This window comes from Mytilus galloprovincialis, chromosome 5 (genome assembly GCF_965363235.1).
Source record: "Mytilus galloprovincialis chromosome 5, xbMytGall1.hap1.1, whole genome shotgun sequence".
NCBI lineage: Eukaryota > Metazoa > Mollusca > Bivalvia > Mytilida > Mytilidae > Mytilus > Mytilus galloprovincialis.
The window spans coordinates 15,577,190-15,649,278 of NC_134842.1; the positions used below are offsets into that span (position 1 = coordinate 15,577,190).

General features: G+C 32.1%; 2 protein-coding genes across 2 annotated transcripts; both read right to left on the reverse strand.

Moving 5' to 3' along the window:
* Nucleotides 1-14,955: 14,955 nt before the first annotated feature.
* On the reverse strand, nt 14,956-22,618 carry LOC143074346 (uncharacterized). The gene is made up of 7 exons (XM_076249841.1): nt 22,518-22,618; nt 19,779-19,864; nt 18,722-19,042; nt 17,703-17,818; nt 16,954-17,134; nt 16,516-16,608; nt 14,956-15,868 (listed from the first exon to the last, which is right to left on the reverse strand). The coding sequence occupies exons 2-7, from the start codon at nt 19,843-19,845 to the stop codon at nt 15,807-15,809; spliced, it is 840 nt and encodes a 279-aa protein (XP_076105956.1). The 5' UTR covers nt 19,846-19,864; nt 22,518-22,618; the 3' UTR covers nt 14,956-15,806.
* Nucleotides 22,619-28,987: 6,369 nt separating this feature from the next.
* On the reverse strand, nt 28,988-60,207 carry LOC143075247 (uncharacterized). The gene is made up of 23 exons (XM_076250609.1): nt 60,041-60,207; nt 58,221-58,297; nt 56,928-57,061; nt 56,473-56,553; nt 54,803-54,943; nt 53,938-54,047; nt 52,964-53,064; nt 51,196-51,290; nt 49,459-49,571; nt 46,962-47,086; nt 46,605-46,691; nt 46,056-46,228; nt 45,509-45,604; nt 44,625-44,753; nt 43,636-43,785; nt 42,599-42,689; nt 33,990-34,090; nt 33,022-33,160; nt 32,571-32,723; nt 31,890-32,078; nt 30,690-30,905; nt 30,285-30,398; nt 28,988-29,166 (listed from the first exon to the last, which is right to left on the reverse strand). Exons 1-23 carry the CDS (start codon nt 60,160-60,162, stop codon nt 29,042-29,044), a joined length of 2,862 nt encoding a protein of 953 aa, XP_076106724.1. The 5' UTR covers nt 60,163-60,207; the 3' UTR covers nt 28,988-29,041.
* Nucleotides 60,208-72,089: the final 11,882 nt, after the last annotated feature.

Genomic DNA, 72,089 nt, shown 5'->3' on the forward strand with positions numbered 1-72,089 from the left:
TATTACCTAATTTGGATGACAAAAGTCAATTCTGTATGAAAATTAGTTTAGTTTGTATTCTGTGAATCTCAGTTTTGTATGCAAATTAGTTCACAGAATACAAACTAAACTAATTTGCATACAAAACTGAGATTTTGTTACAAAAATCAGTTTTGTGTTTATTTCTATGTAGAAAAAATTAAGTTTTGATACACAGAAGTGAAAATTTAACACAAAAGTCAACTTTGAGCCACATCAGTCAATTTTGTGTCACTAAAGTCATTTTTGTCACAAAAGTCAATTTTGTGTCACAAAAGTCAATTTTGTCTACGCAAAAATAAACACAAAACTCATTTGTGTCATGACAAAATTCAATTTTGTGTTTATTTTTGTGTAAACGTGTCTCATCGTTATGGAAGATCTGTTTCACAGATGAAAGATGATATGTTCCCAATGTCGTAACGTCCCTGTCCTTTTTTTCACGAATGTGACCTACCGAAGTAGTCTTCATACAGAAGACTGTTTTCAAATGAGGAACACGACGGATGTCTAATTTAAACCATTCCGAAGCACATGATATCTGCCAAGGTTTGTATTGCTCAGTATTTAGTTTTTAAGTTGTTATGTGTGTACTATTGTGTGATTGTTTGTCTTTTCTCCTTTTAGTTGCGGAGTTGTCAGTCTCTGTTTTTTTCGTCTCTCTTATGTATTTAGACGAAACGCGCGTAATGTAAAATTTTGATACTGGTATCTATGATGAGTTTATTTGCAACCACTGAGTCGACGCCACTAGTGGTGGAGATGTATTTCCCCGAGGGTATCACCAGCCCAGTAGTCAGCACTTCTGTGTTGACATGAGTTATCATTGATATTTTCATAATTATAAATTAACTGTTATAAAAACTTTGAATTTTTGAAAAAAAACTAAGGCTTTTCTACCTCAGGAATGGATTACCTTAGCTGTATTTGGCAACACTTTTAGGAACTTTTGGTTCTTAATGCTCTTCAACTTTGTACTCTATTTTGGCCTTTTAAACTTTGTTTTTATTCAAGTGTCAATGAAGAGTCTTTTTTAGACGAAACTCGCGTCTGACGTAATGTAGAATTTTTATCCTCGAGTTTATTTCAAATATGCTTATACATCATCTAATGATCAATGCACGTCATATAGTGTCGATCCAACATCAAATTACGGTTTTGTTGAACTATATTATTGTAGAATCACATGATGTATTTGTAAGATGGACATGTCATTGTTTTTCATTAATCAGGCTATTTGGTTATACGTTAAATTTGTTTTATGTTTGATATTTGTCCAGTTCGAGGGCTTTTGTCGAGTTTAGGATATGATATTTAGTAATTACAATAACTTGCTGATTACGTTTTTTGGTATATTTGATAATGATTATACTGGGTCTGACCTACTCGATGAGTCATAAAGATATGGTTTTGTTATGAATTCAAAAAAAATATGGTCTTTCTTGAAAACGACTTTTTTCAAGTACAAATAAATTATCAATCATCAAAATACAAGTGGTATACATAATAACCGTGAAATAGAATCTAGTAAATAAAGAAAGATATGATAGTAATAGATATAATATTACAAATACTATCCTGTGTGAAAGCTTCTGATATACTTTTCTTAATCATTCAATTGAATCATCGTGTACGATATATATGGGAAATCCCAAAATTCGTTTGCATAGATTTATTTGTAGAATGTTAGTACTTCTAATAAGGCGACACATTAAGTACAAGTTGTACTAAGTGTAATCAAGATATAACTCATATGTACACGTAGACATTATTAGCACGGCATTGTTACAGAACCTTGTATTAAAAGATTTGAATATACATGATGTAGGCCAGGGTGCATTGCTTGATTTCTTAAGTCTCGTTTTAACTTCGTAGTTTATTTCGACTGTTTTAACTATTTAGATTCGAGTATCTTCTGATTTGTTTTTGTAGACGACTCTAGCCTACAACATTTCTTTTTGGTAAACATGATGAATTAAGGTGTAAGGTGTCAATATATTCTAGCAGTTGTCCCAATGACAACTAATTTTTAAAAACAGTAGCACGCACATTCTTGTTATCTTTCAACAAGTGTTTCAGGTCTATTACACATTGGAATAAAGGGCAGGTTATACCAAAGGGGTGCGGGTAATGTCGAACACCGATAGGAATATATATGTTTGTTTTTATGTTATCAATTGGTGTTGATTTGCTTATAAATTTTCTTAAGATGCAGCGTCATTTGAGTAAAAAATGCTCTAGGTTATTCAACTAACTTTTTATGCAATTGTCTCAGTTGTAATCTGTGGTTGACATTATCTATTTGATTTTGTATTTTAATGTCCCTGAAATATGTTACCTTATACACTAAGTTAATAGGAATAAGTATTATAGTGTACTAAATTGTCTCTAAATGGTTTTATATCTAAATATCAATATCCAGTGGAAAATTTGTATTTTTATGAACTAAGTCATAATATATGAGTCATTACTGGCTTCTTTTTTTTTTGTTAATGTTAGCTTATCATATCGACTTTATGAATGCATTCAATCAATCAAAAATCTATTGAAAATTAAAAAAAAATTATACAAAGGAATAACCTTGACCAATAAATAAAACATATGATATGTATATATTTATAAATCCAAATGATATCCCTTTGAAGTTCCAAACTTTTCGGGGACATCAAACTGCTTTATTATCATATATAAAGAACAATGTACATGATGTATCTTTTAAAGTTTGAAAATTTCAAAATATATTTGCATTTGTGATAAACATTACCTAAATCATGTAAATGTATTGCCAAATATAATGATATAAATACTACATACATCTAAGGTGTGTCATTATTAAGCATGTCACAAGTATATAATTTGATAACATCTTCTTTGATAAAATAAACTGGCAAAACAGCATTATCACTGGATTATCCTGCAATTCAAAATATTCATATATTACTTGTTTCATATGCAAATGCTATGTATTTAGACATTTTCTCTTTAGATTGTAGAAAATTCTTAATGTTATTTCTTTGCCAAAATAATTATTTCTCTAATAGTGAAAACAATCATTTGATTTCAAACGTTGCTCTATTTTTAAAGACCATAGAATGACCCTTAGATGTCAAAGTTTTATTGCATAATGGTTTTTTATTCCTTCTAATTGATGATTATTAGTTAAGACGGTGATAGTGTTTAAGGTTTACCGCTGTACGATATAACTCAATTCATATTGAACAACCTTTCACACAGAAACTTACTCTTAAAGTATTCGGATGATGTAAATATTGTGATCTTCATTATATGTAATTCTAAAGCCATACAGATCAGCATATGAATCTAACAAACAAAACAAAATATATAAAAGGTATACAGGTTATCGATTATTCCGTATTTGTAGATAAAACTTAAAATTGGGGGTGATTTCCCGGTACCTTTGTTCATTTATTAAATGCATAAATACTTATGTTTGGTTTTGGATATGTAGTAAATCAAACATTCTTGATACCCGTCGTTTTTTAAAAGGACCAATTTTTAACCTATTCACCGTCAGCACTTTTAAGTCAGCATAATATATAAATGTGTCATGTAGATTACGTGCTACTAATGTTCTGGTATTAATTGTGTTAACGCACTGGGTAATCAATAAATCCCTTACAAATAATTGCGTATTTTTTTTAATTGTCTGCATACAAAAAATATTACATCTGCACTACGAAACAATTTAAAACACTCGTAGACCTTTTATTTTCAATTATATTTGACCTAGATCAAGATAACAGTCCTCTCTATTACAGTTGGTATGTAGGTCACTAATTCAAACTGGCAAATCAGCATTGTCACAGGGACATATTTCAGTTGAAAATACGTTGCATATAACTTGTTGCACAAACAAATGTAATATATGTATGTAAAATTTTTCTTCTTAAGATTGATGTTATTCTGTCATGGTATTTCTTTGCCAAAATATTGATTTTCTCTCATTGTGAAACGATCATTTTTGAAGACCCTATGTAGACTCTTAGATTTCAACGTTGTATTATTGGTTTTTTATTCCGACTTCGAGTTCAAACGGTAACAGTTTTCAAGAATTACCATTGTACGATATAACTTTAAAATAATATGTACTTATATTAACTATATTCGGTATGCAATAAGCAGATTAAAACTTTCACATCGAAGCTTACTCTTAAAGTATTCGGTTAATGTAAATAAGGTGCTCGTCAAAATATAGAATTATGAAGACAATCAAATCAGAATATGAATATATTAAATAAAAATGCTATATAAAAAGATATATAAAAGGTATTCAGGCCATCGATTCTTTAGTCAATAAAGATAAAACTGAAATTTGAGGGGATTTCCCAGTCCTATGGTTTTTTTTATTGAATGCGTTTAAGTACTTATATTTTTTCGGATTTGTGGTAAATCAATTCTCAACAACCGTCGTTTTTTTCAAAAGACCGACTTCCACATATTCATCGTCAGCACTTGTTTTTAAGTCAACAATATATGAAATTAGGTCACGTAGAGTACGTGCTTACAATGTTCTAGTATTAATTGTGTTTACGTACTGTGTGCTATATAAATCCCTTACAAAAGTGTGTATCACTAATCAAAAATAAAAAAAGTCATCACAAATCAAAAATTAAAAATAAAATTATCACAAATCAAAACGTATATAAAAATCACCATATCCTTTTTTTAGTAAGTGATGTTCATGTCAACACCAAAGTTGTGACTAACCACAGAATAAAAACGAACACCTAAAACAAAATAGGACAGCACAAAAACCAGCACAAACGAATCATAAACGTTGTTCTTGATTTACTTTTAATCAGTAAACGCTGAACGTTTAATAGTCAACGATGTATTAGAACCCAAACATTTTAAGAGCTGTTAGACCATGAACGACCTCTGAAATGGAGAAATCAATCTTAGGTCAACTTGACGGTATGAAAAACGTTTAACGTACATGGATCTACTGATGCATTCGGTAGATACCTAAAAGTGGAAAAAATCCCCAATTAATAATTGGAGGACCGCAATAATTGGGTTATGATGAAATGTTCAATTGTATATACAGAGGGTTATTAAAGTATATCGGTCTTTAATTTGGGACACATGTTTGTCTGGAGGTCATTATATAAATGATATAGCAATTTTGGAAATATTTTTGGTGAAGCAGGTTATCATATATGTTAAATTCATATCTTTCAAAATTCAAAATTGATTGACAATCTGATTATATAAAAGTATGTGAACAAATTACAGGTTTTTAGAATATAACGTAAGGTCCACTGACCCCTACTATTTGAAGTCTGAAATATTCAGACCAAATACTTACCATAAATAAATGCATTTGTGTTTTAATTTTGCTTAAATATGTATCTGACATGATTATAATCAAACTTTTATGCATGTGAATTAATTAGTCTAATTTGATTATCTGGTCATAAAATTGTAATACTTAAGTTCTCTTTTTATTTTAGAAACAGGTGAATGTAATATTAATTTAAAATTTAAAGATTCAAATAGAATAAACTTTGAAACATTTTAGACTTATTACATGGATTTTATGTAAGTGTTTATTGCATTTCAACAGTAACTATGAGTGTTCTCAGATCTGTACTTTTTGTATAAAGTAATGACGGATGGAAGAATAGATATATGGCCAGCTACGTCTTGTCAATGTTTTTTTTACTGCTCTTTGAAATGGTCCACTGTTCAGTCTTTTGCAACTGACTTTTTTCATAATTAAATCATTTCTGTTCCAGGTTAGTGGAGGATTAAGCGGTCAAAAACATATTAAGCGCCGCCACATTATTTATGTGACGGTCATGAGTCAGAACCCTGTAGTACAGTTTCCGCAAATTATCGTTTGTTGTTTTGTTTATATTTTTCCATAAATAAGGCCGTTATTTTTTTAGATTGAGTTGTTTCGTTTTTTGTCATGTCTAAGCCCTTTTTTTATTCTAATTTACGGTAGTCATTGTTGAAGGACACACGGTCGACTACAATTGTTTACAATCACGTTATGTACTCTTTGGTAGATAGTTGGCCTTGATACCACATCTCCTTAAATTTTATATACTAGTTTTTCGTAATAATAGCCGACCGTGCAAGGGCTGTATAGCCAGTCAAGGTCGTTACAAACTCCCGTTGTCGTAACAATTTAAATACAAATTATTGCAAGTGTTTATGTTTTGCATTAAACAGAAAATGTATTGAATTAGATGGTACAGTAAAGAGAAAAGAAAAAAAAACATCTTAAGTTGCATGGTACTTGTATGCTGCTGCTAATTTTTGGTGTCAATGGTCTGTTTTGTTGTTCCTTTAATATTGCATTTTACTTGAAATCAATCATCAAATAACCCAACATTTTATGTTTCTCTGCAATGTGTTCGTTCTTGCTCAATCTTGTATCCGGATAGGTTGACATGTCTTTCTAATGACTGTTGACTTTTGAAATAAACAATAAATATGCGTATCTAGTAAAGATTCACTCTCTAACTTCTTTTTAGACATACCTTTTAATGAATCATTGTTTGAGATATTGGAAATGCCAAAATTAAAGTTTAAAAAAAAAATTGTATTGCTTACGTAAACCGTAATGCAAACACATTGCATATATAGTTAACGGTGTACACAATATGATTTTAACATATCAAGAAGTTGCAAATACGCATAGTAATATTGAATAAATCCGAATTTAACATTGGAAATGCTTATATACTTATTCGAAGATCCATTGCTATATCCCTTATATCTATTTCTTATAGAATTGACACTCATATCTCATCTTCTTATTCATATAACAAATCATCATCCAATTTGTATTAACCATATTTCTTTTAAAAAATAAATAACGGAAAGCGAATGGTTACCAGTTATGATTGGATTACTAATCAGCCTATTCATTATCATATAAACTGACCGTAACAAAAATTCAACTACATACATAAAATATTAAGAATCATATTCTGTAAGCATCAAAAGCATGTGGAAACGACTTGTCACATTATTAATTCAAAACAAGTAAAAAAAAATCTAACAGCTGAGATATATCAATAAAAATTTTCTGGAATGCATATAAAGAAGTAAAACTGACCATTTCATATAACATCATTATAAATAATACCGAAACACACTACATTCATTGATGTTGGCATATAAGGTATAGGAAAGCACACTTCATTCAAGGCATTATGCCTAAAGTACAAAGCACAAATTGCGTGATACAACACATAAAATGCAGAATGGAATTGGGGGATGTGTCAAAAAGACAACAACCGAACCAAAGAGTAGAAAACATAATATGTTCATTAGACAAAAACATTTGTACAAAATATAGTATTAGATTGCACCAACAAATATCATATGCACATCCTTTTCACATCAACTTATGTAGATACTTGGTCATATAAAGACAACATCACATAATTAACATCTGGGAGAAATCACATGATACAATGGATATAACACATTATAGAATGAGAGATTTTCATCACGTAAAGGAAACGTTCATACTTTGAACATGATAATAGGATATTTGAATATCATATGAGCTGCGTTGGATAGAAGTCGACCTTATAAAATTCCAAGTACACATTGTCATGTTAAGACTCTGGTGAATTTTCCAACATTCAAACACGAAATAAAAGATGAATGTGTGCCTATTTTGTAGTAATTAATACCAACTAAATTTCAATAGTTTCAGACTTGCATACAGAGTTTGTCAATTGTCAACCCGAAATAAGTTAGCAGATACATGTATAGTCCGAAATTATAATCAATGGGTCACTGTGCAAACTGTTAGCATATAGAGAAATAAAAGTTGGAAGGTAGGCGAAACTTACATAAATGAAGAGATAAATGAAAAATGAACAGATTGATGCCCGATTCATATAATTCCAAGGCCGTCAGTCGGCACCAGAAGCGAGAAGCAGCGCATCTATTTTGGGTGGGCAAATATCCACTTTTTGATATGGGACGAGCTCTGACGTCCCACGGCCTCAGCTTGTCTGGCAAAACAGCCGTTGGACGTCAGAGTAATCTCGGACTACAATGTACTGTTATGCATTTGCAAAAGGTCGTTTTCTATCCGACGCAGCTGACATAATAACAATTGTGCATCATTTCAATGTGTTTTAACATCATGTAATTACAAATGCACATCATAGAACATGTCATTCCAACATCAGATAACGGTTCCATATTGTATAATCACATGATGTACTTGTAAAAGCACATAACAAATAAAAGTGGACATGTTATTGTTTTTCATCAACATGTTATTTAGTTTAACGCTAGATTTGTTTTATGTTTTATATTTTTTTCAGTTCGAGGCTTTGTGTCGATGGTTTTAGTATATGAGCTTTGGTAATCACAATGACTTGCTGACAAAGTTGTTTTGCTTTGTTTTACAATAGTACTTGGGAAAATGTATGAATCATAACGATATGGTTTTATTAAAAAGTCGTCAAAATATGGTCTTTGTTGAAAACGACTTTTACAAATGAATTATTAGTCATCAAAACAAGAAGTGGTATACATAATAACCTTGAAATCAAATATAATAAATAAAAGAAAGAAAGATATGATAGCAAGGAAGATAATATTACAAAAACTATCCCGTGTGAAAGCTTCATACATTCTTTTTATCACATTCAATTGAATCATCGTGTGCGATATATATGGGAAATCCCAAAGTTCATTTGCAAAGATGTTTTTGTAAAATGATAGTACTTTAAATACGGCAACACATGAAGTGCAAGTTGTACCTTGGTGTAATAAAGATATTACTTAAATATGTTCATGAAGACTTTACAATTACAATTAAGCACGGCATTGTTACAGAACTTTGTAAAATATACTATTGAAATAAACTGTGAATTCATTTATTTTGGTGGGTAGCAATTTTCGTGGATTGAGGAAAACTTACATTTTCAGGGATATTTTATTTTGTTGCTGGGGCAAATTCTGTATACATTCCTTTCTGTAAACTTTCAATTAGTAGAACATTTAACTTCTCGTATCCCCTGTACCTACAAATCAACGAAAATTGGTATCCAACGAATATTTATGAATTCACAGTACAATATGTAGGCTACGGTGCATTGCTTCATTTCCTATATCTCGTTTCAACTTCGTACTTTATTTAGCATGTTAACTTTTTTGCTTCGAGTATCCTTTGATTTTTTTTTGTAGACGACTCTGACGTACAACAAACTTTTCTTGGTATACATAAAGAATTAATGTGTTATGTGTCTATTGCGACATTGCAGTATAACCTAAAATTATAACCTAATTGTGTCACAAGAATAAAAATTTTGAGAAACTGAACAGTAACATTCACATCCTTACTATCTTCAAAGATTTGTTCTTCATCATGAACGTCGTCAATGGTTTTAATGAAAATATACATTTGAATCAATGCCAATGTTTGTCCGCTTGCTGAACATATTAGTGATAAAGGGCGGGGTATTCTTTCAAATTAAGCGCGGCTTCGGTAATGTTGATTTCCGATTGCAATATACAACGTACATCGTGTTTGTGTTCATGTCATTCGTATGGTTTTGACTTGATTCAAATTCTGCTAAACGATCGGAACATAATTAGCTAATAGACATATACGATACAAATTGCTTTAGGTTTTTTCCATAACCAATCAATGCAAATATCCCAGCACATATTTACAATTATCAATTTGGTTTTGTATTTAACATATAACTGTCCTTGATATACACGAAAGTATGCACAAGTGGATAAGAATAATTATTTTACTGTACTAAATCGTCCCCAAATGATTTTCAATCCTACAAAAAGAGGCCAGTGGAAAACTTATATTAATATAAACTATGTCATATTATATGACTCACTACTGGCTACCTATTTTTATTGTAAGTGTTATCGACAATATGTAGACATTCAAACAAATCCAAAACTAGGAAGGAAATTACATAGAACAATCCGCTAACCTTGACCAATAAATACCAAAATATGATGTGTACATATTTATAATTATGAATGTTATCACTTTAAAAATTCAAATAAATCTTTGGGACATTAAACCTATGTATTATCTAATGTATTATGTATTAAGTTAAGGAATTCCCAAGATAATTTGTAATCTGTGATATATATATATATATACCTGTAGATTATGTTAATATATTCAATTTGTCAAATATTATTAGTTACATAGTGTGCTAGTGACCTACTACGGTATATATGAGGTCAGAAAATTCCATATGGAGTGAGAGCGAAGCTTGTATGGAATTTGAAGGGAAGTAACACAACTACTATCCGTATATGAAATTAGCCCCGCCTCCCTTCTAACACAATATGAAATATACACGGTCTCAACGCGAACGCTTTTAACCAATCATATTCCTAGAAATGTATAGGAGGTAATATAAATTTATATACATATTACATACCAACACGATGTGTCATTATTTAGCATTATGCTAGTAGATAATTTGAATATTTTTTTTTCTTTTTGGCCACGTTTCAGGTCACTGATACAAACTGGCAAATTATCATTGTCACAGGGACATATTTCAGTTGAAAACACGTTGCATATAACTTGTAATGTAATATGTGTATGTATTTCTGTTATTCTCGTCATGGTCTTTCTTGGCAAAAATCTTTATTTTTTTCTCATTGTGAAACGATCATTTTTGAAGACCCTATGTAGACTTTTAGACATTAGCGTTGTTTTATTGGTTTTCTAATTTCCGACTTTGAGTTCAAATGGTAAAAGATTTTAAGGTTTAACGTTGTACGATATAACTGAAAATAAAATTATTCAAAAGTCTAATATGTACAAGAATTATGGTATTCAGGATGCAATTTGCAGATTAAAACATTCACATCGACGCTCACTCATAAGGTATTCTTTTAATTCAAATAAGATGCTCTTCATAATTCATAATTCTAAAGACATACAAATTAGAACATGAATATAACGAATAACAAATGCGATATAAAGATATATAAAAGGTATAAAGGCCATCGATTCTTTAGTCAATAAAGATACAACTTGAAATTTGAGGTGATTTCACTGTCCTTTGTTATTCTTTTTTTAAATGCTTTTAAGTACTTATATTTATTCAGATTTATAGTAAATCAATTAATCTTAACGAGCGTCTTTTTTTTTAAAGAGCGATATTATATTCACCGTCAGCACTTGTTTTAAGTCAACATAATATATAAGTACGTATGTCGTGTAGAAGACGTCCTTTTTAATTTTCTGGTATAAGTTGTGTTAACGTACTGGGTGATCCATAAATCCCTTACAAATAATTGCGTATAACAAAAGTAATTTTATAAAATTCAAATAGATAATTGTCTGGGTACAAAATAATATTTCACCTGCACTAAGAAACATGTTATAACACTCATTAACCTTTAGTTAGGTCTTTCCACTTTTCTGTGGAAAGACCTATTGTATTTCTTCTGATTATTATTTTTTTTCCTCGCCAAGTTTTGAAATTTTTGTTTCGCAATATGTCGCTTAGATATTTCTTACATGGTATCGGACAGTTTATGCGCTTTTAAATTTCACCCTGCTTTGACGAACATTTTTCTTTGTAAGCGTTATCCCCCTATTCACTGTTTATCAAATGTGTGCATCTTTTTCGTAACAAAAAATGATATCGTCAAAATCCTTTTTCTTACTTGTTCGATACATCCTCAGAAATTTTTGGCTAATTTGGAACGAAGCGATTCGATGAAATTTTATAGGAGTTATCTACCTTTACACAATAAATTTGTCGGTATGTTTTTTTAACTCATAAACCTTTGACCATATAACCCTAGAACCTGTTTATTTGAGACCCCTAGGTCCTAACTAAGAAAATGAGTTCAAGGTTAAAGGTCAAGGTAAAATTATGAATGTGTACTTTTGCTTATTTTTACATTTTCTCAAACACTTTTAAAGATATATATAAAAGAACAAGTGCAAAATATTTGCGTTATTGTTATGAAGATATGTTACATTTGGTCTGAAACAATCCAATGGCATTTTATAGGAGTTAATTCCCGTGAAATGTCTAATTATAAGGTTAATTGGTTTTTTCTTCAACTAGGTTTATTATAAAGCCATATGATCTTTTACAAAAGGTTTGATGACATAAAACCTTGAAAAATGACAACCTGAAGTAGCTATTTTTGCTTTTTTTTTCATGAAAAGTACTTGGAATCCATATCTTTTGTAAATCAAATACTTTCAAGTATCACTTAATACTAGAAATGACTTTTGATAAACCGGAAGTGGCCAATTATCTCTGTTTTACAGGCAAAAGTATATAGAAACTATTTTTTTTTTGGAATCAGTGTGAAGGAAGCTACCATATGTCACCGAAAGTGACATTCACTACCGGAAGTAGCCAATTATCTCCCTTATTTCACTCAAAATAAAATATGAGCCATTGCTTCATCCCCATCAGTATAAAGAAACTATCTTCTTCTAAATTTCTTTGATGTGGAAAGACCATATATATTGACCTATATTAAGATCACAGCTCTCTCTCTCTGTTACAGTTGGTATTGGATAGGTTTGCTTTCAAGTATGATTAGTCATTTTGATTTCATGCTTTTATATAAAAAAAAGAAGATGTGGTATGATTGCCAATGAGACAACTGTCAACAAGAGACCGAAATGACACAGACATTAACAACTATAGGTCACCGTACGGCCTTCAACAATGAGCAAAGACCATACCACATAGTCAGCTGTATAACGCCCCGATAAGACAATGTATAACAATTCAAACGAGAAAACTAACGGCCTTATTTATATAAAAAAAATGAACGAAAAACAAATATGTCACACATAAACAAACGACAACCACTGAATTACAGGCTTCTGACTAGGGACAGGCACAAACATAAATAATGAGGCGGGGTTTAACATGTTAGCGGGATCCCAACCCTCGCCTAACCTAGGACAGTGGTATAACAGTACAACATAAGAACGAACTATAAAAATCAGTTGAAAAAGGCTTTACTGATCAGATGGAATATTTTGAATGTTTTCTTATTTTGGCTTGATAAACTTTTGGTCAATTTTTTGGTCAATATCTAGATATGATTGCACTTATGAGTATTATGTAGACGAAACGCGCTTCTGGCGTACTAAATCATAATCCTGGTACCTTTGATAACTATCTTGTATAGTGAAAATTGTCACAGAAGCAGGTTATGCGAACATAGCATTTACATATAGTCAAGACTTGCATATTAATGTTTTTTGATGTGGTTCATATGTGTTTCTTGTTTCTCGTTTTTTATTGAGGTTTGACCTTTGGTGTTCCTGTTTGAAAGGTTTTACATTAGTCATTAACGGGCCCTTTAAAGCTTTCTGTTCTCAAATCTCCGTGTTGAATGCTGTACTTTGACCTATAATGGTTTACTTTTACAAATTGCGACTTGGATGGAGAGTTGTCTCATTGGCACACATACCACATCTTCTTCAATTGGTATAATGTTCACCACTTCAGCCGTAGAAAATATGAATTGGGGCTTAACATGCGTAGATGTGACTTCAGCAGGACAAGTAAAGGGTGATCTGACAAAACAAGGTGTCACTGTACAAAGATGATTATTAAAATGATGAAAAGCAACAAACAACCAACAAATGACAGGCTTAGAACATGTGCAAATAGAATGTAGTTTGCATAATTTTGAAATAATCGATATGATTGCTATTAATCTACATCAATGAACAAATGCCATAGACGAAGCAACTTAATGTAAATTTACGGCCTTCAACAGTGAGCAAATCATATAACACATATCAAACTATTTAAGGTGGTAAACAACAATTTCACTAAAATTAATTTGGCTCGTTTAATTTTCACAAAATTTTGACCGAATATTAACTTTAACCCTTTGAAAAAAATATAAAAATTTCCAACCATTTTATCAGAAAAATAACACTGGTTACATAGAAGTTTGACTGACATTAATTTTGATCAGTGAGAAGCTTAATATTCCATTGACAACACAACGTAATTACAACGTTTAGCTGATTCTTCCTTTAGTGTTAGGTACCACCTTAAGGTCTCAAAATGACAAAATGTAAAACAATTAAAACCAGAAAACTAACAGCGTCAATTGAGTTCAAATAATAAAAACAATAAGAAAAAAAGATCCACAGTAACACAGACAACCACTGAATTACACTGATTATATAATCCTGGTACCTTTGATAACTATTTTTAGAATAGGGAGGAATGTTTGCGGGCACGCACCTCTCCCTTCATCCGGGACAGCGGTTTAAATTCAAGCAGAAAATAAGAATTAACTATAAAAAGTCTGCAATATTTTATATTTTACATTCAATGGAAAATAAATCACAAAACCAGTTATTGTCAAGTATTCGTTTAATATTCAAAGTTGGCATATATCAGTACAAGCCTACACATTTCTATTTCGTACAAACAATTTTTTTTTATTATTATCACTATTTCATTTATGCAACAAATAGCGGGATTTCTACATTATAACATAGTAGATTATCAGCCGCAAACTACTTAAATTTTACCATATGTATACGCAAAATACCAGATGATCTATTTAAAGTGCCAATTTACAAAAAAAAAATGAACGAAAAACAAATATGTCACACATAAACAAACGACAAGCACTGAATTACAGGCTTCTGACTAGGGACAGGCACATACATAAATAATGAGGCGGGGTTTAACATGTTAGCGGGATCCCAAACCTCGCCTAACCTAGGACAGTGGTATAACAGTACAACATAAGAACGAACTTTAAAAATCAGTTGAAAAAGGCATTACTGATCAGATGGAATATTTTGAATGTTTTCTTATTTTGGCTTGATAAACTTTTTGGTCAATTTTTTGGTCAAGATATAGATATGATTGCACTTATGAGTATTATGTAGACGAAACGCGCAACAAACAAACAAAAAAAATGTACTCTCGCATGGCAGAAATTTCAAAACAAGTCAGCTTAATAAAATCTACTCAAACAATTTAACAGAGCTATTAACTTACCCTGAGTGACTGTGACGTCGTTTATAAAATCAAAAACTCAAAAACCGTTATATAAGAAAAAAGTTGAAACTGGTCATCTTGATATAGGCGAAGGGAAGAACGATAAGTAACATTAATTTCAATTTGAATTAATAGTTGAATTAAAATAAATGACATTATGTCAAGCAACAAGAAATGACAACAACAGTGACAGTTAAAACAAACGGGAAAAGTGACAGTATTTGTGATTATGGTTTTATCAGAGGTGTCCTGAATTTTACACCGATGTTGGAAATTCATTCACCTTGACAATGCTTGAGGCGCAGGAGATATCAAATTATTTACGCATTTTCATAACAGGGTGAAGGGGTGAAAAATGCTAAGGATAAACTTCCATCTTGATATCTTTTGTTATTCAAAACCAATGTTGATGCCATTGTCAAATATCACATTTTTTTGACTAAAAGCTTATACATTTTAGGAGTTTGGAATTTTTAGCGATTTATTTTTCAATTTTTCCAATTTTTCTTTTTTCTTTGTAATTTTTGCATTTTCAATTTTTTAATATTAAATATTGAATATCGTTATTTCATGGTAATTTTGGCAAAATGGTATCCTCGGGTGAACAATGGTGGTTGTTAACTACAGCGGATAATCAAGCAATCAGATTGCAGGAATTTCGCTGCACAATAAATGATTATGTTTATAATACACAAATGAAATAAAACAAATGATCATGTATTATATACATTCAGGTCATGTTTTTCAAATGAACAATCACTCGTCATTTGCACGTCATCCTTTTTCGTGTTGTTGTTGTAAAATATCAAAATGTTGATTTCTACAAGGATGTCTCCCTGAAAAAAAATATTAAAAGAATTGCAATTAAGTATCAGACTTTTTTGTTATGGTTAAAAGATTATAAAATATCCTGTTGTTGAGGTCTTGTGGGGGGGGGGGGGATTACTCCCGAAAGAAAGAGTATTTTGAATTCTATATATCTTCATGTCGGCTTAAACAATAAATCATGAGGTTATGTTATTTAAAATTTTTAGTTACAATTTTGAGGTTGTAAGTCTTTGTTATAAGAAACGCTGCATAAATTGTCGATAGATTTTTTTTAATGCAGTCACCACTTCAATAATGTTTTATGGCGAGAAAAAAACGAGCTGGCTGATCGTTGTGGAATATCAGTATTTTATAGAATTGAATATAGATGACAACTGATAATTTCAAATATAAAACGATTTAATACTCATCAATAATACAAACTTTACCATGAGACACTAGATCTATGGTTTTTATAAAGGTTACTGTTCCTACGTACAAGTTTTGTGAATATCAAATTTTTAAATGTAATTTTTTCAGTTGTATTTTGTTTGTATTTTGTTTTGTGACATTTTCGTTTGGCTACCCCTTGGTATCTTCGTATTCAATATGTTTTAACACGGCATATTGCTATTGAATACAATGTTTATCTATAATATAATTGTATTTCACTTACGTTTAATGATGTATACAATGCAGAATATTGCCAACAAGAAGACAGAACATGCTGTGACCAATGGGATATGCAAATGAAAGGGTGAGTCGTACTCTAATGTAAAAGAAAATAATAACTCACTGTGTATATTGTAAATTGTCAACTAAAATAAGGAGTATGCATATGCAAACACATTGTTAATTTTGTTTTGATATTTGATAAATCGAAACCTAGCAAATGACTACGATTATTATATATTACTTTGTCATTTATGGCATTTGTGCTTAATAGGTAATTATCATTCCTTGCACTTGCAATTAGAATTATGACAGTGAAGGTCATTGATATATAGAATATGTTAATTCATTTATTGAAACTTACATTGACGCTAATGAAGTAAATACAAATATAGACAACTAAAAATGTAGACACTTAAAATCTTCGGAAATCTTAACTTACCAGGACACGATTGTATGTTTTCATTGAAAACGGTTACGTTGTAAGATAATAGTGAGCAAACAATTTGCAGACTGCCACTGCAACCAAACTCCTGCAGTGGAAATGTAAATGACACATTCACGTCTGTGAAATATCTGTAAGATTTCAGCTTGGTGACGTTTGCCTCAGCTATTACTTTGTCCTGTAAAAAAAGAGACCAACATAAACTTCTGAAGTATGTAAAACAGGTGTTTATAAATATTGTGACGAAATAACTAAATAATAAAAAGACTATGTAAAATTATTTTTCTAACTAGCGAATTCTCATAAGGCAGTGTTGGTGCGTTTCGCCTTTGATGTATAAATCAGTTATTCACCTAGAAATTAATATGTAATTTTAGAATAAACTACATGGTGTTGATATATATTTATTTGTTCAACAGATACAAACGAAAACATTGCAAACAAGAATGTGTCCCCAGTACACGGATGCCCTATCCGCATTATCATTTTCTATGTTCAGTTGACCGTGAGGGAAACACTCTAATTTGGCATTTACATTTAAAAGATCATATCATAGGAAAGATGTGTACTAAGTTTCAATTTGATTGGAACTCACCTTCATCAAAAACTACCTCGACCAAAATTTTTAACCTGAAGCGGGACAGACGGACGGACGAACGAACGAACGGACGCGCATACCAGAAAACATAATGCCCATAAATGGGGCAAACATATGATTATAATGAATAGTTTTCAAAACCGCTGACCTTAAACAACGTTGAGCAGATTGGTACTGGGTTAACTTTTTCGAGTGATACCGCTATATGTAGCTGGTCCCCACTCGCGATATAACTGCTGTCCGTGTTTATTTCAGTCGGAAAAGCTACAATGAATTATTTTTCAAATCAGGATTAAATAAATCATGTTAATGCAAAAATGTATATGTTTATCACATAGTAAAACATCTTATAGGATAATGTCAGTATTATTGACTTTGTTTCGTACATGTCTGTGATACTATTTTATTGTCTCGTTAATGACCTGGTGATGCATCTATTATCATGGCTACCGATTTTTGTGGTTTGGGAAGAACTTGCATTTTTCGTAGAGATTTTATTTCTTGGTTTTGCCAAGGTCTGCATACATTCTATAAGAAAATTGTAATTCGTTGTACATTGGAATTAGTACCTTGGTTACCACGAAATCAACGAAAACTGGTATCCAACGAATAAAACCTAATCCACAGTATATACTACAAATGTTGATTTGAATCTGCAATAAGATCTTTGAAGATTGACTGTATAGATAATAAGATTAATGTTGTTTCCAAACTACATCAATTGTTTGCACACTGATAGATACATTCATTTGGTAAAAAAAAAAATTCGACCATGCGAGATCCTTTTAATGAGTTCACTGTCGTGAAACACCGCTAATAAAAACTTACGTGTTCAGTTATGGTTATTTTGGTTTAAACTATATCTTCCAGTAACTGTGAATTATTTATTGTCTATCTCTAATAAAAAATCTGTAATATGTTTGTTTATTGTTTATTGTTTTGGCAAAACTTATGCTTTCTGTCTGCTCGCAACAATGTGAATTTGTTTAATTACAAATTATAATTCCGATACCTTTAATCGCTTGATAGTATGTGTTGAATTTGTTGAAGAACCCATAGTTTCTGTCATTAAGCTGTTTTATCTGTAATAGTTTGATTTTTAATTGGCTTTAAAAGCTACTTTCTTTAGGTCAAGAACAGAAACTCTTTAATTACTGGTATACTCACAAATCAACTTATTCTGTTCCACAGATAGTTTTGTAGTGTTCACTTCATGGCCACACTGACAAGTGTATTCGTAGTCTAGATCAGATTCACTAAAATTTCCGATCGATAAATCAAAGTCGTGACTTGTATTTCTTGTCATCATTTTATATTTTGGATCTGTAGAGCCTTCTGTCGTACAAAGTAACTTGTAATGTTGACCACCGGTCCACGTTCGTGTATCATGTGCAGTTCCGGAAACATTGCAATCTATATTGCCCACATGACACCTTAATATTACGTCTCTCCCAAATATTACAAGATTGTTCACTACAGACCAGTTTACTGAAATGTTAGATACTCGTAAATTGATGCATGCATGTATAATTCCTTATTACATACTCCAATATGTACTTACATACAACTTTACATACATACATACATACATACATAAATTTGAGAATGGAAATGGGGAATGTGTCAAAGAGACAACAACCCGACCAAATAAAAAACAACAGCAGAGGGTCACCAACAGGTCTTCAATTTAGCGAGAAATTCCCGCACCCGGAGGCGTCTATACATACATACATACATACATACATACATACATACAAACATACATACATACATACATACATACATACATACATACATACATACATACATACATACATACATACATACATACATACATACATACATACATACATACAGACAGACAGACAGACAGACAGACAGACAGACAGACAGACAGACAGACAGACAGACAGACAGACAGACAGATAGACAGACAGACAGACAGATAGACAGACAGACAGACAGACAGACAGACAGACAGACAGACAGACAGACAGTCAGACAGACAGACAAATAGATAGTTGTTGAGTCCTTATTAGCTTGCAAGGCTCTCCAACATCAAGCACTGAATAGACAATAATAATCGAAATGCAAGTCACATGCAGTAACATTGGAACTGTTTATATTATCATGATTATACTTAAACATACTTTCATTAAATATCCAGGTTCCATATCAGATATAAGATTGCGTTAATTATATGTAATAATAGTATTCAACTTACTTGTCATAACAGTTCGTCCCATAATCAACAACACCAATAACGAATCAACAAAACGTTTAGTATTCATTTGGACTTCAATAAATATACTGTAAATAAAAAGAAGATCAATTTGTTTTTATTCAATTAATTTATAACAAATGTGTTATAACTACAACTGAAATTCAATATTTGCATTTCAAAAGTAAGCCTTTAAAAATGTCAAGATTACTCTTTCCAATTGAAATCCATTACAAGATTTATTTTATTCATAATAAATATCACGGACACGCCCCTATATCGTTTACCTTATATGATATGATGAATACAAATAAATGACAAGGCGCTGTCATGTCAGTCATGTGTTATTATATCCTAAATGATCATTATCACGTATCACAATGTATAGCCAACAATAAAATACACATAAGAAATGTTGTTTAAGGGGTTATGTTTAATATGCTATCAACTTTTCAAAAAATATTAACACTTTGAAACTAGTGAAGGGGATCGTGTTATAGTAATTTCTAATCATTACGTAGCGACCATTTCGTATTTTCAAAAACTAATTCATACCATGATTATTTCGTACCTAATGGTATAGTAAATGTATGTCATTTTGTACCTCAGGAATAATTTATATGTATGCTGCTTCGATTTTTACCTCATGAAAAGTGGAAGTGAATGCCATTTCGTGCCTCATGGAGGACTTATATACATGCCTTTTCGTATTCAAATGAAATATCATATGTAACATTTCTCACCTCACGAAAGATTTATGTAAATTTGATGTTCCGTGTTCAGTTTTTCATGTTGTGATTTATAGATTGATGTGATCTCTTTGTTGTCCCTCGGTATTTTGGCTTGTTCTTATCGACTAATGAGATTCAATTATCTCTTGGTTTATACCATCGGTATCGTGTTGGTCCTTGTTCTTTTTTTTGTCGCGACTTTTCGATTGGCGTTTGTCTTTTCGTTGTCTTTTAATTTATTTGCCCCGTCTCTTAGATTTATGAGTTTGTATTTCTCCTTTGGTGTCTTCCTTTTGGATCTAGTTGATTCGTGTTCATTTTTTTAAGTTTTGATTTTTAGATTGCAATTGATGTTTGTCTTTGTATTGTGTTTTGTGTTTTTTTAGGTTCCATCAATTCATGAGTTTGAATTTTTTCTTTGATATGTTACGCTGGGATCGTGTTGTTCACTTCTAATTTTTATGTAGTGATTTTCTAGCTTGATGTTTGTCTTTCTGATGTCTTTTGTGATTTTTCTGTTGCCCATCAACTTATGTGCTTTCATTTTTCATTTCATATATTTCGCCGGGATCGTGTTGTTAATTTTTTTCTGTCTATGTAATGCTCTGTAGATAGTTGTTTGTTTTATTGTGAATTGTCGGGTTTGTTTTGCAGGATTTCATCTTATACGAAACAATTTCAGCTGAAATTGTATTAGTCACTGTTCAGTTTTTTATGTAGGGATTTTTTTTTTCGATATGAGTTTAAATTTCCCTTTGAAATCATCAAAAGAGATTGTGGTGTTCAACCTTCAAGTTTTGTATGTAGCAATATGTAGATTTCTGTTTGGTTCTTTGGTTTTTTCTTGTTTTCTTAGGTTTTTTTCCCGTTTCTTGTTGTACATTCAAAATCATTCAATTTGATGCACCAACAAATCATTTTAAAAAGTACTTATCCCGATTTCGTAGTACATACATGTACAGCGCATAAAGTATTATATGACAGAGCCGTAATTATATAGTACATGTATATAGGATAAAATTGAGAATTGAAATGGGGAATGTGTCAAACCAAACGGACAACAAATCGACCATAGAGCGCACAACAGCCAAAAGCCCCCAATGGGTTTTCAATGTAGCGAGAAACTCTCGCACCCGGAGGCGTCCTTCAGCTGGCCCCTAAACAAATATGTGTATTAGTTAAGTGAAAATTGACGTCCTACTAAACTCCGATTTATACACAAGAAACTAAAATTAAAAATCATACAAGACGAACAGAGGCCAGAGCCTCCTGACTTGGGACAGGCGCAAAATTGCGGCGGGATAACATGCTTTTTTGATATCTCAACCCTCCCCATATACATTGTACCTATAGCCAATGTAGAAAAAAAAACGCAAACCCATACGCACAGTAAAACTCAGTTTAAGAGAAGTCCGAGGACTCAGCAACTTGTTAAACTAACCATAGGTTTGGTAACGATTTACATAGCATTCGAATTTAATTGTAAAAAAAATGTTAAACATTATTTGCGTAAAAAAATGTAAAATGAATTATTGACTTTTATTTAGAAATAGTTTAGAAGGTACCAGGATTATAATGTAGTACGCCAGACGCGCGTTACGTCTAAATAAGACTCATCAGTGACGCTCATATCAAAATATTTATAAAGTAAAACAAGTTGAAAGTTGAAGAGCCTTGAGGAGAAACTTACAAACAAAAACTTTTGTTCTTTGCTTTAGTAACAAGTTAAACTTAGATTGATGCTGCTTAGCTTTAGTATTCTTTTCTGGTAACATAAACGGATAATGATACATGCATAAATGCATTACGTTTAAGGATTTGTTGTTAATTAGATGTAAACACAAAAGAAATGTTTCTGCTTTTCTTAATAAGATAGTATTAATAACCAGTACTTTAAATAATCTCATGAATAATTTAACATTAATCTTCAACAAGTGTTATGGTTAATTTGATTATTTAAAAAAATATCGCGATTTACTGTTTATTATTCTCTTAAATTACCTTAGCTTACCTTTGTCATGGTTATACTCTGCTCTGTGTTAGGGAAAACTATCAAATATATCTCAACAAAAATTTAAATATATATATAACATTATAAGACCATTCAAATTTTAACAATGTTTCTTATGAGCCAAATATTTCTTATGGTATGCTTAATTATAGATGATGACCACAAATATGATCTATTTCTGTAAACAATTATTAAATAAGTTATGTGAAGACATTGATACTAAAGACTTTTAACAAAGTACTAAAAATATATTATTTGTAATGCTGTTTTTTAAACAATGCACCTACTATGTTACTTCCTTTCTTTGTAATATTAAAGGAGGTGTTAATAAAACCTTTAATATGATTATTGGGGGTTAGGTAAACATTTCTTATTCAGTTAGTATTGCGCTTAGTCTATTCATACTGGTCTTCAGGCGACACTGTTATGCAGTATGGATGCGTTACAATGATAGTTGGAATTTGGTCTCGGAATTAGTAAATTTCTGCAATTCTTTCATTCGGATGTTGATATAAAACATATTAACCCAACGTGACGCTATAGTAAAGAAATATTAGTTAATTGTATTAAAAATGTATCACCGTAAAAATTTAATCATAAAAATGCCGAAATGCACTTTTTTGTTTATGCTATGCTAGTTTACAAATAGTTTTGAAAATTAGATATGAGAAAAAGCGTCACCAAAATGACTTTTTACCACCGTAAACAGTTGTGTATTTTTCATATATTCACAAAACATCATTGTTTGGGTAATATCTGAAATTTATTGATAAGACCTCCAGATGAAGTAATTTTTTTTTTCATTACATACTTGACCTATATAACCCTGAAGCAAATATATTAGACTGATGTGTAGAAAGAAAAACAATTCTATATTACAAAGAATATATATTGTATGAAAATTGTCAGCAAGAAAACAATGAATACTATAGTGTAAATAAAAAATAAGCTGCGTCGGATAAAATTCTACCTTATCCAAATGAAAATCAATTATTATACATCTGTTATCTAAAGCTTATTTCGAGTTCAAAATATTTCTGAGGAAAATTTAGAATTGTTTAAAAATTGAAAGAACCCAACAAAATAAAAGAAATTGCATCTCTTTAATGTTCAAAAACAAATGAAAGTGCATGCACTTGTATAATGTCAATTTCTTTCCGACGGAGGTACAATATTGTGTGGAAAATTTATTATGGATGCATGACATATCTTGTTTGAACTTAAAATATGACAATATTAGTAATTCAGTGAGAAAGTAGGAAACAGTTTTATTATTGAATAAAGAAATAGACAGAATAATGTGTTAAATTATAACATGACAAACGACCTCAAGTTAAGGAATGACCTATAACAAAGATAGTATTGGTAGCTTTTATTTTAGATAACTACTCCTTTTACACAAGCAATATACTTCCATTTGTTTCCAAATTTTTGTCTGCATTTCAATTTGTCAACGTAAGGTGTTCTTACAATTTATCGTTTTTTGTGTTATGTAAAGGTTCTTTTTATGAAGACATTCTAAATAGAAATTGATTAAGTTCATAAAACACGCCGACATTACGCAATTCAGATTAGAAGAATAACATTTAAAAAGATTTGTGAGATGTATTTGACTATTATTCAAATCCCATTTTTGGCTATACAGCTTCAATCGTGTTTCGATACTTATGCATTATGAATTCCAAGTTTGTAATGTTATTGTTTCCGACGAAGTCATATACACATGACTTCGGATGTGTACTCATATTTATTCTTAACTTTATTCAATTCATTAATTCTTCATCATCACGGTTTATTCTATTAAAACCTGTATCATTATTCTATCAAATAATGTACCGATAATTCATATTTCGGTAATACTACAGTATTGATATCGCTATTTAAAAAAAAAAATCGGAAAACTCCACCGGTGGTCAAAGTACATATACAATATTATGTCAATGAAAAAAAATATAAACTTTTTTTATGAGGCTGAGAAACTGGGGAACGGCGAGGTTCTACCGAGCCCTTCAACAGTTTTGCGCCGAGTACAAAAAAGTTTATATTTTTATGACATTGACCTAATATCGTTTTTATACTGCAACTAAAACAAATACAGTGATAGCTTTTTAAATAGTAACACACATGTCAAACTTATTGTCATCCCTTAATGAACCCCTGATTGTGGAGAAAGTGTTCCATGATGAAATGAAATTGACATTATACAAAATATAGCTGTGTTACTATATTTAGGAAATAAACACAACTAGCTGCATTATAAATTATTTTGCAAAACCCTTATTTTGATTACTTCGAAAACTGTCATTTACAAAACAACAACGTAAGATTGGACTGGATTGAATATAAGAATATGCTGTTTGATGGTAGACAAGATTTAGTTTAGTTCATTTCATATACACAAACATGTCATGGAACAATATTAAACAGGGTTTTTATTGAGACACCGTACGAAGTTCATCAAGGAACTCCCCCATATTTTACAAATCAATATCGTTCAATCAAAGTTATATTTAAATGATTATGAAATTGTATACATGTATGAACAATAATAATAGACTGAAATAACTTGTTTAATTGTCAAACAAAGTACTTGCATAGCTTAGTATTTTACTTTAAAAGGAAGAATGTTGTCAAGTTATAAATATGACATCGTAATTTATATTATCTAGGTTTTTTTATGATCAACATACCGTAATTAATTTTGCTTAATTCGGTTATAAAGACGTCTTGAACTTGCAGTGAAGGTATATGTTTAGATATATATAGATTCTACCACTGCATCGAGTGTTTTAAATATTTAAAATTTAACTGTCGAGAGTGGATAAATATCGTATTAAACGAGATTTGGTGGTGGAATCTGTTTCTCTAATGATTTTCAAACAATACGCAGGCAAACTTATTCCTTCTTTGTGACTGATCTGCAAAAAGATGTGTTCTTTCTATGTGACGTCATCAGGCATGGTCGCCTTTTTCATGCCGACACAATAGGAATTTCAGAGGAAAACAAGAAAATTCGACGTCATAATCGGATTTTAACCAATGAAGAACTGAGATCAAACGAACCACACGTTGATTAAATTGTTTTTTTACAATTGGTGCAGAAAGGGATAAATTGACGAAGAATTAGAGAAATATTCATATCACTTCTATGTTTTAGTCAACTTAGGCTTACTGTTAGTTGTTCTTTGTTTTATGTCAATTTGAACACACGGTGTGTTGTTCTTTATGTTATGTCCATTCATACACACGGTGTTTTGATCTGTATTTTAGTAATCTTAGGAAATTTACAAGACATAATTAATCCCGAGAGGATGTACGTTTTTGCAGATGGCATTATGTTTTGGTTGACCGTCATGGAATACCTGTGTCATAGATTTTCTAAGTTCCACTTGTCGTAACGACACTACTTTTCTTTTTGTCGATTGTAAAAATCCAAAATAAGACATATTAACAAATTAAACACGCATGAGGGATACAACGGATTCACCTAAAATAACTGGTTGTCCTTCCGTATTACAATATCAACCGTCTATTTGAATGGGCTCATCTTGCCTCAATAACTGGCCAGTCTTCAGTTGTATGTGTAATGATTAGTTATTGGTCATTTTATTTTTCGTTTTTCTGATGGTGTGATTAAGTTTGTTCGTAATTGTCTTTTTTGTGTGTCTTTAGTGTCGGTTCCCTTATTTCATTCTAAATATGCTGGTGAACTTTATCTAAAATTAGGAACAGACAATAGAAGTTTGTAATGACACCCAGGGATTGAGAACAGAACTGACAGGTGACAGACATTACGACATCAAGTGTAGTGGTTGGCATCTAACATGTTTAATAACTTCTCGGATTTACAATATCTGATGAAGATTTTTCTAGAAACAAAGTAATACAAACAACTTGTTTAATTAGTAGGATAGTTTACAGTTTTATTCTGGTTGTAAACACATAGTATACGTATCTCTTTCATTTCCCGGTTAACCAACGCAGCTTGTAGTTGAATATAGTACCGTTGATAACTATTTACAACACGGTTTGGCTTTATACTTCTTAATGATAGTCGTGTGGTAAATTTTAGTAGCGTGTCCCGTCAGTATTTTTTTCAAATTTAAAATAAACGTTCATTTTAATCTAAAGAGCTCTAAATACTGACCAATACATTTTTAAGTTATATCTTAACTATAAATTATGTTCAGTGTTTCAGTTACTTTTTCAGAACGGTCTAAAGCGTTAAATCCAGTAAGCTTAGCCAAATCAATTACAGTCAATCACTATCAGTTCAGTCTATGATCAGACTGTTCAGTGGTAGTTATTACCTGTAAACAAAGGCAACAGTAGTATACCACTGTTCAATACCCATTAATCGATTAAGCGAAAACATATCCTGGTCACAAATCAAAACTGAATGTAACACATCAACGATAAGATGAAAACAAGAGAACAACAGAAACACTATACACAACAAAACCAAACGCCAACATACATAAAAACTGACTTTCTGATTACATTTAAGTACAGCTATTTGTAAGATCCAGACAGATGGTGATTCATGTATGTCTCAGAACTGCTTTATTCTTTTATATAATAGGCAGCTAAGATTGAATTTTGTTGAACGGTTGCTATAGAAACATGCAGCCATCTTTTTTAGGAACTTATGATGAAATCAGACATGAAAATTGGAAAATGTCTACTTTTTTGTTGCAGCAATTTTATGATAATGACAATTACAAGAAAAAAATAAATTTCAACATACAATTAAGCATTATTTGAAGTTTATATTTTGATATTGAGGTTGTGAATTTTTTTTTGGATATAAGGCTAAAATGGTATTTAAAAGGGTGCAAAAATCTGTAGTTTGACATTTTCTGAAAATAGCTTAAGTATCATATTTTAAATCAAGAAAAATTGACATTGGGCAGACAAGTTCATTATAAACTATGCTTGCATCTAAAAGTTCATATATTGAATTATTAAAAAAAGGAAAAAAATATCTGGTTTTTTTTTTTACTTTTTTGTTACCATGGCAACAAAAATTGGTAAAATTTATAAAAATGACAAGACACAATACTTGTTGATTATCAAGATTTTTGATATTTTTTTATATGTAATTTAACAGACAATAAAACTTATAATTTGTTTGAAAATGATAAAAAATATATAAGGTTTAATTTAAATGACTGAAAGACCATAGCAACATAAAAAAAAGCCCTAGCAACCGGTCTGAAATTGCTCAATTAATTCAGAATCAGCATCAAACACATGGTTTTCTAGGTATTGGATACATATAAATAATGGAGTTTGAATTCTATACTCAGCAGTTAGATAGTTAACACTAGATCTGCTTTTGGTAACCATGGGAACAAAAAAGTTCAGATTTGATACAAACCGTTATGTACCTTATAATATCTGTTTTGCAGCACTTTAAATGGACTTCTTTCAACCATAATCAACAAGCAATTATATTCTCTATATTTACAACTCATATCTCTTGATTTCATGAAAGGGTCATTTGGTTATTTTAATAACAACGTATGTCATAGAAATTTTAGATGGAGAGACAGTGTTAATAATGTAGGACTGTTGAAATCGGTGGTTCCTCAAAAATTTGTATTCCTGTATTGTTCTCAATATCTCAAAATTCAAATTGCATTTTGGTCTAGAATCGTAAAAGTAAATGCATGTGGTATTTATACATCTTCGGATTTCAAATGTTTGGCTTTGAGTGTTCCTGATGAAGGTAAATCCAGAAAAGCGCTTCCGACGCAAGAAATTATGGCTTCGCATCACGGTGAAGAGCTATTAGTTTCAGTCGAATTACACGAATAAATTACTCATCTCGTATAGATTCTGAGTGGTTGCATTAAAATGAGGCTGAGACACAGCAACAGCTATTGGCTTAAAAGAGATAAAGAATAACAGACTTTTCTCTTCTCGTCCAGGATAAGACATGACTTGTCGGGAAATTCAATATGTGTATTTCAGTTCCGATCAACTGTCATTTATTCATGTTCGTTTTATTAAAACATATTCCTGACTTTGGTACAAAACATTTCAAGAAAGCATTATTGGTTGAACCTGGTTTTATGGCTAGCACAACCTCCCGCTTATATTGCAAAGTTAATGCATACTGCTAAACATTAGCAAACTGAATTAAGGGTACTGGAAGGGTAATGAACAATTTGCAATGGACTTCAAGGCCGTACAGTGACCTATAGTTGTTACTTGCTGTGTTAATTTGATTCCTTTGTGCAAAGTTTTCTCATTGACAATCGTACAACATATTCTTTCTCCAGTATGAACAGTGCTGGATAACAGCAGGAACATATTTGAAACTAAACATAACTCTGAACAGGATTTGATGTTTTAGTTGCAGACGTTGCAGATGACGTTTAGACCAATATGACCGTTTGCGTACATACACTTGTGTGTGGATAAGGTGATTGGATGGATGTATTTGACTCAATATATAATGCATGTGATCAGACAAGTTTTATTGTACATAAACAGCGTTCATGTTTCAAAACGAGGCTTTATCGAGGATAGCGAATAGATCTCCCTTCTGGTCTAAAGAAGGCTGTAACTGGATACTTTGGATCACTACCGCACTGTTTCCAAAAATATTCAGCTCTTTGATAACAACTCTCCATAATGTCATCTGAAAATTTGAAAAAAGGATACAGGTAAGCAACATACTCATTTTTTTATATTGAAGACACTGCGAAAACGCACAGGAATGATGATATGACTCACAAGGAAATATATTGGCTAAAAGTTATAAGAAATTAATTGGAATCCAATTATTTGAAATTTTAAACATGTCATAATAATTTGGGATTTGTCCAACATATAATACACAAAATTATCTTCTCTGTTCTGCGAATATGACATCGAATTCGGGTTATTTACGAATTTTAACCTACCATGAGTATCACCACAGTTGCTACTATTGAAGTTTTAATTGTTTACAATTCTCAATGCTCTTCAATCTTGTACTTGTTTGGCTTTATAAATATTTTGATATGAACGTCACTGATGAGTCTTATGTAGACTAGACGCGCGTCTGGCGTACTAAATTATAATCATGGTACCTTTGATAACTATTAACATTAATAGAAAGTGGACTTTAAATGGGGTGTTTTTTACTAGGTTAAAATTGTCACCTATGCATTTTCTTCCTTACATTATTGTTGGTGTCTTTATTGTTTCTGTTGATGATAAAATTCGTTCAATCGAAGCGCATTATTGTTATAACTTCAGATGAGCTAAATAAGTAAAGTTGAAGGCAGATAGTGTGATTTGAGGTTTAGTATACGGCTTTATTATTAGAAATATTTAAAAGTGGATTTTGTTCGGGGTTTAACTATAGGATTTATATAATGGAAACAGGTTTAAATGACTTCATGTTTGACAACATTCAGACAAAACGTCAGAAATAAACATCCGACAAACACTCGCTTACGTGCAGAATACTATTTCTATATGCCACCATTCATCTATTACTTAAATACAGATCGAGCAGCATGTACCGTAGTCTAGATTGACTAATACCATGCTGCGAAAAGGACAAGCATTTGATTCAGTAAAGGTATCATCATCGTATTGCAAATAAATCTTACATATGAACAAAGTCCCTGATTATTTAGAAGCTATAGTAAAGCCATGTGTAGTCGTAGATAATCCGAATGACAATGTCACATAATAAAACTACATATTTTGAGTTCAAATGACTCATTGAAAGTACAGCTTGTTATTAGTTTTTTTAAAGATCGTTACCTGTTCCGTAATTTGCAGCTCCATCACCGTCATAGAACATACGGTCTAAATTGGTGTTTCCAGGGCATTTATCTGGTTTAATATAACATCCACCACCGGAAACTTTAAAATGGCCTATGAAAGAAGTATTATTAGATAAAATAATTCAATAGAGGAGAATACTCTTAATTGTAATTAAATAAATTTAGAAAATATAATAAATAAAAGGTATGTTTCTTTGTGCAGAAGACAAAATCCTTTTCATTAGATATTACGTTAGATATAGTTTTTAAATCCCGGTAAAAATATGTTTGCTAACGTTAAATCGTTTCTGTTAAAAAGAACCCAGCAACATTTGGTAAATTTTACTTTGATACAATAACTGTATCACTTTTAATATCTAATAGTGTGAACGCAATATTTCACCTGTTGGTTTAAAGATGCTGACTACCGGATAAGATGTATTTTGGCCACAATATCTCCATTGTGGAATAGCTCGATTCAGACAAGCTTTTTCATCATAAGCACCATCAACATGCCGCTCGGCCCAATTATCTCTTTCTATACCAGTTCTGTATAATCCTACTCGTGGACATCCATACCAGGCGAAAAAACAACCTTCACCACCAACTGTCATTGCACCTTAAAAACAATACACTATATGTAAATACTAAATTGTGAGAAGTAAGTATGAAAATTACGCATTAACTTGATCTAACTTGAAGTTATATTGATTTAGGTTTTTCATTTTTCAAGTGCAGACGGAACATCTGTAAAAATATAATCATGTTGTAAACATTTGTCTTATTTCATTTTTATTTGCCACATAAATCCTAAAGAGCCACACTTCAAATGATATCAATCATACTTACCTCATGTTTCATTTTGATAAAAATGCTTTGTCGTTTAGTTTTTACTCAAAAAGATAACTCACTTTCATCTGAATGTTTATAGCAAATTAAAGAAACGTCCATTTTGCACTGCCACCTTTAATTGAATTAACTCCTTGTTTATATGAAGGGCATACGATACAGTTTTGATCCCATAATAAACATTTGCGAATATGTTATTTTTGTATCTGGTTAAAACAAATATGTTATAAAAAATATACCTTCGTGTGCTACTTTTTGAGTGAAAAGAGGTCGAAATTCTGGATATTTGCTTAAAATTATGATTTGTGGGCGTATTTTTCCTTTAAATAGAAATACATTTCTTTTTTAAAAGATAAACACCAGGTTTTTTTTTGTGAACTTATTTGTTATTTTTGTTTTGTATAAGTATCATGATATAGATTAAAGCATGTTTGTCAGAAATAACTCATATTTATAAAATGTTCATAAATTAAGAAATAAATGTCATTTTTGGCTGTATATTTATCAAATTTAAAAAAAAATGCATTGCTGACTTCTTCTTGAAAATTGGTACACATAATCTTCAAATGTAATCAAACTATATTGTTATACTTGGCATATCAACGATATACGAATTCGACCCGAACGAGAATAAAAAATCGGTTCTAGGTGTCATCCTTATATCGTTGATATGTCAAGTCAAGACACTATTATTTTATGTAAGATAACTTTTCTAACTTATTACAAAATGTTAATGCTTATATAATATATGTACCTGTCGGTCCATATATAATTGAGAATTTTGCCCCCTTTCCACATTCTTGCATCATTTTTGTTGTTAAATCCAGGCATATAGTTTCATTTGTTCCAGCTCCGTCGTTGGTTTTATAACGGTAATATGGCCTTGATGGTATACTAATACGCCGAATGTGGTTTGGACACATTTCAAATCTAAACCAACATCCTGAAAATAAACGAAATCGACAGTGCGGTACTTACAACAAAAACCTTATTTCAATGGTTATAATGATACGAGAACTTCCTAATGGTGACAGATCTACAAATGTATGTAGTATGCTGTCTCTATTTTTCAATGATGATAACAGTAGATGTAACACCTCATAAGTCTGAATACAAATTGTATATTTTATAAATAAGGGTAACAGTAGTATACAGCAAAAGTCATAAATCGAATAAGAGAAAACAAATCTGAGTAACAAACTTAAACCGACGAACTTATAACACGAAAGAAGGAGCAATAGATTACCGATGTTCAAATATCTGCAATATTTTTTATCGACATGAGGTATTCTCCGGAGAATAAACTTCGCATTATAGTACTATAGCACGTTGATGTTCATTTGCTTACATCCACATATGGTTTTCTCTGGTTTCATGGATACTTATACTACATTTCTTGATTTCATTTATAAATATTTTCTAAGAAAGTACAAACCTTGCTTTGGAACATCGCTATAGATATGGTTAGGTGCTGATCCATCTGGCAGATAGAGTTTTCTCGGTGGCTGCACTGGTGGCAGTGCTTGTGGACATCTTATCTGTGCTTGTGGAGTGCCTAATGCAAAGCCTGGTGCTGCTGACATATGTCCTACAATGAAAAAGTCACAAATAACGCGTATTTATTCTAAAAGAAAATCAATAACTTACAACAATTCTCTGACAATAATTTCCAACAATAATTTGTTTTTCTATAAATAGTATTTGCTTATTTACTATGATTCTTTACACAATATGCAATACACATACAAAAAGTCATGTAGTTAAGAATTGTTGTTGTGACAATATGTAGATTTACATACGAATTATGATATCTTGTAGATATACATACGAAGCATGGTAAATTATAGATATACATACGAATTATGATAAATTGTATATAAACATACGAATTGCTATTGGTCCCACTGTATCTCTGGGTCCAACTTCATTTGCTGTCACTGGGACATTGATCTTGACGTCTCTCAAACTGCAGATTAGTCTAAAATTTCCATATGCTGGGGCAAAGAAGTTTTCTTTAACAGGTGTCTACAAAATAATTTTTTAAATTCATTAAAAATTTTAGTAGATGGATAATGAATTAGTGACCATTCAAATTTGTCACCGATGTTTAGAGTGTATCATTTTTAATGCGAATTGCAAGTAAAAGTAATTTTCAAAATTGAGAGTTATCTGACGATCAAATGTCAATCATCCAAAGTGACTGATTAATATTTCAAAATTTGTGAAAATAGGATCAACATGGTAAATATAAAATAGAAAATGTGGTATGATTGCCAATGAGACAACTCTCCACAAGAGACCAAAATGACACAAAAATTAACAACTATAATTAACCTACATACATAATGTGGCGAGGTTAAACATGTAAGCGGGATCCTAACCCTCCCCTGACCTTAGACAGTGATATAACAGTACAACATAAGAACGAAATATAAAAATCAGTTGCAAAAGGCGGATGGACAAAAATACAATTGGAAGTTAACGCAATTTATTTTCTGTAATTGTGGGGATTTTGTTTCGTTTTGTTTTTGGCAGACTTTCATTTTCTTGTCAAATATTTTTGTTTTGCACAAATAATGTTGGCTCTTCTGTCGTGTTTGCAGTCTAAAGGTGAAGTCTGTGTATACCTTCTTTTAAAATAAATAATCTTATTTCACCCTGAAACATACACTATAACGTTTGTCTGTATTTGTTGTGTTTCAGTTTGTAACCCGGATTTCTTTTTCCTCAATCGATAAATGAATTTTTGACAGCAGTATACTATAGTTGTCTCAATTTGTGGCTATATAACTGGCTTTTACTAACACTCTTTTTATACCCAAAAAAACTAATTATAACGTTGCATGTTGCTTACATATATATTGTCAGCCACTAAGAACCAGTTAGATCCATATCTGTTTCCATCTATTGCTTTTATATGTTTGGAATAAAACACATTGTTCACAATAATATTATCTGTAAAAACAAGAAGCAGTAAATTTAAAGAAGAAATTAGTGTATATGTAACATAAAATAAAATGTACCTGTATGTAAAGAAAATGGCATGCATTCACAAATAAAAATAAAAAAACAGTTAAAATGATGTAAAAGAAACGAAAAGTCTTAAAGTAACATTTGATGCACATTATCGCTATTGTTCCGCCATCACTTGAACCAGATGCTCCGCAGGGCGTAGCTTTATACGACCGCAGAGGTTGAACCCTGAACGGTTTGGGCAAGTATGGACACAACATTCAAGCTGGATTCAGCTCTAAATTTGGATTGTGATTAAATAGTTGACACAGCATAGGTTTCTGACACAGAATGAATGTGTTCTAATGAACTTAAAATGTTTGTTTTCTCTTAGAGCAATTCACTATGCTGTTGAATATTAATCCTCTCAAAAAAATGTTTGAAGAAATTTTCTTTTTTATTTATGAAATTTCAAATGAGAAAAATTAATCACATCCCCCTTTCCCTTATTCCAAAACTAATCTCAATTAAAATTTCTAATGGAGTTTGCAACAATAACTACTCATTCAAATACATCATAAAATATTAAGATGTAAAAAAACTGCTTGTTATCACTGAATGGTAAAGATTATTTTAATTTATCAGTTGGTAGTAAAAAGTGAATATACATTGTATATTGTATATAACAAAGATTTAAGTTGATTCTGGACAAAGAAAGATAACTCCAATTAAAAAAAAATCTTGCTATTGCACAATATTTTGCAATTAGATATTTCTTGCTTACTATTCTGGACAAAGAAAGATAACTCTAATTAAAAAAAAATTTGCTATTTCACAATATTGTGCAATTAGATATTTCTTGCCATTGCGCAATACTGTGCAATTGAAAAGACTTGCTATTGCACAATACTTAATATAATAATTTTAGATCCTGATTTGGACCAACTTGAAAACTGGGCCCATAATAAAAAATCTAAGTACATTTTTGGATTCAGCATATCAAAGAACCCCAAGATTTCAATTTTTGTTAAAATCAGACTAAGTTTAATTTTGGACCCTTTGAACTTTAGTGTAGACCAATTTGAAAACAGGACCAAAAATGAAGAATCTACATACACAGTTAGATTTGGTATATAAAAGAACCCCATTTATTCAATTTTTGATGAAATCAAACAAAGTTTAATTTTGGACCCCGATTTGGACCAACTTGAAAACTGGGCCAATAATCAAGAATCTAAGTACATTTTTAGATTCAGCATATCAAAGAACCTAACTGATTCATTTTTTGTCAAAATCAAACTAAGTTTAATTTTGGACCCTTTGGACCTTAATGTAGACCAATTTGAAAACGGGACCAAAAGTTAAGAATCTACATACACAGTCTTGACAGTTAGATTCGGCTTATCAAAGAACCCCAATTATTCAATTTTGATGAAATCAAACAAAGTTTAATTTTGGACCCTTTGGGCCCCTTATTCTGTTGGGACCAAAACTCCCAAAATCAATACCAACCTTCCTTTTATGGTCATAAACCTTGTGTTTAAATTTCATAGATTTCTATTTACTTATACTAACGTTATGGTGCGGAAACCAAGAAAAATGCTTATTTGGGTCCCTTTTTGGCCCCTAATTCCTAAACTGTTGGGACCTAAACTCCCAAAATCAATACCAACCTTCCTTTTGTAGTCATTAACATTGTGTTTAAATTTCATTGATTTCTATTTACTTAAACTAAAGTTATTGTGCGAAAACCAAGAATAATGCTTATTTGGGCCCTTTTTTGGCCCCTAATTCCTAAACTGTTGAAACCAAAGCTCCCAAAATCAATCCCAACCGTTCTTTTGTGGTCATAAACCTTGTGTCGAAATTTCATAGATTTCTATTAACTTAAACTAAAGTTATAGTGCGAAAACCAAGAAAATGCTTATTTGGGCCCTTTTTGGCCCCTAATTCCTAAAATGTTGGGACCAAAACTCCCAAAATCAATACCAACCTTCCTTTTGTAGTCATAAACCTTGTGTTAAAATTTCATAGATTTCCATTCACTTTTACTAAAGTTACAGTGCGAAAACTAAAAGTATTCGGACGACGACGACGACGACGACGACGCAGACGACGACGCCAACGTGATAGCAATATACGACGAAAAATTTTTCAAATTTTGCGGTCGTATAAAAAGCAAAGGTTCCTAAAAATTTTGATTGCGCAATAGAAAATTTGACGTTACAAAGGAAAATTGGTTGTTGTATAACGTCAAATTAAGGTCATGTGTCGCATATTCCTAAGCAGCAATAAGGTCTCTTTAAAGACGTTGATTAATGTTACAATAGTTTTCGAGATCGGGACCAATATACTGGCATAGTGCAAAACGCTACAGAAAAGTTTGTTGTACTTTCCTTATCAATTGCTTTTGACTGCATTACAAACGTTTAACTTTCAAATCATTGCTATCCATCAAGTTAAATAAAATAGAGAATGGAAAAGGGGAATGTGTCAAACAGACAACAAGCCGACCATAGAAAAGACAACAGCAGAAGGTCACCAACAGGTCTTCAATGTAGCGAGAAATTCCCGCACCCGGAGGCGTCCTTCAGCTGGCCCCTAAACAAATATATACTAGTTAAGGTAACAGGTACGTAAATGGCTTGTCCTGCGATTTTTAAAAGAAATTGTATGCACGTAGAACTGATTAAAAGATAATGAAAAATCGAAAAAATTAAGTTGGTCACCGATCTAATTTCCGAGTTCCAGGCATTTGAAAATGGAAATGAAACAACATAAAGTACATAGACATTATAACGTCAAATTTGAACCAAAAATAAGAAATTTCAAGCTTTATTTATTCTGCAGTTTAAACCAATCCTACGATTTTTCTATAAAAATCAAATGTTTTTAAGGTATTATTTTTCTTTCTTTTGATATACAATTTTCATGGGGTTACCGAACTCCTCTTTCATATATCAGCCGTTGAAAGGGTGTTGTTGACGGGAAAAGAGAGAAAAATCATAACGTCGTCGAAAGGATTACGCAACGTCAAGGCTATTTCAGCAGAATTGTAAAGACAACGACTGCCTCATTATAATTTGTTTGGTTATTCAAATGCGCTATAGAGCATATTATCCTACCTGGAAAAAGGATTGATTACTTATTATTGTTTTTTTAGTGATTATACGAGGTCTTAAGTATTTATAACGTATTTCTGGAATGATTAAAAACAAAATGTTTTAGGACATATGTTTATAAACTTATTTAACAGAAACGATAAAAGATCTATCATTAAAATAGATTCTCCGAATGACGAGATACATTCAATGTTCACATATTCGACCATAATTTTGCTGCTTCACAATATTGGAGGCGAAATATACCGCGCAACGGGAAATTGAAACTTATAAACCGAAAACATACTGACAATGTCATGTGATAAAACGAAAAACGGCCAAAAGACAAACAATGGTAAATAAATGGGGAAATGAGTCCATGGGACACAGATGATGCGCCCGCTTGCATATGATGTTATAAAGTGATATTACTAAGAAACTTTAAAAGTGACGCCACCAAAATTAAAACTAGATCTGTGATTTGTTTTTAAGACTTCTAACATTTGTTGGAGGCAAACTAAAGTTGGAGAACGGAAACCAATTTTGGACGATACGATGGACGGACAGACGGACAAGTGTTAAAAGCAATGCCCCCTCCGCTACGGCGTGTGCATAAAAAAGTCACATTTAACTTTTAATCCTCCGATAGTTGCAGGAGGTCATGCATATAAAATATATAAAATTATGGTTCAATGATACGAGAACATAACATAAAAATGAACACATACTTCGATCCAAATAGTACTGGTCATTTGCAAACTTAAGTAGTGTGTTTTATATGACACAAAAGGAGATGTGGGATAAATTGTAGATTATAGGCAAAAGACCAACAAAAAGAATATTTCAAAGTTTGTTGCATATTACCCCTTCTTTTTCTCCATCGTTGGTTTTGTTCCGTTATTATAGTGTGGACAGTGCATAGATGTGAATATCTAAAAACAAATGTATATAAATCCCAACTTATTTATCTTTTGTTTTTTTTATTCGGCTTCGCCGCGGTTCACAATGTTTTCTCGGGATACCAATCTGCTCTATCCCCCACTCAGCTATGTGTTGTTATAAATTGTTCAACATAGACTTTGAACACACTTTATATGACGTTCAGATAAATGTATCCAGTCTAGATTTTGTGAGCTGTAATGATCAAGCTAACAATTTACTGAATAGAAAAGCTGCATGTGATTTTGAAGAACTGTCTTCGAGGGATTTTAACGTATGTATTAAATGTTGCAGAGATTGGAAATCGCCAACAGCATTATGGACCTCGTAATTTATGCCAAAAATATTGCTGTTCGTACTATAAAAAGTTTTGCGAAAATTGAGAAGAAATACGTGAAGCAAAAATAAAAACTGTAATTCTAAATTTTTAAAGCAGCATTTGTACATGTAAATAAACAGTATCAACTGAAATCGAAATAACTGTAATTCCGAAATTTTGCGCAATTAAAAATGAATTGATTGGTGCAAGCAGAGATTTCTATATCTTCAGTATAATATATTTATACTTTGCTAATTATTTTATTTTTCAAGTGGCGGTAAAGCCGTAATTTTCAATCAGCGGATCTATATTTTTCCCTTGCCACTTTTTCATGCTGGAAGCTTGTGATTAAGAATTGAATGCTCCTTTTTGTAACTTATTGGGGTGTAAAAGCGTTGACCGAAGTAAATTTTGTATGAAGCGCGGAATCAAAAAAATGTGCGCACGGTCAACGCTTTTACAACCCTATGAAATTACAAAAAGAAGCATTCAATACTTATAATTACATCTGTTAGCTAGGATCATGAAATCACGATTTACATCAAGTTATTATTTAATTTACCTGTGAACTTTATTATGGGACCTTTTGTCATCATGAATGAAAAGTTTTATTGTGTGATGCAACTGCTTAACGAGTAACACGTGATGCGCAGTTAGCCAATCAGAATAACGTTTTATAATTTAAAATACAATTAATGTAATTATTTCACAATGTTCCATTCAATTCAAATTGACTGAAAAGCAACGTGTATTCATTTCTTTAAATTTTCGTTCATTTTGAAAGACAGTTTTACTTCGGGTTTCCCGTTTGTACATGCGGAAAGTCCCATCACCATTAGTCATTACGATTCTCGTTCAAGTTTATTGTCACTTTCTCTTGTTTACCCGTCTGAAGTAATTTCCAACATTATATTTTACAAATTTCATGTCACACAGAAAGCAATTAAACTTTTTTGCTTTTCAATATTTATTTTAACTAAATATGAATTATTTGTTTTTAATAGCACTAAGTACTTTCATTTTCAAATTCTATTTATAGACCATATCGCGGACGTGAAAGAAAGCACTGTAAAGAAAGATTTATGTTTATATATATTTATATGAGAAAATGGTTACATAACAGTTATAACAGGAATATCAAATTAAAAATATTATTATTAACCTCTTTTTTTGTGTCGAGGATTGAATACGTCCTACCCGTTTTCACAAACGTAGACAGTTGTTTTGGGAAAATTTATTTCTTTGAATGCAAATGACTGAATGTAAGTCCGTGACAAAGTTAAATTGCTTTGAAATTTCAATAAATAAAATGACAATATATAGTGTATTAAAGCTTTAATTTGTTATTGTGGGAGTTTACGTGTGTAATGCATGTATACGTATTTATGATATTTTTACGTCACATATCAACATTCCCGATTTTTTAAGTCTCTGATCTTTGCCGATTACCGGCGTATAATAAGTTCATGTATGGACAGTTACTCCAAGGTATAAACAAAATACTTCCAAGACCCATTCTTTGTACTTTAAACAGTTTTGTAGAAACATAAGTTATATCCAAGCTTAAGTTGGTCAGCTAGTATGAGTAAACCCAACTCAGTCGCTCTTCGGCCATCACGACATGCCAAGTTTCTTTCATTTTCATGGGAGGAAAGCACTGTTTAACTGTTACAAGATATTTCATTTTACATTATTCAATTTTAGCTTTATTTTTGATGAGATGCGTTCAATACTCTTCCACCAAATTGACCATTATTCCGACGAAGCGGAATATATTCCGACATCTTGAAAATATTTTTTTATGGTGTACGGGAGATAACTCCCATAGCAACAAACGCCTATTTTCCCGTTTTCCGCTAGAGGCGTTCATTTACGTACCTCTCACCTTAAGTGATAATGAATGCCATACCAAACTCCAAATTGTACACAAGAAACTAAAATTTAAAATAATACAAGACTAACAAAGGCCAGAGGTTACTGACTTGGGACAGCGGAGTTAAACATGTTTATGAGATCTCAACCCTCCCCCTATACCTCTAGCCAATATAGAAAAGTAAACGCATAACAATTCCCACATTGAAATTCAGTTCAAAAGAACCGAGTCTGATGTCAGAAGATGTAACCAAAGAAAATAAACAAAATGACTATAGTACATAAAAAAACAGACTACTGGCAGTTAACTGACATGCCAGCTCCAGACCTCAATTAAACTGATTGAAAGATTATGATTTCATCATATAAATATCAGGCACAATCCTTCCCGTTAGGGGTTAGTATTATACCATAATAACATATATGAGAAAAAAAAAACGTGTTATGCCAACAACTGGTTTTTGAATAAATGTGTTTAGTTCCGATGCAAAGACCCTATAAGTGAATCAATATTAACGCTAACATATGCAATCTTTAATGACCTGACAACAGTATCGTAGCTATATCCCTTGATGTCCTTATACATGTACCGACGATAAAATTTAGTAAATGTTTTGACTAGTTTGTGATATCGAAAACCCTGGTGTAATAATTTTTCAGTAATACATAAATTTCTCTCGTTAAAATCTAAAACACTGTTACATACATTTTTTGTACACAGGCGAATCGTACAAGTTGAGATATATAAACAACGTAAGATGGTGACAAGGGAACATCACCATCTAAAAATGGATAATTAACGATAGGAAATGAAAAATCATCTCTTTTATCATAAATTTTAGTATTAAGCTTTCCGTTAGTGATATAGATATCAAGATCGAGGAAAGGGCAGTGGTCATTGTTAGTATTAGCTTTATTTAAAGTAAGTTCAACAGGATAAATGTCTTTAGTATACATACTGAAGTCGTCATTATTAAAATATCATCCAAATATCTAAAAGTATTATTAAATGTGTTTATCTGATGTTGTTTCGTTGGGTCTTTGCTGATTTTTGTCATAAATTGTAACTCCTAGCATTTCGAAAACAGGTACGCAATAAGTGGTGCACAGTTAGTCCCCATTGGAATTCCGGTAACCTGACGATATACGGAATCACCAAAGCGAACAAAAATGTTATCTAGTAGAAATTCAAGGGCAGGTATAGTATCAAAGCATGTCCAATTGACATAGTTTTTTTGTTTATTGCTACTAAAAATGACCTAAAAGAGTTTGAACATATATATTCACATTCTGACTTTTTAAATGCCCATTTAATTAGGTGTGTGAATTATTTCTTAATGAGAATGTGAGGCAATGTGGTATATAGGGTAGAAAAATCAAAACTTTGAACGGATTCAAAATCACCAATATGAGCATGCAATTTATCAAGTATTTCCAACGAGTTCTTGACACTCCAAAAGTAATTAATTCCACTATTTTCGAAGGCCTTATTTGAAAAATTTATTATCAGGTTTTTCATTGTACCAAGTGTACTGGTAAGAAGAATAGACAATTTAGTATTGGAACAATGGCTTGAAGACGAAATAAATCTATATTTGTAAGGTGTCATGTGTAGCTTCGGAAGCAAATACATAGTTGGGACTTTCATTGTATTTGGTTCTGCTTGTAAAGCGGTAGCTAAAAGTTTATGTTTGTTACATATGTTGTTTTCTGAAAATGGAGTCAGTTGGAATGTTGGTGAATTGGTGATTTTTTTTTTCAAAACCTCAATGTAAAATTTACGTCAAACAATAATAATTTTATTAGCAGCTTTATCGGCCGGAACAAAAACAAATTCCTTGGCTAGTTCTTTTAGTTTATGTTTGATACGAGAAATAGGTTTATTGTGGTTATTGTTAATAGTAAAATGTTCTTTAAAATGTTGAATACGTATATCAACTATGTTCATTACTGAATTAAAAAAAGAGTCCAAAGATTTTTTGACAGCTTTTTCCCGTTGTATCCCTTTCAAACAGTAAGTACGGAGTGAGTCGTGGATGATCTTACGACACTCATTCCAATTAATAATTGACGGGGGACGATATTTAGGTCCTTCACTGAGGAATGATTTTAACTCTAGGTCTTGAACGATGTTAAGATCTCCTGTTATAAAATGGGAAATGGGTCCATAAATGTATTCGGAATTAATACAATTACATGAAGTAGGTGTATTTTCACTGATATTTACATCTTTACACAAAATATGTTAACTACTAATAATTGTAAATCAATTTTTCTTACTTTCTGGATTACCAGGGCTACTAGTACTGTTCAGTATTGAGGCAAGTTCTGGATACCTTTTTGTCCATAACTCATTTTGATATGGTACTCTCTGAAATTTTATATAAATAAATTGATATTGTAACATTTATAAGATCTTGTTAAACAATGTACCGAAAATGATAACAATGATGTTTACAATACGTGTTTCTATAAACACTTCAATCTGAAAAAAAATAATCCTTCGTCGTGCAAAGAATTGGGAAACATTCAAATATAAACGTGAAGTAAAAGGTGTTCGGTTTTAAAGCAGTGCTTAAAATAAATATAATTTTACGTTGCCATAGTTAAACAAGTTAGACCAAAACAGATGATAGCTATGTGAATTTCCCATTACTTTACTGTACGATATTATTACAAACGCAAATGTGAATCCAGACATTCGATATAGGCATTCAAAAGGAGCCATTAACTACATGGTAATATTTAAGACATAATTTCTTTACTTCTACGCTGTTACACTTAAAAAACTTTAAAAATATGGTTCCTATCCCAATAAAGCAAAGTTGACATTAGTTGGATTATATTATTATCTTTAGTGCCCATAAGTCATTAAGCTCCTTGAGTATTCCAGTATTCATACACATTCGCTTTCACCTATGCCAGTAAGCCTGTTGAAACGATTTTTACGCAATATGGAATTTTATAAGACTGGCAAACAAGTGAGAAGTTTAGCTAGCTATAAAACCAGGTTCAATCCACGTTTTTCTACGTAAGAAAATGTTTCTGTAAAGTCAGTTATATGACAGTTCTTATCCATTCGTTTGATGTGTTTAAGCTTTTGATTTTACTATTTCCGTTTTGAATTTTCCTCGGAGTTCAGTATTTTTGTGATTCTACTTTTTATCATGACTTGCTCTGGTCTCTGGAGCAATTTATCGAACCCCTTTGCCTACACATTGGAAGCGTTTAATTTCTACTTACATGTACATTAACAATTAGTCAGGTAATGATATTAACGATAATGGTGGTACAAAATGTACAATCTCAAAAGTTACCTTGAGCAATACCAATAAGGTACGTCGTGTATGTCCTCCTCCAAATTTCCCTCTGGAATCAAACTGCATAGAATACTTGGAAGCATTATAGAATATGTTTGACCTGACTATAGTGTCTCGTCCTCCTCCGATGTTACAGTGAACGTCATTCTAATATATATAATATATATATCAAAATAATAATTAACGCAATGCATCACATGAGAAATTGTATGTAAGAAAATATTCCTTTGCTATGTACGAACACGGTTTATATATAAATGTCCCCTTTTCGCATAAAAATATCACATAATTATTGAAAAAAAAAAATGGGACAGCTATAGTTACTGAACGACTGAGATAGATAATATGATCATGGACCAGAAAGTTGAAAATTAATACTTTTCCGATGGAAAATTGATTTATTAATATTACATAGATTTTGTTTTAAATGTTTATCAATACAAAAAAAAACATACATTATCATTCTCCTTACTGCTTTATCAATAATTCCAGGTCCAAAGGATATATGAACTATAATTATTCACTAAAACTCTTTTACTTCTTAAAAATTCAGTTCTTGAGCTCAAAACTTAAATTGTTTTTACTTCTTGACTGTATGTATGAAAATGTCTAAAATATCGTCCATTTCTTCTTTATCTTTTTTGCATCAATACTGACATATTTATGTATCAAATATCAGGATATAACAATGGATTATTTGAAATGACACTTCTTATTTGCATTAAACATAAACATATCAAACACCTTTATGAGGTTGTGGATGAGGGTCTACAACATATAGAAAAGGAGGTAAAAATATAAATAGAGAAATAGAGAATAAAGAATATAATACAAAAATATTAATTAAGAATGGGGAAAAATGGCGTACAAAAATAAAGATTACAGACATGAAGGACCCTCATGTATACCCTCCCTTATACATTTTGTATAACCAAACCCTTTTATTTTTCTTGCTTACTTTTGCAATATTGATGAATAATACTTGCATTAACAAAAACATTGTGTTCAATATGTACTCCAGATAACTGGTCATCCAACATTATCCCTCGGGTGTCAGCGCCAGGTATTGTACTTTTTGTACCATGGATGTAATTGGACCTTATCTGGTTTCCTCTCTGCATCAGATACAAATAAAGGGATTATTCCATTTAGCATACATGAAATAAAGGCCACGGCGATGTATGTTATTAACAGTGGTTACGTTTCGTATGTCGTAATTATTAACTCTCATCAGTACTGATCCATGCAAGTATTTTTTTAGATTCATTATATACAATAACATTTATGTACTATATTGGTTTACATTCTCCATCTGAAGGCTTTTGTATAGCTGACTATGCATTATGAGTTTTACTCATTGTTGAAGGCCGTACGGTGTACTGTTATTGTTAATGTCTATGTCACGGTGGTATTTAGTTGGTGATAATCTCATTGGCAATCAAACCACATCTTCTTATATTTAAAACTTACTATTCGCAAATAATAAGAAATTAACCCACCATTCGTTAATACATGAATATGCTGTCACCTCATATACAAGCTGTGGACCACGCAAAACATTGTTACCAAATCGAAAATGCTGACTTTTATTTTGAAATTGAATACATGAGTTTGCAAGTCACGAAATATTCACTATAACGACCCGTTCCCTACAAGTTTACATGTATTTTTTTTTCATTAACTATCCAAGTGTGTCAATGTTGACAGACCTATGCAGAAAGAAATACAGTGTACGTATACAAATACTTTCATATCAACTTAGGGCACGACATCTATGGCGTTGTCAGTTAATTTTAGATTAATGAGTTTTACTGTCCCTCTGGTATCTTTCAGTCCTCTTCTTCTTTAAAGAAACAATGAAAGTACTAACCCATGTCCATTCCCGGCCTGCCATAAAAGCACCACAATCACTGGCTGTAGTACACATCTTAAAGAGGTGGTTATATTCAAACGTATGGTCATTTCCCTGAAATATCGAAACAAGCAAAATATCCTTTTAACTTTTTTTTCAAAAACGTGAACTATCTTTCATGCCGCATCCATATTGATGAGTATAGAATAAAGGCACATGCAGTTAGTTGTCTCTACTTTGGTTTAAACTACGTGTATGTTCGCTAAATCATTGTAAGTAAAAAGTAAAATAACAAAATAACGAACTGCAAGGGAAATTTAAAACGGAAAGTGTCGATATCGCAGATGTTGCTAATTTGTTATCATATTTAAATTTCATAATTGTTCTTTTCAAGAAATTTGTATAATTATACGTCAGACAATTGTTATTGCTACTGACCACGGTATATGCATTGAATGCATGGTAAAGAGATATATTTTCTCAACCTTTAATTTGAACGAGAGATACAAACTCTTCAGCACACACACAAAGACACACAATGCACTGTTATAATACGTATACGTACCGCCCAGTGAATTCCTGTGTAGGATCCTGTGTCAAAAGTATTATGATGAATATGTATACCAACTCCTCTAAGGTTGATACCGTCACTTCCGACATAACCGACTCTTCCAAACTTCGATATGACATTATTTGAGATCACATGACCTGATGGTGTCAATGTTTTGCGAATTCCACCTTTCAAAAATCCAGAAATATATATAAGTTTGATTTACTGCTATTCTGGACTTTATGAAATTGTTACCAAAATATTGTATTCTTATAAAATCTGAAATTCTTAAGGGGGTACTAAACACTTCGACTAAAATAGATTTAGCCCATTTAATTTTTATTATTTCTTTTTACAAAATATGAACTTTGACCTGTTCACAAAAATATAAAATATAAAATTTTCAAGAATTTCGAACCTCATAATTAATGATTTATTAGGTATATAGCAGTTTAACAAACACTTTTTTGATCATTAAGAAGCTTGATTTCTCTTTACTGATAGAATCTGATTAAAATTTTCAGTTGGTTTTCAAAGAGTTAACTCCCTTATGACTTTTCTAACCTGATATATCGATCCCACCATCTGTGTTCTTAATCTCACATCGGTCAATCTTTACTTGTTTTCCATCAGCTACTATACCATATGAGCCTGTAATTATATGTAAAACGAGTAATGAAATTATACATTAAACAAGTTTTACTCTGACTAAAAATGCAACTTATCTGTCATTCCACAATGCGACCGTTTAACTCTCAAAATTGAAATCAAAATGCCATAGCCATTTTTGGAAGATAACCTTACCTCATTTAAGTTTTTAAATGTTAATGATTGGATTTATAAAAAAAACCACTTATGTCATAATTTTAAATAAATAACTAACCCTGCAAATGTATGTACATTCCCTTGTACAATATTTACCTAAGTTTTGAATCTTTAATTCAGAAAACACTACAGTTTCAACCCTTTTCGCTTCTATTCCGTGTTTTCGACAGGCTTCAACCGTAAATCCTTTTAATAGTATGTTTGATGAATAGTCGCTTATTCTGCAAAACAAACAACAACACAGATCTATAAGTTTAAGATCTACAAGTTCAACGATTGACGAAAACAGACTTAATACCCCAGTCCCACTAGGCCACGATCGCACTACGATCTGTGAAAAAAATGAAAATTTTGATGATCGTAGTACGATCGTGTAGATCGCAGTAAGGTCGTATCACGGTCGTGGTGAGGTCTTCGAGATCGTGATGAGCGTGGCCAACTTTGAACATGTTCAAAACAATCGTGGTGCGGTCGTGGCCAAATTAGGTCGTATTAGAAGAGTAGTGAGAGCGCACTAAGATCGTAGTAAGATCGCAAAGGTCGCTGTACCATCGTAGTGAGAGCGTAGCGAAAGCGTGATTCTATTTGGAGAAACTGAGCTACGATCTCATTGCGACGTTATTACGACCTCACTGCGACCCAACTACGCTTCCACTACGACTATACCACGCTGTTTGCGACCATAGTACGATTCTAGCACGCCCTTGCCGTCCTCACCACGCTCTTCTTACGACCTGACTACGTTCATACTACGACCATTATTCGTTGTCATTTTCCCATAAAATATATTAATTCTCTCCAGGTTTTGTTTGTCTATATGTAAGCCAAGGCTCCGTGTTGAAGGCCGTATCTTGGCCTATAATTGTTACTTTTAAAAATTGTTACTTGGATTGAGAGTTGTCTCATTGGCACTCATACCACATATTCCTATATCTATTGACACATCTGTTTCATATCTAAAATATCGTCATTTCAGCTTTATGGACCAGCAATAGATTGTAATTCAGGTCGGATTGATCGGTCCGACATCTCTACTTGATCAAGATTCGTTACTATCAGAGCTCTATCTGCCTTTACATCACCCCTAACACCACGACCACGTGTTCTAGTAGATTTTGGTGGCTTGATTGTATTTTTTTTCTCGAGAAATCTACATATTAATTAGAAATAGAACTGAAGGCATGATACTGTATTGATATGGAACACGATGTTGATGTTATTGCTGAGAGCGTAGTAAGATCGCGGTTTGAGCGTAGTGTAATCGTGGTAAGAACGTGCTATAATCGCAGTAGAAGCGTGGTAAGATCGTGTTGCAATCGGATAACTCGTGGTATGGTCGTAGTGAGAACGTGACGAGCGTAGAAAGATCTTGATAAGCGTAGTAAGGTCGCAGAATAAGCGCGGTGAGAACGTATCATAATCGTAGCGAGATCGTTGTAGAAGTTCAAGCGTAATGAGGACGTAGTAGCATCGTGAAAGCAACGAAAATTTACATTTTCATGCCGCTCATACCGCGACCTCACCACGATCTGAATTTAATTTAGATCACGGTGAGCGTGGTGCGATCGTGGTCTAGTGAGACTGGGGCTTAAGACTGTCACAGCAGCAGGTTTTTGTACGATTTATACTGCATTTTTTTACTAATGAATAAAAGTAAGGGGTAAATTTCAATAAGACAGCAACGATACAGAGAGAGGACCAAATATATCTTAGATACATATAACATGAGTTTTTTTTGTATAACAAAAATGAAAATACTTGGATTAAGACAACTGAGATTAGTGCCGTAGAAGGTTAACATGAATGGAAGCTGTAATTACACAAATGAAGGTTATTATGGTACAATATTAATATATAAGAAGATGTGGTGTAATTGACAATGATACAACTTTCAACCAAAGTTTAAATGAATTGGATGTAGTAGTTTAAGCATTTAAAAGCAACAAGGAGAAAAGTCCATACCGAATAGTCGGTTATTAAAGGCCATGACATTATGAAACAATGCATTCGGGGAAAACATACAGCCTAATAATTTATAACTGAACAATTTACTAAAACCAAATTGGTAATAATGAACCAACGACACCAACTGAGCAAGAGGCACCTAACTTGGGACAGGCACATAAGGAATGTGGCGAGGTGAACATGTTTGTGATAGCTCAATCCGCCATCGAACAACGGAAAGTGGTGTTAACGCACAACATACGAACAAACTATAAAAGTCAACAAATCAATATACATGTAAAACTTTTACTGAAAACCTTAGATATTCTGTCGGTGTTCTGCGTTTATAATAGATATAGTAATACCACATTATCTCTATTTTGTTCAGTTTGTCTAGCTTTTTGATTAATCAATTTTGTTATAGAAGAATTCTTATTACTTTATAGGCTTGATATATGTTAAGTCAGTACAAGAATTCTAATGATAGCATTGCCACAACATAAAAGTAAAAGTCGCATTATACTTAATAATTTACAAGTCTTTATGGTACGGTGAAAGTGTTTAAACAAATGGCCGATGATTTCTTTACATAATAAACGTAAAACACCTTTTATTTTCCCTTCTGGACTATTTTATAGTTATTACTTACTTGATACATGTATTAATTATTGATGTCTGTATGACGTCACCAAACACATACTTAGAATTTTTGTATGGCCATACGTATAGTATCTGGTTTATCTTATCCACAAAAAATTCACCCTATACAAAGAATGAAATACAATCATACAGAATTAATTGTTGAATCCGTGTTATTAAATAGCACGAGAAATCAGATTTGTTTATTTTTCCACGATCTAAAGGTATTACCTACAATATTACCTAGGGTTTTTATTACCCACATTTAAAATTCATGCAACTTTTTTTTACATTTTCTCTTTCTCTAGTTGTAAAATTATCTTCCTTCTTCGACTAAAGATTTTCTAGCGAAATGTACTATAATTGTAAGGGACGACATCAAAAGGTCAATGAAGGATAAAAAACTTAATTCGCATAGTTTTTTCACTGACCCCCCCCCCCCCCCTCTTAACTTAATTTGGGAAAAATTGGTTGACCAATAGGGATATAATGTAAAATCGATTTTAGATGAACAAAACTTGCAGCAATGTTGACCCCCACCCCCAAACTATTTGATTTAAGTTTTTTTTTATCCTACATCGATTTTTTGATGTCGTCCCTAAGTTGTAAGAATTTGATTGCAAGTTGAAAAACCCAGTAATTTTCAGACAGGAATGTGTTTTTTTTTTCTCCAAACTTGTAATGATATACAATTTATTCTTCAATATATAACGTAGTTTCCACTTCATGTACTTTTGACTCCGAAAAGTATTTTTAAACCAAATTAATTTTAAAAGCCAATTCAGTATATTGGGACGAACAAGCAATCATGAATAGTTTTAATGCTTGCATTGACAGACTGTACAGTATATATGTTCATATCAAACCATTCAACGCCCTCTTACGAAAGAGCTGGTATATAAGGACTGCCCAAAGTTTATTCAATCTTTAATCTATCTAATGTATGCGCTGAGTTTTTAACCAGATCTTTTACAAGCAAACATGTAGTATATTGGCATCTTATAAAAAAATCAAGAATATGTCCATAGTACACGGATGCCCCAATTGCACTATCACTGTCTATGTTAAATGGACCGTGAATCTGTGTTAAAATTAGTAAGATCATATTATAAGGAACGTGTGTAATAAGTTTTAAGTTGATAGGACTTCAACTTCATATAAAACTGCCTTGACCAAAAACTTTAACCAAAAACTATTACCTGAATCGACACAAAAAAAAACCAAACGAACGGACACACAGACCAGAAAACATAATGCCCATAAATGGGACATAAACAAACAGTACCAGGTCTTTGATAACTGTAATGTCTATTTAATATACACACATCGTTGTAGTATCGGAGCAATTTTAGCTTAATTTATAAGGTGTTTTGTATTTTGATGTCTCTTGGTTGCTGTTCCTTTGACGCATGCCCAACATCTTGTTTTTAGCATTGACGTAACTTATTTACTTGCATGCATTTTGATTACTGAATGCTTTAAGTTATGAACAGATAGTCATGGTAAAACAAATATATTTGATTTTCGTTAATTTTTTGTACTAATATTAGGTCGTTAGTTTCCTCGTTTGAACTGTAAATACATTATCATTTCGGGGCCTTTTATAGCTGACTATGCGGTATGGGCTTTGATCATTGTTGAAGGCCGTACGGTGACCTATAATTGTTAAGTTATGTGACATATGGTCTCTTGTGGAGAGTTGCCTCATTGGCCATCATACCACATCTTCTTTTTTATTCATACTTACAGGTGAATCAAGTTCATATAATACGTTTAGAAATCTAAAGTGTCCTCCTTGTTTGTGATAACCACCATCGGTAGGATTCGCATGATTATAATATCCTAAAAATTAAAACAATAATATACACTTCTAGAAATTTTACTTCCTGGCTATTAGTTTTTTTTTTTTTTTTGGCTTATTAAAGGCACTAGTTCGACCTTCAACAATGAGAAAAAATACAGTTTATTGTTTCCAAAATAGTTTGAACGCCTAAAATATACAGATCATGAGAAGCTACGTGTATGAACTTTGACTCCGTAGATGGGCGTTTTTCAATAAAAGCGTTCCTTTCAGACCTAAAAAAAATGAAAAATCAACTAGTCTAAAAATTATTATCAAGAGTTATTTTGAATACCTCTATTATAGACCTGTTTGTAAACAAAAAGTGCAATCTTAAATACTCTTTAAAATGATATTATTTTCATAATTTGTGTACTGTTTCGTAGGGGACTTTTGTCCCCTACGAAACTGCTTCTAAACACACATATTTTTGCAATTTTAAATGTTTCCTATAGACATTCCAGTTTGTTTACTTTATATACTAGAAAAATCTCATTTTTTTCTGAATTGGAGAACCATTTTTTATCGATAAAGATTATACAGTACTTCACATATAAAGGTACAACTCATGTTACGTAGTGGACATTTTGATGGGTTTCGTAGTTGACAAAACCGTTTCGTAGTGGACAAAAAGTTTCGTAGTTGACATCAATCCTATTCTGTGTTAATAAAAACATAATAAAAATTACATGAAACTAACCTTTGTTATTTGCTTTGCACGAATATAATTGAAAAAGAGTAAAAAAAGACTGCATGGTAGTGGTAGTGTCCACTACGAAACGTTTTTCTCCCAATCTTGTTTCGTAGGGGACCGTTTCGTAGGGGACGTATTCACATGTTTTATTTTTTTCTCACAACCCAAATATTGCAATAGTAACAAGACTGACTGTATTCATCAAAGCGTTATTAAGCTGTACACTGATATTTTTTTCATAATTTTTAAACCAGTTACTGAAGGAGATTTGACCCGTTTCGTAGTGGACATTTACAAAAATACGGTATCACTCTGGTCCATTTGATGTGCTCAATTTTTCTTACCAACAGTTTAATTGCCGTTATAAAAGCATCACTTCTTTTGTAAGACCCTAATGTTTATCTCTCTTGCAAACAAAAAATTACATTGATTTTATAAAACTGTCTATAAGCAAGTTTTAATGACTTCGTTTCGTAGTGGACATTGTGTTAGGAACACACCTTCTAAAATAAAAAATCCTATGTTAAAAGCTGTTTATTAAAATATGTTGGCTCTAAACATACTTTTGAATTATTAAAGAACTTATATTAAGTAAAATTAATATTTATTTCTACATTTTTTTACGATATTTGAGAGTATGAATGTTGAACAGGCGGTCTAGGGACATACCATTTTGGTTGTTTTGGACCATTCAGGAATCAATATCTTATCAATCCCTCTAAAAAATAAACTGTTTCTTTGCTTAAAAATGTTAAATCTAATTCAATGTACTGACTGCACAAAAAATTACTTGCAAAGATCAAACACATTTTTGTTAAAGTGGCTGGGACAAGAAAGTACGTTTTTATTGAAAAACGCCCAGATACGAAATGGACATTTCTGTTGGTGTTATTTGCTAGCGTTGTGTGTACACGATATTAACAACCATTGGCTAATTTGACTAAATTGAGAAGACATCTTTGAATAAACATATATCCATACCTTTTCTTATTCCATACATAACTTTGTCCGAAACTACGACAGATTTCTTTTCCGCGTCCAGCTCTGTAACTTTGTAACTTCTATCAGCCCAACCCCAATACCTGTAAAACAAATATGTGTATTCATTTTTTGCAACAAAACATAGTCTTAATGTGCCCTTAATCTGTACAACATAAAAAGACTAACTTGCATAATAATAACTTAAAATTATGATTGTTATCTCTGAAATAAGCATGCAATTGGAATGAATATGACGATTTTGAATAGAAAAACACAGAGTATAATATTTGATAATCATATACATGTATAAATCATTTAAGATTAACTTATGTCACGTTATGGATGAATATAAGTAGCGTTCTAATGTAGTTAGTTCTATACTTTGTTAGCCAGTTTAAGTTGCAGACAGTTGAAGGGTCTTACTATATTTGAGACATCAACCCAACGACACAAATAGGACAAGCTCCAAATTATCGCCAGTCACGTAAGGCTGTTGATTATAACTAACGTTTGCCTAATGCAATGTGCGTATTTTTTTAGTTCCCAGTTTTCCGTTCCGTTATTTGTAAGCTATGGAGTTTGTTTTTAGATTCTTTTTCTCATTGCGGTAAATAAAAGTTGAAAATACCATTAAAAATTATAATATCATTTGATTTGCATGCGAACAATTTGAATAATCTAAATTAAGTACGGTCTTTGGACTAAGCTTACATGTTAAACACGTGTGAGTATTAGTATCACAAGGGGCTGAACGGAATAGCCAAGCCATGTATTACCTTTAGAATACATGTAATCTTTGTTTTTTCCTTTCAATTTGAGTATCTATTAAATTGCGTCCTTTCCCACCCTTTTCATATTCTTCTTTTTTTTTCAATTAAAAAAATGAAAGATTATTTTAAGAACTTTTAAAGGGGATCATCTTTTTGATAAATATCTAAGTACATGAACATGCACGATTGTTAAATGCCTCTTACCAGAATCCGTGAGCCCATATATCTGTCTCGTTCTTCCATGTCTTTGGTCTGTCAGACACGTATGTGAACGATTTACCATCTCCGCCTGGAGTGTCAATGTTGATATAACCCTAAAGCATAAACATGTTTGATGAAAATACTGTGTCATAGAAAACATCAAGTATTGTCCATTCATTACAAAAAAGCACGACACAATGTCAATCAGAAACGCTAAAAAGTTCTAGCAACGGTCCTTAAAACTTTAGGCAAAAAATCTGAAGCAAGACGACACCAACCACAAATTGGGAATGAGCATAGGTGCTCTTGCAAAGCACGTATTAATCACGCACATTTTAGATGATTTTCACATTGTATGTCCAAAAATTATCAAAACAGCAAGATAACGTTAATCATTATCCGTGATTTTGATTCTTATTTAATGAACATTTTCTTGTGTTCACTTAATTTGCAATTGATCTGAGACTAATTTTTTTCAAAAGGAGAATACAATATTGAAACGAGCTGAAGTCAGCGAGATAAGTCATATCACATTGTGCTCCGCAAAAAGAAACAAAACTAACTCAAACTGTTCATTTATTCGCATACATACATTTCCCCCTTATAGCAACAAACAAACAAACAAACAAACAAACAAACAAACAAAGGAGAATACAGTATTCAGACGAGCTTAACTCAGCGAGATAAATCATACGTCATTGTGCTGAGCGAAAACAGACAAAAAAAAAACAAAAAAGAAAAAACAACCCAGAAACAGAAAACACATCAAATACACCAATCTAACTTAAAGCCAAAACAAACTCAAAACATGAAATAGTTATTACCTCCATGAAGTCAATCATAGAAATATAAAGAACTAATATTATACCTCGTTAGGATATCTTGCCAGCCTGCCCGGTTTATCGTTCTCAAACATCTCAAAAAATGACGTTCGTCTAAAGTAATACCCAAAAGTTGATATTTTTCCCAGATCAGTAATACCGAAATCAGGTAAGTAAACTTGAAGCACCTGTAATTAAGGTAAATAATGTAGACTATTTTACGTTGTAGGAGATCCCTAATTTACATGTCCATCGTTTCTGGTGTCGTATCATCACAACCAAACTATCGACATATATATAGGGCTTACAAATGACGCTTTCTTTATAATTGGATCAATGTTGAAAAGTAAATGTGCATGTTTCCCTTTACCATGCATTTTAATGTATACAAAGATATCAATTGCCTTCACCAATGATAAATGAAGATCGATGCACATTAATAAATTATAGTATGCCACATGCAAATCGCGGCACAACTTGAAATAGTGTATATATATGCCCTATGAAGATATTGGAATATTTAGAAATAGTATGCCACATGCAGATCGTGGTACAATTAGAAACAGTTAGCCTATACAGATCGAATAACATTTAGAAATAGTATATATATATGCCCTATGCAAATAGCGGACCATTGAGAAATAGTATGCCCTATGCAGATAGCGGACCATTTAGAAATAGTATGCTCTATGCAGATAGCGGACCATTTAGAAATTGTATGCCCTATGTAGATAGCGAGACAATAAGAAATAGTATGCCATATGAAGATCGAGGCACAATTAGAAATAAAATGTCAAATTAAAAACCAATTGAAGGTCTTTCCATCTCGATAATAAGAATAAAATTTAAAAAACGATGTTAGAAAATGTCACTCCGTGTTGATGTAATGTGGTAAATCAAACTGATATAAAAAAATATAAGATTTATGGGTTTATGCAGTAGACTTTAAAAATGTTTTATAATGAACCAGGAAGAATTTTTAGCAATGGTCAAAATCTAGAACGTCAAGTTGACCTTTGACCTTGACCTCAATTTTGAGGTCATAGATCAGTGATCTCAAATCAAAAGACCCCAGGTCAATCACTTGTATGGTTGTGGAGAAATACTGATTTCAAATACATTAGGGGAGAAAACTCATAATAGGGTTAACCAAAACTCTTCCAATTAAATAGGTTAAAGTTGCGCCTTATTATAAACAGCTATTTGGCAAAAACATAATTTATAACATGACCTTGACCTTTGACCTTGACCTCAATTTCCTTCAAATGGACCAAGGACTTCATATTAAAAGATTGTAGACCTCTACGACTTATAACGTATGAATTGATCCAACATATCGCCTATCTTAAATTTTCAAAGGGAAATACCTCCCATAAGATGTCTTTCGATTACTCCAGTCGAAATAAACCAAATCATTCTTAAGAGTAGACAAACAATTTGGTGAAAACAGTTTGTTAACATCTTTTACGGTTTTAGAGATACAGCGATAACAAGAAAAAGGGGAAGCAGGGAGATTAATCCTATAAGAATAAGTGTTCGGTCACACAGGGTGAGTTTTGAAACCCCCATTACTGTATAACATCATTGGTCAAAAATCCATTCGATATGTTGTACGACAAAAAACCATCTCAGACAGCAGAAGAAAAAACAATAATCAGAAGAAAAACATAAGGTCTTTCCACGAAAAGTCAAAGTGAAATTAGTAAAACGTTCTTACGTTTGGTTTTGCTACATCTTGTAGGTTTACAGAATCAGTTACTGGTTTGAATGCATACCAAGGTATTCTTACTCCACCAGTCTGAAATATAAATGATTAAATGGCACCTCGCCTTACAGTATTTCCGGTTATATTCCGATGATAATAGGTTCATAGCTTAAGATGAACTTTTCCAATAACCATTATAATGAGAAAGATATAATAATTCATTTAACAGTATACAACTGTTAAGTAAAATTGACATCACATCATACATCATTTAAATCATATAAAAGTTTGCATTAAGGGTTCCTGTATCATACTAGGTTTACATACTTTCCCACTCGTGTAGTAAAGGCCACCGTTTATTAAATAGAAAGAAAGGTTTTGTAGATCTTTAAAGTAATCAGAAAAAAAAGAAAAAAAGGCCGTTACTGGAAAATTATATTATATGTGAATGTAAAAGGCGTACTTACAATGCGTACGTTGTCGGCTTTGTATGCTCTGATAGTAAGTCTTCTTTTTCCGGTATTTGTGATAACCAATGTCGACTTCAAGTCAAAATAGCAAGTATCGCCACATGTTCCGCACATTAATTCTATTACAATATCTGCGAAAATTATCAACGCATATTTTTATTTGCATATTAAACATCATTTAATAAAAACCAACATTAAGAAATGTATAGTATTACTTGAAATTTGAAAAAAAGAAAAGAAAAGAAAAAAGCGCATGCAATACGTGTACACATTGTAAATATATACTTTTTATAGTATACCATTCGTACCCGTTCTCAATAGAGTCTTATTTAAGGTATATTCATAGTATACCGCCATCTTGGATTGTACTATCACAGTATATGTTCAGTCTAATTACTTGCACAAATCTGAAAATTTGTAGACAGGTGTGCAATTTTCTTGGTAAGATTGTTTATTTGTGTGAAGTCAGCTTGCTGATTTATTGAATTAATCGAAATATTCAAACAACTACCCAACATTTGTGTTTTAGAATCATTTTTTTTTTCAACTAAGCCATTGAAGGGGAAACAACTCTTTTAGTAGAAAATTTATACTGGACTGATAGGGATTTTTTTATATTTACTTGTAGCAAGAAAACAAGTTCGATGACACCATTTTTTCTTAATATTTTTTAAAACATATTATAAAACCTATCTTCTCAAAAAAAAAAACAATTTCAAAATTCTATCTCATAATTTTTTTTTTAAGTATAAGAAAATTCTTTCTTGGGAAATACCTGAAATGGTTTGCAAATCAGATACAGGTATATGAAAATAAAATTGGGAGCAGAAATGGGGAAAGTTTCAATTAAGAGACAACAACGCGACCAAAGAGCATATATATCTCAACCCTCTCCCTATACCTCTAGCCATTGTAGAAAAACACTTATTCACAATAATACGCAGGTTAAATTCAGTTCAAAGATATATACGTTGTAGGTTGAATAGAAATGAACGTTAATTTTGGGAAAAAATGAAAAAAGCCCTTGTACCCGTTTCAAAGTTAATTAAATTTATCCAGACATTGGTCCGTTAAAATAAGATGCCAAATGGTTTGTTTGAAAATATGCATGATTTTACAGTAACAGTCTTCACATATCTTGCTAATGTTGTACGGGGCAAGTTGAATATGAGAATACATGTCTTTATCGAATGTTACCCAAAACCCAATTTCAGATATACTTCTTAGTAACTATAACTTTCTTAACCGTTACCTGGGCTATGTGTGATTGAATGTCTCTTAAATACTTACTTTTATCTCTGTTGTCGGCGCTGTTTATATGCCCGAGAGCACGTGGAATAGTTTTAAGTGGATATCGTTCACTGAAACTACAAAATATCAAAAATAAAATACTAGTTGTAGTAACAATTGATAGTTCAAGTACGGTTGTTTAAAGTCTTTGTCTACCGTACTTAAATGTATGTGTAAAGGTCCAAATATTTGTGTAATACTTTACTGAAAACCTTTTACACATACATGCAAGATCTATATCGACTAGACAAAGTATCTTCTGTTCGATGAATTTTTATAATTTTCAAATAATAGTAGTGCAATAACTGGTCACAAATAGTCTAGTAATGCAATAGCTGGTCACACATACTAGTAGTGCAATAGCTGTTCACAAATACTAGTAGTGCAATAGCTGGTCACAAATACTAGTAGTGCAATAGCTGGTCACAAATAGTTTATATTACGTTGAATTGATTAACGGTTTTTTGCCTACGTGAAAAGTAAAATAACAGAAACTGAACTTCGAGTGAAATTCAAACAGAAAAATCTCTAATCAAATGACAAAAACAAAATCTCAAACACATCAAACTAAATATAAATCATATTCCTGACTTGCCACAGGCATTTTATTTATGTAGACAATGGTGGATAAAACCTAGTGTAAAAGCTAGCCAAATCGCTAGCTAAACCTCTAACTTGTATGTCAGTCGTATCAAATTCCATTATATTGACAAAAATATGTTTTTCTTATAATTAACGAGTACAAATAAACGGTATATATTACATTTAATTTATATTTATTTATAGGGATTGGGAAACAAGTGTTGCTTCTAATGTTAATCCCTTTCCACTTTGTGGGTGCGAGTGTGGCGTTGTAGCGGCATTAGCAGGTTCTTATTCGAAAATCTACAAGGGTGTCTTTAGCGTGCAAGATATGTGGCTCGCTCTTAACACGGGTCAGCCATTTATCGCTCCCTTCCGACGGACTATCACCGTTTCCTCAAGACCATACTTGCAATGCAAATTATATCAAGGGACTGCCGAAAATTCAGTCCCTAAAATGTTCATCCACGAACGGGAATCGATTGTGTTAGTAGTCTGATGCACTAACCACACTAAGCCACGGCTCTAATTATATACATTATATACTGTAGGTACAGACAATACAGTCATATTATTGAGTTTTGCTGACGAGAACACTCCGCTGCCTGCAACAGGAAAAGAGGGTAAAATTGGATAGAGCGGGAAACAAATTTAGCCTTGTAAAAGTAACAATTTCCCCGAAAGATGTGTCGCCAGGACTTGATAAAGCGTCGTTTCCTCTCTACATAGGGATTCAGATTCGATCCCCTATTATTATCGTTTATCAAGTTCGTCGTCACCATTAAAACCAAGGATGTAATACGCTTTCCAATGATACAATATCTATAAAATTTTATATAAAGTGAATGTAAGGAATAAGGACACTGGTACCAGATAGGATCAATGAATTTTGGTTAGGGGTGCACAAACTTCATTTTTTAAGGTAAAATTAGCGAAAATTTAATATTCTTTATAAAACTTAGGACAATCGTTGCTTTGCAAAATGTAAGGAGGCGCACGTCCACAACGCTCCGGCTAGATACGCATTATACAAAAGGATCAACCCATATAGAATTGTCGTGCTTACTATTAACTTTGATAACTATTTACTATTGAAGATACAATTTTTCACTATAATAATACAAAAATATTAAAAAAATTATGTGACCGATTGTTCACCCTTAGCATGACTGTGTTAATGACTACGTGTTAACATGAGCAAAACAAAGCAATCAATCATAAAAATGTATTTTTCTTACCCTGTGTATCTGTCTGATCCACATGGACTGACGTAAATATGCACAAAATAAACCCACGCTTGTGAATAATGAGCAGTGAACGTGGCGACAATTAATATAAACGCAGAAATATTCCAATTCATGTTTTGTTTTAAAGCTTATACTTGCAGACAAAGACGATACGCGTGTGCTTGTTTAGGATATTGTTTTCATACTATTAAAGATAACAAAATGCTTACGCTAAGCCGTGGAGTACAATTAAGGTTACAAGAGCGCAATTATTCGTAATGCATTTTCCATAGGGTACCACTAGTGCTCCGGATTTTTTTTTCGAAGACTACACAAACTAAGGAAAAATGGGTAGCAGTTCCTGTTACAAGAAATGCCAGTGTTGCATTACAACCAAAAAAATATATAGGGTCATGCGACTCAAATTGACTTCAAATGCAGTTGAAAAAGATCGTCTACTTTTTTCGCTTAATGAAAAAGGCACATTTTTAATGGCTCCGACGTGCAGAAATGGAAGATATTTTCTATTATACTTCAAAAAATGTGAATACGATTTTCGGCAATTTTTAAACCTAATTGGATAAGCTTTCGATTAAATTAAATTCTAATACTGTATCAACCAATCATAAGTCGTATAGGATTCTATTCTGAGTGCCATGGGGTAAAAAAAAACTTTCCGGTAAAATGTAAACAAATAATTGCGCTCTTGTATCCTATTAACCTTTTTGATATACGATTCTTCTATTCACTTATTAACCTTGAATTGGAAATTCCGAACGTGCATTTGATTAGGGACTTTCCGTTATATGAATTCCCCTCGATGTTCAATATTTTTTTATTTTACTTTTTTTTAGCTCCCCTGCCCCAAAGGGTCAAGTGAGCTTTTCCCATCACTTGGCGTCCGTCGTCCGTCGTCCGTCGTCGTTAACTTTTACAAAAATCTTCTCCTCTGAAACTACGGACCAAACTTAACCAAACTTGGCCAAAATCATCATTAGGGTATCTAGTTTGAAAATTGAATCCGGTGACCCGGCCAACAAACCAAAATGGCCGCCATGGCTAAAAATAAAACATAGGGGTAAAATGGCTTATAACTCTGAAACCAAAGCATTTAGAGCAAATCTTACGGAGTAAAATTGTTTATCAGGTCAAATTTTCTGATGAATCGGACAACTGCTTGATGGGTTGCTGCCCCTGAATTGGTAATTTTATGGAAATTTTGCCGTTTTTGGTTATTATCTTGAATATTATTAAGATAGAGATAAACTGTGAAAAAGCAATAATGATCAGCAAAGTAAGATCTGCAAATAAGTCAGCATGACCAACATGGTCAGTTGACCCCTTAGGGAGTTAGTGCCCTTTATAATAATGTTTTACCAATTTTTCGTAAATTTTTGTTATCTTTTACAAAAATCTTCTCCTCTGAAACTACTGGGTCAAATTTAATCAAACTTAGACACAATCATTGTTAGGGTATCTACATGTAGATGGCTGACATGGCTAAAAATAGAACACAGGGGTAAAATGTAGATTTTGGCTTATAACTCTGAAACCAAAGCATTTAGAGCAAATCTGATAAGGGGTTAAAAGCGTTTATCAAGTCAATATCTAAAGAATTAGAAACAATTTAGAAAGAATTTAGAACAACTAGTCTATAGCTACACGTTCAATAGTCAAAATCTACATAGCACTACGTAGATGCTACGATATTGAACGCAGCCCAGGACTAAATTTTGTATATACTACATGTATAAGACTTAGTCATAAAATGTGTCCTCTTTACACACAGATATACCCATTTCGTTATGAGAGAAACTAAATCTACATCTGCCTGTAACATAATCACTAAAATACGAATTAAGCCAGAAAGAGCAATTTGACGCCTCTCAAAAGTATGTATGACGGAATCGTGACCAAAGTCGTAGTTCAATTGGAAGTAAATCCTGCCACAACAATTTGTAGCACTAAAAATCTTTTTGATTTTGGAAAAAAATATGCATCACATTTAAGTTTTTATCAACAGAGAAATTATACAATGAGAATAAGATTCATCTTTATGACGTACACGAACAAACGACAACCACAAAACTGCAGGCGCATAAAGAATGTGGCGAGGTTAAACATATAGTGATGCTACCAGTCCCAAATTATAGCCAATAATAACAAATAACACACCATGAATTTCAGAATAAAATATCAATCAGTACACCTCCAATGGATTTAGTCTAAGATAATGTATATTCAGTGAATTTGAGAGAAGTGTATAATGACAACTATGCAAAACTCTTTTAGAAAATCTATTAGATTTTTCTCTCTTGTTTTTCATAATGAATGCAATTTGAGTACTGTTACGTTACATAAGTCTTATTAAAAACAAATAGAACTGTGTCCACGAGAAGATAAGAATTAAAATAAATAAACATGTAAAACAATATTCCTCTTACCCTTCATTGTGATCCGATCCTGTAGAACTAACATAAATATAAACCGTTTGCAGATTTTCAAATTCGCAAAGTATTGCCGTTGCTTTGATAAGCAAACCAACCAAAACGTTGATGTGATTCATATCAATAGAGTTGTTTCAGTTTGAAAACATAAGACCCTGCATGTACATATGATGTTTAAATCGTACATGTATTATTAAACAATTTCGGTTTGTTTTATATGTTTAAAAAATCTTTTTTCACATTTCTTATTTTTTCTTCAAAAAAAATGATTGGTTTTGAACTGTATTAACAAATGTCACACGGTACAATGTATAACATATGTCGAACTTTAATAGCAAAACTTTTGATTCAATACTGAATATAAATAAGATTTGAACTCTTTTTTTTCCTGCATTTTTTGCAATAACAATAGTTCAAAATTACCTTATAGTAACTTTCACTCGTTGAAAAATTTTGACCTCTAGTAGAATCTTGAACTTGAATCAGGAACTATAGGAAAAACTACTGATGTAGAACAGTTTGTAGAACGCTCTGTACCCTAAAAAAGATTTCACTGTTCTACCCTAGGACGTTTTCTGACAGATATAGTCTTGGACGTATTATGGCAATTTTACCATAGTACTTTTTCTGACAATTTTAATGTAGAACTTATTCTGACATTACACTAGAAAGTTTCTTACAGTTTTATTTTCTGATGTTTTACCAAAGATAATTAGTTCGGCCAGCTAGGTTCTTCAACTTTTTAGGACAGACCTACCACAGAACAGATTCTGACATCTCTACACATGATCTTATTATGAAACTTTAATATATTAAAGGTTTTGACAGTTCTACCATTTGACTTTATCCTACAATTCTACCATTAGACGTATTCTGACAATTTTAACCCTGGATTCAGACAGTTCTTATCTTGACTACTTTAACAAATTATGACTTGGATGGAGTGTTGTCTCATTGTCTAACATACCACATCTTCTTATAGCAATGTATTTTTAAAAGTTCTCCGTAAGATCTCATCATTAAAGGATATAACAAATGATAACGGTCATATATTAAAACTTATTCTGACAATTATAACCATAACTTGTTCTGACAGTTATACCTCAGGATTCATTTAACGGAAATAAATCCAAGGTTATGATGATAGGTAAGCGTTTAGATAAAGATAAGAAATGGCAATTAGGTAATCTGCTCCTTAATCATGTTAATGAAACCGATAAATACAAGTATTATACCATACATATATAACAAACAATTCTATTGGATAACACTTTATCATATCACGTGACATGGAATCATTTAGTCAATTTTCATTTAATTGCAAGGAAGGACGAATAACCCTAAAAGTTTACACCAGCGTTGAATAACTCTAATAATATTATTCGACGGTGTATAACGTTTTGAGTTTTTTGTCTTGTACTCGAGTTACCGCCCATGAAAATGACGTCACAGACGTAAATAAATAAAATGAAAACGTTCACAGAACAGGAAGCCATCGAGAGACAAGAAAATAAGGCTTTGAAAATGCATCTTCTGGCAATGATATATCTTTTATCAATATTTTACAAAAAGATTCTACTTTTGTTGTATAAAGAAGAATTTCTAAGACACAAATGTATATCTGAACATTAACTTGAACTTGAACTTGTGTTTAATAACGTAGGGTAAAAGAGGGACGAATGATACCAGAGGGACAGTCAAAGTCACAAATCGAAAATAAACTGACAACGCCATGGCTAAAAATGAAAAAGACAAACAGACAAACAATAGTACACATGACACATCACAAAAACCCAAGGATTAGCAACACGAACCCCACCAAAAACAAGAGGTGATCTTAGGTGCTCCGGAAGGGTAAGCACATCCTGCTCCACATGTGGCACTTTCTTCAAAAGACCCTTCTACTGTAAGTTCGGTATAATAAAACAATTGTGACCCCTAAGAAGCGATGAATAAACTTAGTCTGGAAGTTATATATAGGACTAATTTTATCATGGAAGTTCTAGCTTAGGACTTATTTCATTCTTGAAATTCTAGCCTAGGATTTATTCTGATTTTATTATGACAGCTATATATGATCTAGATCTTATTCTGACTGCTATATATGATCTAGATTTTATCCTGACAGCTATATATAATCTAGATTTTATTCTGACAGCTATAATGTATATATGATCTAGATTTTATTCTGACAGTTCTATCCGAAACCTTACTCTAAAAGTTCTATTGTATTACAGGATGTGACAGTTTTATCTTTAAAAAAAATCTGACAGTCCTATCATCCAACTTATATGGTGAAAGTTTTGAATTCCCTAGGACTTATTCTGAAAGTTCTACCCAAGATTATATTATGAAAGTTCTACCCTTAATCATATTTTAAAAGTTCTATTACATTATAGATTCTGACAGGTATGTTTTAAAACTTATTCTAAAATTCTTATGAAAAGTTTTATATTATTCGTTTTCTTAAGCAAATGTATGTCACTTTATTGTAGAGATGAATTACAAAATTATTTGTTTCGAAACCATTCCACTGTATATGGTTTAATATTGATGTGATATTCTAAGTTTAACTGATGGAGAAATAATTGTCTCTGCTTAAAACCATAGACAGATTAACAATTGAACTGTTAAACTCCATTTGTCAACAACACGTATTTAAGAAAAAAGAAGGTTTGGTATGGTTACCAATGAGACAACTTTCCGTTAACGTTCAAACGAAATAGATGTAAGCAACTATATGCAACCATACGGCTTTTAGCAATAAGTTACGTTATTGCAATTCTCATGATTATATAAATCCTACATCACAAAGCATATTAAGTTGAACTTCTTTTTAACATTCATATATGATGAATCGAATGCGTTGTCTTTCTAAGATAAAGAATATATAGTTATATATATTTATTCAACAGTTTGTACCACAAAATATTTGATCTTTAATTAATATCATATGTTACATGATACATCGTATACCATGTTTGAACCATGTTTGAACTTTGACAACAAGTTTCTTTCCTTTACTTCTTTTTTTTATGAAGGTTTCTAGCTGATCAACATATTTTTATTAAGCAATTAATTCACGTATGTGTCCAACCCTATTTCGTGGCGGTTACTTTTTTTTTTATCATTGGTATAATCCGGAGTGCTCAGACAGAACAAACTACCTGTGGCAGGAACACTAACTAACAATCCTTGTCAATTCAGATTTTTAATTAGTCAAGAGCGCCTACATGATTTGAATTCGCAATCTAATTAGTGTTGGCTTCTTATTATTGACGGATATTTGTTTCAGTTTACTAATAATTGTATTATTTAAAGCATATATAACTGAACAAATGCAAGTTTTCCATTTTTTAAATGTTTTATTACTGCACAGGATATATTTCCATTAACCTTTTGCGATAGTTGGTTCATGTCTGTCATATTTGTTTTTTGCAATAGTAAATTATTATAGTTGCGATAGTCATAAGTTTTTTTGCGATAGTTCAACTTGGTTCATGTCTGTCATTATTAGTTTCGTTATGATTAGGTCGTTTGTTTTCTCGATTTAATTGTTTCATACTTTTGCTGTCAGATCTTTTATAGCAGACTATACCTACATCCACTTCAATAAAACTAAGATGGACAGTAGTTGCGTTGGCAATCATAGACGATTTTGCTGATGTTTATCTTGGAATAGCTATCAACAGACAATGTTTGTCCTTTTTAGGTTTTAACAAGAACATATAATATTGAAATGATTTAGTTGTCCATGATGTGTCAAAAACATTGAGGAAATTAAAAAAAAACACTCTAATGTTCAAAACGTATTCTAAGAATACAAAGGCGCATCGTCGTATCTGTCGGGTTTAAACTAGAATGGGTAATATGATGTGAAGCATTTTGCGTTCCATACATGTCTGTAACAGATTTAACTGGATTTATCTCCATCAGGGACGGTTAAACTACATATTAGAAAGCCAAAGACGCTTGTTTGAAATATTATTATGAGCTGTACGATAACGATTATCATATATGAATATTAATATTTACAAAAATAGATACTTGGCCTCATTGTTTCAAACACTTAGTTTCATTATATAAATTAAGTATTATAGTTCTGGTTTTGGTTTTATATTATCTATTATAAAAATAAAATTCTAAAATGTGCAATTTAGGCATACATGTAATTTACTATATTTTAAAATTGAGAATATAAATGGGGAATGTGTCAAAGACACAATAACCCGACCATAGAACAGCAGAAGGTCACCAATAGGTCTTCAGTGCAGCGAGAAACTCCCGCACTCGGATGCGTCCTTCAGCTGGCCCCTAAATAAATAGCTATACTAGTTCAGTGATATAGGGAGTCATACAAAACTCCAAATTATACACAAGAAACTAAAATTAAATCATACAAGACTAACAAAGGTCAGAGGTTCTCAATTGGGACAGGCGCAAAATTGCAATTTTAACAATTCACACTGATTGGGCTTTATTTCATTTACAAACTTTAATATAAATACATGTATATGATACAGTAAGAGTTCAATGATCTGGTTTATGCTAAAACAAAAATTGACCAACATGATTGTGTTAAACAAGTAGGTAACGTTATAAGTTAAAATACAGAATAAATAAAATTGGGTGATAAGTTTTTTTCATTGATGATAAATGATGTCCTGTTGTATTAAAAAGCACTAGAACACACCCGCGAAATCGCAGACATTTAGAGCTTGGTTGAAAATATTTAATGCGGGGTTCACACATTGCCGATTATTGCTCCAGTTTGATATCAGACAGCAATACGAAACGAAAAGGGAAAAAGTCGGATTACTATCCTCAATTATCTTGAATGTCCTATCATTGTCTGAACGCAGTCGTTTAAGTTCGTAACAGATTCCTAAGGGTCGAGAAGGGTCCGAATAGTTCGACGAAGCACCCCGACAGCTAGGTGCGTCCCGTAACATTCGGGGAAACTCAGTTGATTTAGTCTAGTCGGATTACAATCGTGCCTATGTCGTGACAGATTCTGCTGTACAATCGTAACAATGTTCTGTGTATTCTGGACGGTGTCCTGTGGAACGGGAATGATCTGGAGAAATTTTTCATTGCTGTTTTTCTGCCGTTTGAGTCCAGATTGCATCCAGATCTTGTCGATTGCGAACCGTTTTTGCCGAAACCGTTCCTGAAGAGTCCCGTTATTAATACGAAATTCGTCAATAATACCCACGTCAGAGTCCCGACAATTACAGAATACAATACGACTGAGACCAGACAAAGCCGTTTGCAATGCGATAGAGCGGACCATGATAGGATTACGTTCCGGCAGTACCTGCTGATCCCGATTATGCCGACAGTTTTTGAACGGATAACTTCCGTCAGCGTCGGTTCACTGTCTGGTCACTGTCTGATCTCTGTCGAATTACATTCGGTTGCATTGGGACGCAGTCGTAACAGACTCGGTCGAAATTTACCTGGCGAAAAATACAAATTGAACTAGAAGCGGATTGAAAACGGGATAATCGGGATGCATTCGCTTGGAAACGGTTGAATATCGACGCTTCCTGATCAATATATGATTGTTGTCGTGATTAAATTTTTTGTTTTGCAAATTTTAATAAAAGTTTGAATTTCCATCCACGATTCACAGGATCTTGATCAGACTTTTTACAAATTTCAATCGGGAATGGTCCTGTCAAGGACGGCAGTAAAAATCGTGAATGTGTGACATCAGCTTAAAGCTGTCGTAGAGTGAAATTTTGTAAAAAAAAACTAGCATGGTCTAGAGAATTTCAGAACAGGTATCAAAAGTCATAGGTACTTTAAGCCCTCTCTCTTTCTTCCAAAATCCCGTTATTTTTTTGTCTTCTGTTAAATTCAATTATTGTCGCGTTTATGTATACTATGAACAGACTTATATTATGAATAAAGTGTATTTGCTATAAACTATCAATTTCTAGTTTCTTCTCAAAGCCGATCGCGCTATATTATATAGAGAGTCACTATATAATTTAGTAGTACAATCATAGTATACATGCAAATAAACGCGAAATTAATTGTCCTGTCCCAGATAACTTATATTAATTATAAGACGAAGATGTGGTATGATTGCCAATGAGACAACTCTCTACAACAGACCAAAATGACACAGAAATAAAAAACTATAGGTCACCATACGGCGTTCAACAATGAGCAAATCCCATACCGTATAGTCATCTATAAAAGGCCCCGAAATAACAATTTAAAACAATTCAAACTAAAAGACTATTGGCCTTATTTATATAAAAAAAAATAAAGACAACAGTAGAATACCGCTGTTCGAAACTCATAAATCGTTAGAAAAAAACGAATCACAAACTAAAACTGAGGGAAATGCATCAAGTATAAGAGGAGAACAGAAATATAATATTAAAATGTAACACACACAGAAGCAAACTATAATATGCCAATGGCCATTTTCCTGACTTAAGAAAACAAATGTGGTTGAACCTGGTTTCGTTGCATGCCAAACCTGCCGCTTTCATTGCAAAGTTAAATATAACATTAAATGACAACATTACATGACAGGACAACAATACAAATAAATGGGAGAACATATAGAACAGAGAAACACACGAATAATAAAATGGACGAAAAACAAATATGTGACATATAAACAAACGACAACCACTGAATTATAGGCTCCTGACTTGGGACAGACACATACATACATAATGTGGATGGGTTAAACATGTTAGCGGGATCCGAACCCTCCCCTAACCTGGGACAGTGGTATAACAGAACAACTTAAGAACTCTGAAGTTTACGACCGGAAGTCTTGTCTATGACTTAAAAGTCGGTCTGATGACGGAAACAATATTCGAAAGCATTATTTTTCTTTTCTCCTGAAATAACCTAAGCAGAATAATTATAAGAATGGATGAAAAATACCACTGTGTACTGTGCATTGTATAAAACGTAGAGGCATGCTGATTAATTATTTGTGGAAGCAAGAGAAGTGACACACAAAATTAGGACTTTTAGTTTTAAAGTATCGATTCTAAATACCAACTCAGATCACCTGCACCTGGTAATTTAAACGACTGATTACAAAACAAATATTTTGTAAACATATTAATTTAAACAAGGTTATATACAAATGAACTGTTTTACACAATATGTCTCGATGATGTACATTGGTGCAAAATGCCTGACCGATTTAGTAATATAAATATTCAAATTATAAGGGGAAACATATTAGTCATACATTTATTATGATATATTCCTTTTGACGACTGAGATTTATATATATACATGTATGAGTCATGAACTTTTGGCCGACGATAAATTGCATGCATACATAGATAGTCTCATATTTTGCGATTGGACCTCGTTTAGTCTTGAATCTTTGAGAAAACAAAATTGCAAATGACTAGTTTGTATATAGTCAGAATGCAGATGCTCAATTTTGCAAGATAGGATTGCAGAAAACTTTTTTAACGGGTACAAGTTGTAATCACAGTTAACCCTGCAGTATTCGTATTTTTAAGACTACAAGACTCAACACATATCTAAGATTTTTCAATTTGACATAAAACATTGCAAGACAGGCGTTTGATCTAGTTTAGAAAATTATAATAGCCTTAAAAAAAATGGACGGCAAAAGAAAACAACAAATCCTGACACAAAGAACGGCATTGCAGTTTCAAATTCCCGAAATATGTCAAAAATTGGTAAGGTTAATAAATATCAGGGTAGGATGTTCGATGTTTGCTCTTTGTCATATTTCTTTTTCGTTAAATGTTTGGTCACATATGCATATTATTTAAATGTATGTTTTCCCCATTGGAACTATTTTATTGTAATTAACTCATTTCTGCTCCTTTTGTTACTAGAAACGTAGTATGTATTTGAAATATTGTTGAATATTGTGCAGTGACCTTTAGTTGCTTAATTTAACGTCAAGTTGACTATGTTGGTTAGGTGCCTGCGTTGTTATCATTTTGCGTCGGTCGATTGTTCGGACGTAGTGCATTCGTTCGTCGTTGTCGTCCGTCCAGTGGTTAGTCGGTTATCATCCGTCAAGTGGTTAGTCTGTCATCGTCCATAAACGTTTCTGAAAACCATTTTTCCGAGACAGCCCAAAGGACCAAAAGGTTGTGTGCGTCATGTTTAGGATATATAAATAAGACGCAGTAGTATGGTTGGTAAATCCCAATTCTCAACCGGAGACAGAGTAAAAGTAAGACACTAAAATTCACCGTATGGCGGTAAACAATGGTCAAACCCAAACGAACAGTAGATATCACCGTATGGCGGTAAACAGTGGTGAAACCCAAAACGAACAGTAGATATCATAGGTCCGGAATTGACAAGTGTAAAACAATTCAAACCAAAAAACTAACGGCCTGATTTTATGAATAAACAATCTCAACGAAAACAATATTTACTGTACACCTACAAACAACAACTAGACCTTTCAGGGATATACCGCAATCTTGAATTACCAAATCACAGTAAATAATCGGACTAGTAATTTGTCCAAATCTGCAAATTTGGAGACAGATTTGCAATTTATAGGTTACACTGTTTATTTATATAAAGACAACTTAGCATTCATTGTATTATCGAAAATGGTTTAACAAATACCAAATTTGTTTGCTACTAGAATTATTTTTTCAAATAAGGCATTTTAGGGGAGTACTGATTTTATACTGGACATATAGGGAAATAATCATTTTTTTATGCAGCAAGAAAACAAGTTTGGTGAAACCAATTTTTCTTTTTATTTTCTTAAAATATACATTATAAAACCTATTTTCTCATATTTTAGTTCAAAATTCTGTCTCATCTATTTCTTTTTATGCACAAAAATGCGTTTTTTCATGAACAATCTTAGCAAATTTTGGCAATATTGAACGACTCGTACTTTAAAAAATGCGCGGTGACCCATACTTTTTAGAATGTTTTTCATTAAAACACATAGTAAAATCTTAATTTTGACTATGTATAAGAAAATTCTATCATTTCTGATTCATACCTCTCAACTACCTTAAACACCAGTGAGTAACATTTCAATGTATTTTGATGTTTTTCGTAGATCTGTTATCCGTGCACATTAGTTAATATTACGAAAATAAACGATAGGAAGTGGGAATTAACCTCCAGTTTCAATTTTTGAACATGACTTTAAACTACATTTAGACCTTTAGTGACTTCAACAAGAACTATCTATGGGTTTTTGTGGATTTTGTATCATTTGACATGTATCGTCTTGAATTGTTACACTTTGCAGGTGCACCTGTTCTAATAATAACATAAAATTACATATATAACCTACCCGATATGTGAAAAAATATGTTTTAATCTTTTTGAATAAATCATTTAAGGAATGACTGTAATATTTTTTCTGTCTATGAAGAAATAACATAAAAAAATTTGGTGCACACTTAATGACGCGCGTAGCGGGTTATTTGACAGTGTTCAACACATTTTTATGTTATTTCGAATAGACAGACAAAAATATTACAGTCATTTCTTATAATTTACTTTTCAATTCAATTTTAAACCGTAGAAAACCATGAAGAAACGTTGATGACGTCACGGTCACATCGCTAAATTATATATATGGGCTGATAACAAAATAACGT

Bases quoted from the DNA above. Each gene is read 5' to 3' on its own strand.
- LOC143074346 (XM_076249841.1), bottom strand. From the start codon at position 19,845: ATGAATACTAAACGTTTTGTTGATTCGTTATTGGTGTTGTTGATTATG. The intron at 19,043-19,778 runs GTAAGTTGAATA...CTAACATTTCAG, and splicing joins GGGACGAACTGTTATGACAA to TAAACTGGTCTGTAGTGAAC. The intron at 15,869-16,515 runs GTAAGTGAAATA...ATTTTTTTTCAG, and splicing joins CATTGTATACATCATTAAAC to GGAGACATCCTTGTAGAAAT.
- LOC143075247 (XM_076250609.1), bottom strand. From the start codon at position 60,162: ATGAATTGGAATATTTCTGCGTTTATATTAATTGTCGCCACGTTCACT. The intron at 43,786-44,624 runs GCAAGTATTATT...TATATATATTAG, and splicing joins AACACAATGTTTTTGTTAAT to AATGACGTTCACTGTAACAT. The intron at 33,161-33,989 runs GTAAGCAACATG...ATTATTTTGTAG, and splicing joins TAGTGGCTGACAATATATAT to ACACCTGTTAAAGAAAACTT.